Below are 60948 nucleotides of genomic sequence, written 5' to 3'. Positions count from 1 at the left end.
TTCAGCTATCCATCACAATCAAAATAATCAAAATGGGGAAAATCTGAATGTATTTAAGATGCTTCTTGCAGTTCTGCATCTGAGACTCAGAGTGCCGCTGTTGGCCAACATAGTTCCCAGAAAGGAGCTGGAAATCTAATGGGGCTTCCTGCCTTCTGACTATCCAGTCACCGAGTGCAGAGCAGTCAAAGAGAGGATTGAGGGACACTCACCGACCATGGCAGAGAAAAGAAAATCACTGCAGTGTAGATAAAACTCAGGAGAATCCCAGGAACCTCTTGATGCTTTCTAATGGGAATTTAAACTCCTCAGTTTACTGGATTACACAAAGCACTTTTCACCGCAGGTGAGATGGACGGCAGGAGCAAAGCTAAGAGCAGATCTGTAAAAAGGCAAGTACGTCTCCTCTTCTTATTGTCTTTTCTCTGCCAGACTGTCTCAGAGCATCTTCGCTATTCAATTCCAGAGGAAATGGAAAAGGGTTCCGTTGTGGGGAATCTTGCCAAGGATCTGAAACTGAGTATTGCAGAAGTGGGAAATCGCAACCTGCATATCCTTTCTTTAGGCAAAAAGCAATACTTCTCCATTAATGCTGAAAATGGGAATCTGTATGTAAAAGACAGGATTGACAGAGAGGAAATCTGTGGGGAAACTGCACTTTGCCCCATCAGTTTTGAAGTGGTGAGTACAAACCCCATGGACATATTTTACATAACAGTAGAGATCCAGGATATTAATGACAATGCACCACATTTCGTAAATGATGATATCAAGCTAGAGATAAGTGAATCCGCTTTACCAGGAGCTACATTTCTTCTTCGACAAGCAGAAGATTCTGATATTGGAACAAATTCTCTTCAGAATTATCTTTTAAGCATTAATAAATATTTCATTTTAGCAATTAGCAAGCAAGACTCTTTAAACAAGTATGCAGAATTAGTACTGGAAAAACAATTGGATCGTGAAAGTGAAAGTACTGTTAGTTTAACCCTTACTGCTCTTGACGGAGGAAACCCTGCAAAAACTGGAACAGCCAAAATACTGATTACAGTCATAGATGCTAATGACAACCCACCTGTCTTCAATCAAAAAGTGTACAAAATCAGCCTCAAAGAGAATGTGTCAAAGGGATCTACTGTAATAGAAGTCAAAGCTACAGACAAAGATGATGGTTCCAATGGCCAGATCAACTATTGCTTTGGCAACATTGATGATAATGTGCATCAAAAATTTGAGTTAGAGCCACATTATGGAATTATAACAATAAGGGAAGAGCTGGATTTTGAGGAAACAGAGAAATACACAATGGTGGTAGAAGCAAGAGATGGAGGTGGCTTAGTGGCTCATTGTAACATTGAAGTAAATCTGGTAGATGTGAATGACAATGCCCCAGAGGTGATTCTCGCTTCCTCATCCAGAGAAATTCCTGAAAACTCTCCATTAGGAACATTAGTTGCCCTTATCAATATAAAGGATAAAGATTCGGGGGATAATGGGGAGGTCAACTGCCATTTACAGAATGCTTCCCCATTCAGAATAGTAACAGCAGCTAATAGCTACTATAAGCTGCTAACAGATGGTCCCTTAGATAGAGAAAGCACCCCAGCGTACAATCTTACAATCACAGCCACAGACAAAGGTACACCCCCTCTTTCTACACAGAAAACCATCTCACTGGAAATTTCTGATATCAATGATAATGCCCCTACCTTTGAGAAATCCTTATACACTGTTTATGTGGCAGAGAACAATCCTGCTAGCGCCTCCATCTTCAGCATCAAAGCTGTGGACCCCGATCTTGGTGGCAACGCTAGGATCACCTACTCCATCCTCACTAGCAAAATAGAGGCACTACCTCTCCCATCTTACCTCTCCATTAACTCAGAAAGTGGCACCCTCTATTCGCAAAGGTCTTTTGACTATGAGCAACTCAGGGAGTTTGAAGTACAGGTGAAGGCTGAAGATGGAGGCTCCCCGCCTCTCAGCAGCAATGCCACATTGAGATTGTTCATCCAGGACCAAAATGACCAAAGCCCTCAAATTCTGTATCCCTCCCCAGGAGCAGAGGGCTCAGCCTCCTTTGAGATGGTGCCTCGCTCGGCAGAGATGGGGTACCTGGTTACAAAGGTGGTGGCTGTGGACTCTGACTCTGGGCACAATGCCTGGCTGTCTTATCATCTACTGCAAGCTACTGAGCCAGGACTCTTCAACATTGGTGCCCACACGGGTGAAATCAGGACACTGCGGACGTTTCTGGAAAGGGATGATCTGAAACAGAAGCTCGTGGTCTTAGTGAAGGATAATGGGCAACCCCCGCTCTCTGCTACCGTCAATCTCAATCTGATTTTTGCTGAAAACTTCCAAGAGGCACTGCCAGAAATAAATAACCAAACCATGGATTCAGAGCAACAGTCTGAGCTCCAGTTCTATCTAGTGCTGGCCTTAACTTTGATCTCCTTTCTGTTCCTCTTGACTGTAACTCTAGTTATTATGATGAAACTGCGACAGTCGGGGAATCTGACATTTCTTCCATGCTTTGCTCCCATTCCCCATTCAAGCAATGCCATTATATTCCCACCCAATTATGAGGAAGGGACTATTCCTTATTCCTATCAGCTCTGTTTATCATCTGAGTCCAAGATACATGAAATTACTTTTCCAGCACCCAAAGTTCAACCTACAGAATATATTTCAAGCAACCAAAAGTCTGATGAGCTTTTGGCCAGCAATGGATTTAATATCCTAAATTCTGAGATGGATAAATCTAGTTTGGTGAGTTTTCTTTTCTTCCTTTTTCTTTTTTACCAGTACTACCTTTACAGTCATAACCGTCCTTTAAAATATGGCATATTGCTTTATATACACATTTTACTTTATATTACTATCTCTTTCACCTGTTGTTTCTTATAGCTTTATTGCACAGAAAAACCTCTACCGTTTCATTGGTTTCTAATGTATCTTTTATAAAGTGGAATTATTTCAGGATCAGATTTTGGAGTAAGTGTAGTTTCCTTGTAATTGAAAATATATCATTTATTTGTGTGTGAGAGAGAGACAGTTTGCACACATGAATGCATATATGTCGGGTTGTGTATTAAAATAAGAGAGTTGTGGAAAGTGAGAGCTAGACTACCAGTGCTTTGACACATTTTTTCATAGATCTTTTAATTTAATGAAATAAATGGAAAGGGACCCAATATTGTGAGTTCAAATAACATGTTGAATGCCTTGAATGAAAAAGAAAAATAACGAGCAAAAATAACATACAAGTATGAATAACAATTGATGGATTTCTTATGCTTCTCCAGTAGCAGTTTTCAATTCTATTGGAAACTTGGGTTGAGATGTAACAGCTTATCTAAAACCACTTGTGGTATATGAATTAATGTGATGTGAATAAGCCTAATTTATGAAGTAATCCAATTTAATTTATGAAGTAATCCAAATGTAAAAATATTGTTACAATTGTAAAAGCAAATTAGAGTTTACCAGATACCTTTTTTTCAAAGAAAGAAATGATAATACAAAACAACTTAGAACTTTTTAAATAGATTTCTTTCCTTCCTTTCTGATGTCACTTTTTAATATAAAGTTGTCAAGGCAGCTTGCAATTTAGAAGTCTAAATATTAATTGCATTTAAATAATAAAATAACCAATCCCACTTCACCACATTTCCTTATATACCAGTAATACTGAATTTGGGTATGCAAATTATGAGTAAGTACAGGCTAAGGATTACAATTTTTGGGTGGCTTACACTGTTTGCTATGGCATTTGATATACAGACCAACAGGGGGTTTAGGCCATACTAATTAATCATGCTAGTCACTTACAAAAATATTGGGTATATCTTGATTATATATATGTGTGTGGAATGAAAGAAGCCTACAAAAGGCCTAGGATAGACTAAGAGTAACTTGGTTGTTTTTGCAAGATTTTTACTATTTGCTCAAATTTTTATATTTGTTAAAATCTCTAAAGTGCATTCCAAAACATATCAAAGAAACAAAAATGTGATAAAGAAGAAATAAAACCGAGGAAATTCAACTTTTTACAACTTTTGATTGAATGACCGGCAACCAATTGCTATGCAGTTGGACCAGGAACCGTGTAGGTATAGCTCGGAAATTGAAAAGAAATGGGCTACTTCTCAGAAAACATCATTACTGATTAAGTTGTGCATAACTGTTCTGCTCTTACTTTATTTCTTTAATATTCTTCATAAATCTGCTGTTTCAATCCTGCACTGAATTTTAGAATGTAAATTTCTCAGGTGTAGAACTATTATTATTATTTTGGTTCTTGCACTAAAGTAAATGGTTCAATCCAAACATTCTGAACATAAATTCGTGAAATACTCAGACAACATGGCGAGCAACTGTATTTTAAACCATTCTGTATATCAATACGGCTGAATTATTGGTTTGGACATCAGGTTTGGTTTAGTTTTTAAGTGTAACAAAACTGCAAAACTTTCATATTTCATGTTTTTCACACAGTATTTTATTGCTTTGGATTCCATGCATTTCTGAGCCTAGCTGTTGTTCCAATGGGATCTCCTATCTCCAAATGCTCTGAACCAAAAGAATATCTTTTCAAAATTGAGACAACCTGCTTTTATACTAATACTGGATAATATATCAACCAGTTTAAAATTACAATCAAAGGCCAGCATCTGAGTTACTGAATTAGCCTCCTAACTAGGGTTCATATTTTAAGTCTTCAGCATTAAAACAACAACTATATTAAATTTAAGGATCTCAAACAACAGAGATAAGAAAAGAATTATCTTCTCTCCTTAATAAACCATACTGGAGCAAAATTAATTCTGATGATTCAGGAATTCTAATTATTTTTTATAAAAAATTCCAGTTCATAAAAAAAACCCAAAAATATATTCAACACATCATCTTCCTATTATCCCCACAACAACCAGAGAACAAAAAATAAACACCAAAATACCTACTCGTCCAAAATCTGTTGCTAAACATAGCATTTATTTTGAAATAAAACGAATCACATGCAAGTACTTTTGAATATATCTCTTGCACTTTCCTCTTTGGCCTCATGGTGTTGCTGTTAGCCAACGGGGATTCCGAAGAGAATGGAGAAGAGCTGCTTGTTATACAGATGCTTCCCAAAGGAGGATTCCGGCATTTCGTTAAAAGACTGGAGTTAAAAAGACAAAGTAATCTTGCGAAACAGGAAGGTCCCAGACACTAAGAAGAAACGAGAGTGTTTTCTATTCTGCATTCCGCTGAGATTTTGAGGCAGTCACTTTATCGCCGAGGAGATGGATCGAGGGCAAGGAGGGAATGGCAGAGCAATCCGAAGGCAAGTACTATCGCTCTTAGTCTTGTCGCTTTCCTACCGGGCCGTCTCCGAACAGATTCATTATTCGATCCCCGAGGAGATGTCAAAAGGTTCTATAGTGGGGAATCTTGCAAAGGATCTAGGACTGAGTCTCAAAGGACTGGCAAGTCGCAAAATGCATGTCATCTCTGTGGACAAGGTGCAGTATTTCACAATTAGTGCAGGAAATGGAAACCTCTGTGTGAATGACAGGATAGATAGGGAAGAAATATGTGGCCAAATCCCACTGTGTGTTCTTAATATTGAATTAGTTATTGAAAATCCGTTAAATATTTACCATCTAAAAATAGAGATACAAGACATTAATGATAATTCTCCACAGTTTCTCAGTAGCATAATCCATCTGGACATAATTGAAACAACACAAATAGGCACCAGATTCCTTCTTGGGAATGCCAAAGATCCAGACATTGGAACAAACGCTTTACAGAATTATCATCTTAGCACCAATCCTTACTTTACTTTGGATGTGAAAGAGAGTCAAGATGGAAGTAAATTTGCAGATTTAATACTGCAGAAACCACTTGATCGCGAAAGTGAACCAACAGTTCAGCTAACACTTACTGTGCTAGATGGCGGGAAACCCAGAAAAACTGGAACAGCCCAAATATGGATCAATGTCACCGATGCCAATGATAATCCACCTATATTTACCCAAGAAATCTACACTGTCAATCTGAGGGAAAATCTACCAATTGGGTTCCTGGTGCTGCAACTTGTAGCTTCAGATAAAGATGAAGGCTCAAATGCACAAATCAGATATTATTTCAGCAATATACCGCTGAGTGCAAATAAGAAGTTCAGCCTAGATTCAACCAGTGGAATGATTTCTCTTGTGGAACCATTGGACTTTGAGGAAAGCTCAGAATATGTGATGACTGTAGCAGCAAAAGATGGAGGTGGATCAATGACCCATTGTAAAGTAGAAATAAAGGTCCTTGATGAGAATGATAATGTGCCAGAAATTATAACTGCATCTGTTTTTAGTCCCATTCTGGAAGATTCTCAGTCTGGGACAGTTACTGCTCTCATCAATGTACATGACAGAGATGCTGGTGATAATGGAGAGGTTACTTGCTATTTGCAAAATAATGTGCCATTCAAAATTCTTCCATCATCTAAAAATTATTACAAGCTCATGACAGACAGACCACTGGACAGAGAAAAAGCATCTCAGTATAATATTACAATCACAGCCATTGACAAGGGAAGCCCTCCACTGAGCGCAAATAAAACCATCTTGCTGCAGATCTCTGATATCAATGACAATGCTCCTGCTTTTGAAAAAGCTTCTTATAGCATCTATGTGCCAGAGAACAATCCTTCTGGTGCCTCCATCTTCCAGATTCAAGCCTTTGATCCCGATGTGGATCAAAACTCACACATCACATATTCAATCCTCACCAGCAACATTGAAGAACTTCCCATCTCCTCCTATATCTCCATTCACTCTGAGACCGGGATCATCTACGCCCAGCGATCCTTTGACTATGAGCAGTTCAGGGAATTCCAGCTGCAGGTGAAGGCCCAAGATGGCGGGAGTCCCCCTCTCAGCAGCAAGGTCATAGTCAGGGTGTTTATCCTGGATCGGAATGACAACAGCCCCCAGATCCTGTCCCCTTCACCAGACTCCAAGGACTCTGCCCTCTTTGAGATGGTCCCTCGTTCAGCTGAGGCAGATTATCTGGTAACAAAGGTGGTGGCCGTGGATGCTGATTCTGGACACAACGCCTGGCTTTCCTACCAGCTGATTCAAGCCACAGAACCGGCCCTCTTCACTGTTGGCTCCCATACGGGTGAGATCAGGACAGCAAGAACCTTTTTGGAAAGAGATGTTGTGAAACAGAGACTGGTCCTTCTGGTGAAGGATAATGGACAACCGACTCTCTCGGCCTCTGTCACTCTGAACCTGGTGTTTGCTGAGAACTTCCAAGAGGCCCTTCCAGAGATGAAAAACCAGATGAAGAGTTCAGAGGATCAGTCAGACTTGCAGTTCTATTTGGTGGTGGCCTTAGTTGTGATGTCATTCCTATTTCTCTTGACAGTGATTCTGGCAATTGCAATGAAACTCAGGCAGTCAGGAAATTCCAGTTTCTTCCCATGTTTTGCTCCCATTTCCCATTCCACAGCTGGAGTCATATTTCCACCCAATTTTCAGGATGGGACTCTGCCTTATTCCTACCAACTTTGCCTCTCCTCAGAATCCAGAAAAAATGAATTTACCTTCCTGGCACCAAACATTCATATTGCCGAGAATGTGCTTTGTGGTGAAAAAACTGAGGTGCCTCTTTCAAGCAATGGAGAAAGCAGTTTGCATCTTGAGTTGGAAAATAACAGGAAGGTAAATATCAATTAATTGCATAAATCCATTTCCTAAGTAGAAATATACTCCTATATTAGTTTATTCAGAAGCTGATTCTATTCTATTTTACTGTTAAAACACCTAAAATTATATTTCTTGCCAATATTTCACTGAACCATTTAACTTACCCTTCATAGAAAATGGAATAATTAATTTAAATTGTCAATTGAATACAGTAGCAAGGTAAATTTTCTTTTTTTAAAGATTTGTATAATATTTAAAAGAGAAATTATCACGTTCATTTTATTTTCTTGGATATAGATAGTAAGTATTCTTATGAAGAAACAATTTTAAACTAGTATTTATTCTACTTAAGTTAATGATACCTTTTATAGTGTGGATTTAAGTTCTTTTCAAAATATTTTTCTGAGGTACTGTTTGATTTATTGCTGCCTAGATTAATTTCAAAACTATTAAGGAAATATACTAGATAAGAGTCATAATTATGTCATAATGATTTTAGGAATATGACTATCTTCTCCAGTTAGATTAATCATTTGACTATTTTCTGTTCCCTGTCTAAAAACATTCACTCTTCAGTCCCCTGCACTCTTTTCTAATATTATATGTCACTATATGTTTACTTAATTTAGTCAAGTAAATATATCTCATATTTTACTATAACAAAATGTTTTCTAGAACAAAGAGCTTCCCCAGGTAATAGTTAAAAATTTTAAAAAATTAAATGGTATGTCGTGCTCATGCTCCCATCAAAAGTGCTGTAGTCATACAAAGTTAATAAGTGTAAAACTAGGCACTATAATATTAAATGTTTAATTAAACTAACACAGAATTAAATTCCTGGTCAAAGGCAACAGAATCATAGAATTTTGCCATGATAGCTTGTCTTTTACTGAATGTAGATATCTAAACTAAAGCATCCAGAATAGAATCATAGAATGATAGGGCTGGAAGTGACCTTGGAAGCCTTCTAGTCCAATGCCCTGCCCAAAACAGGAGGCCTTCTACTATTCCCGGTAAATTGTTTTCCAATCTTCTTGAAAACCTCCAGCAATGGAGTACCTGTGACTCAAAGAGGCAAGCTGTTCCATTGCTTAATTGTTCTCACTGTCAAAAGAATTCGAGGTTGGGGTCACTCTTTAACGAGCTTCCACCCAATTACTTCCTCTCCTGCCCCTCATTTCTGTGACTCAAGTACTGGAAATCAACTATCAGGTCACTCCTAATCCTTTTCTATGTTAGACTAGATATACCTAGTTCCCTTAACCGTTCATCATTTGGTTTAGTCTCCAGACCTCTTATCATTTTTGTTCCTCTTCTCTGCCCTCTTTCTCAGCATCTTTTTTGTATCATGCAACCAGAACTGGATGCAGTATTCCAAGTGTGGCTACACTAGTGCAGTATAGAAGAGTACTATCACTTCTTGTGACCTTGATGCTATCTCTCTGTTGATGCAGCCTACAACTTTTTTGGCAGCTGCAACATACTGCTGGTTCATACTTAAGCAATGTCCACTAGGTCACCTAGATTCCTCTCATAGTAATGACTACTAGATTAGGTACCACCTATTCTATATCTATGCGTTTTGGTTTTTCCTGCCTATGTGCAGGACCTTTATTTTTCAGACCACTAAATCTAGGTGTGTCTTATAGTCCCAAAAATATGGTATTTTATAATGAACAGTTTTTCATACACAAACATCTTGAATCCCATTGTACCATTTCATAGTTCTTGTCACTTTAGGTAGGAGGGTTTCAACTTAACCCTAACTCCCAAATAGCCCAATTAGGTAAGTATCCAGTTGCAATAACTACTCCTTTGAATTATTTGTGAGCTGGGGAAAAACACAGCAGCAGCTCCAGCATTTTTGTACAGCAGAAGTGGGCTTTTAAAAGCCTGGTGGAAAATTGGATTTCTCAGAAGAAGAAAAATAGTGTTGTTTTTTTTTAAAGTTTTTGCTGTGTTTCAAATGATCCTTTGTAGGTTAGGCAGGAGCTGTAACCACTATGCTATTGAAACATTGTTTAATAGAATCATAGAATAACTGAATTAGAAGGGACATTTTGGGTTATGTAGTTCAATTCTGCTCAAGAAATGATTGTGCAATTTCTTCTTGAAAATCCCCAATGATTTTCAAGCATTCACAACTTCTGGAGGCAAGTTGTTCCACTAATTAATTGTTCTCACTAACGGGAAATTTCTCCTTAATTCTAGGTTGGATCTCTCTTTAATAATTTTCCATGCATTACTTCTTATCCTGCCATCTAGTGCTTTGGAGAATAAGAATATATATTTAATGAATATTTATATGAATATATATTTGTATAGTGGTGACCAGAAGTAGGTGGCACATTGATTATCAGGAGAGAAGGGTCACTGGAGATAGGAATGCTGTAGAAATGAAGTGTGGCTATCTAGATACAGAGATGAAATATTGCTTGTTCTATTGATAAAAGTACACAAAAAAACATATAAACACACATTATTTACTATAAGCGCTACAGATTCAGCTGTCCATCACAATCAGAATAATCAAAATGGGGAAAATCTGGATGTATTTAAGATGCTTCTTGCAGTTCTGCATCTAAGACTCAGAGCGCCGCTGTTGGCCAACATAGTTCCCAGAAAGGAGCTGGAAATCTAATGGGGCTTCCTGCCTTCTGACTATCCAGTCACCGAGTGAAGAGCAGTCAAAGAGAGGATTGAGGGACACTCACCGACCATGGCAGAGAAAAGAAAATCACTGCAGTGTGGATAAAACTCAGGAGAATCCCAGGAACCTCTTGATGCTTTCTTTCTAATGGGAATTTAAACTCCTCAGTTTACTGGATTACACAAAGCACTTTTCACCGCAGGTGAGATGGACGGCAGGAGCAAAGCTAAGAGCAGATCTGTAAAAAGGCAAGTACGTCTCCTCTTCTTATTGTCTTTCGTCTGCCAGACTGTCTCAGAGCATCTTCGCTATTCAATTCCAGAGGAAATGGGAAAGGGTTCCGTTGTGGGGAATCTTGCCAAGGATCTGAAACTGAGTATTGCAGAAGTGGGAAATCGCAACCTGCATATCCTTTCTTTAGGCAAAAAGCAATACTTCTCCATTAATGCTGAAAATGGGAATCTGTATGTAAAAGACAGGATTGACAGAGAGGAAATCTGTGGGGAAACTGCACTCTGCCCCATCAGTTTTGAAGTGGTGAGTGCAAACCCCATGGACATATTTTACATAACAGTAGAGATCCAGGATATTAATGACAATGCACCACATTTCTTAAATGGTGATATCAAGCTAGAGATAAGTGAATCCACATTACCAGGAGCTACATTTCTTCTTCCACAAGCAGAAGATCCTGATATTGGAACAAATTCTCTTCAGAATTATCATTTAAGCATTAATAAATATTTCATTTTAGCAATTAGCAAGCAGGACTCTTTAAACAAGTATGCAGAATTAGTACTGGAAAAACAATTGGATCATGAAAGTGAAAGTACTGTTAGTTTAACCCTTACTGCTCTTGACGGAGGAAACCCTGCAAAAACTGGAACAGCCAAAATACTGATTACAGTCATAGATGCTAATGACAACCCACCTGTCTTCAGTCAAAAAGTGTACAAAATCAGCCTCAAAGAGAATGTGTCAAAGGGATCTACTGTAATACAAGTCAAAGCTACAGACAAAGATGAGGGTTCCAATGGCCAGATCAACTATTTCTTTAGCAACATTGCCGATAATGTGCATCAAAAATTTGAGTTAGATCCACATTATGGAATTATAACAATAAGGGAAGAGCTGGATTTTGAGGAAACAGAGAAATACACAATGGTGGTAGAAGCAAGAGATGGAGGTGGCTTAGTGGCTCATTGTAACATTGAAGTAAATCTGGTAGATGTGAATGACAATGCCCCAGAGGTGATTCTCGCTTCCTCTTCCAGAGAAATTCCTGAAAACTCTCCATTAGGAACTTTAGTTGCCCTTATCAATATAAAGGATAAAGATTCGGGGGATAATGGGGAGGTCAACTGCCATTTACAGAATGCTTCCCCATTCAGAATAGTATCAGCAGCTAATAGCTACTATAAGCTGCTAACAGATGGTCCCTTAGATAGAGAGAGCACTCCAGCATACAATCTTACAATCACAGCCACAGACAAAGGTACGCCCCCTCTTTCTACACAGAAAACCATCTCACTGGAAATTTCTGATATCAATGATAATGCCCCTACCTTTGAGAAATCCTTATACACTGTTTATGTGGCAGAGAACAATCCTGCTAGCGCCTCCATCTTCAGCATCAAAGCTGTGGACCCTGATCTTGGTGGCAACGCTAGGATCACCTACTCCATCCTCACTAGCAAAATAGAGGCACTACCTCTCCCATCTTACCTCTCCATTAACTCAGAAAGTGGCACCCTCTATTCTCAAAGGTCTTTTGACTATGAGCAACTCAGGGACTTTGAAGTACAGGTGAAGGCTGAAGATGGAGGCTCCCCTCCTCTCAGCAGCAATGCCACATTGAGATTGTTCATCCAGGACCAAAATGACCAAAGCCCTCAAATTCTGTATCCCTCTCCAGGAGCAGAGGGCTCAGCCTCCTTTGAGATGGTGCCTCGCTCGGCAGAGATGGGGTACCTGGTTACAAAGGTGGTGGCTGTGGACTCTGACTCTGGGCACAATGCCTGGCTGTCTTATCATCTACTGCAAGCTACTGAGCCAGGACTCTTCACAATTGGTGCCCACACGGGTGAAATCAGGACACTGCGGACCTTTCTGGAAAGGGATGCTCTGAAACAGAAGCTAGTGGTCTTAGTGAAGGATAATGGGCAACCCCCGCTCTCTGCTACAGTCAGTCTCAATCTGATTTTTGCTGAAAACTTCCAAGAGGCACTGCCAGAAATAAATAACCAAACCATGGATTCAGAGCAACAGTCTGAGCTCCAGTTCTATCTAGTGCTGGCCTTAACTTTGATCTCCTTTCTGTTCCTCTTGACTGTAACTCTAGTTATTATGATGAAACTGCGACAGTCGGGGAATCTGACATTTCTTCCATGCTTTGCTCCCATTCCCCATTCAAGCAATGCCATTATATTCCCACCCAATTATGAGGAAGGGACTATTCCTTATTCCTATCAGCTCTGTTTATCATCTGAGTCCAAGATACATGAAATTACTTTTCCAGCACCCAAAGTTCAACCTGCAGAATATATTTCATGCAACCAAAAGTCTGATGAGCTTTTGGCCAGCAATGGATTTAATATCCTAAATTCTGAGATGGATAAATCTAGTTTGGTGAGTTTTCTTTTCTTCCTTTTTCTTTTTTACCAGTACTACCTTTACAGTCATAACCGTCTTTAAAATATATTATGGTATATTGCTTTATATACACATTTTGCTTTATATTACTATCTCTTTCACCTGTTGTTTCTTATAGCTTTATTGCACAGAAAAACCTCTACCGTTTCATTGGTTTCTAATGTATCTTTTATAAATTGGAATTATTTCAGGATCAGATTTTGGAGTAGGTGTAGTTTCCTTCTAATTGAAAATATATTATTTATTGTGCGTGAGAGACAGTTTGCACATATGAATGCATATATGTCGGGTTGTGTATTAAAATAAGAGAGTTGTGGAAAGTGAGAGCTACTCAGGCAACCAGTGCTTTGACACTTTTTTTCATAGATCTTTTAATTTAATGAAATAAATGGAAAGGGACCCAATATTGTGAGTTCAAATAACATGTTGAATGCTTTGAATGAAAAAGAAAAATAACAAGCAAAAATAACATACAAGCGTGAATAACAATTGATGGATTTCTTATGCTTCTCCAGTAGCAGTTTTCAATTCTATTGGAAACTTGGGTTGAGATGTAACAGCTTATCTAAAACCACTTGTGGTATATGAATTAATGTGATGTGAATAAGCCTAATTTATGAACTAATCCAATTTGGCAAATGTAAAAATATTGTTACAATTGTAAAAGCAAATTAGAGTTTACCAGATACCTCTTTTTTTCAAAGAAAGAAATGATAATACAAAACAACTTAGAACTTTTTAAATAGATTTCTTTCCTTCCTTTCTGATGTCACTTTTTAATATAAAGTTGTCAAGGCAGCTTGCAATTTAGAAGCCTAAATATTAATTTCATTTAAATAACAAAATAACCAATCCCACTTCACCACATTTCCTTATATACCAGTAATACTGAATTTGGGTATGCAAATTATGAGTAAGTACAGGCTAAGGATTACAATTTTTGGGTGGCTTACACTGTTCGCTATGGCATTTGATATACAGGCCAACAGAGGGTTTAGGCCATACTAATTAATCATGCTAGTCACTTACAAAAATATTGGGTATATCTTGATTATATATATGTGTGTGGAATGAAAGAAGCCTACAAAAGGCCTAGGATAGACTAAGAGTAACTTGGTTGTTTTTGCAAGATTTTTACTATTTGCTCAAATTTTTATATTTGTTAAAATCTCTAAAGTGCATTCCAAAACATATCAAAGAAACAAAAATGTGATAAAGAAGAAATAAAACCGAGGAAATGCAACTTTTTACAACTTTTGATTGAATGACCGGCAACCAATTGCTATGTAGTTGGACCAGGAACCGTGTAGGTATAGCTCGGAAATCGAAAAGAAATGGGCTACTTCTCTGAAAACATCATTACTGATTAAGTTGTGCATAACTGTTCTGCTCTTACTTTATTTCTTTAATATTCTTCATAAATCTGCTGTTTCAATCCTGCACTGAATTTTAGAATGTAAATTTCTCAGGTGTAGAACTATTATTATTATTTTGGTTCTTGCACTAAAGTAACTGGTTCAATCCAAACATTCTGAACATAAATTCGTGAAATACTCAGACAACATGGCGAGCAACTGTATTTTAAACCATTCTGTATATCAATACGGCTGAATTTGGACATCAGGTTTGGTTTGATTTTTAAGTGTAACAAAACTGCAAAACTTTCATATTTCATGTTTTTCACACAGTATTTTATTGCTTTGGATTCCATGCATTTCTGTGGCTAGCTGTTGTTCCAATGGGATCTCCTATCTCCAAATGCTCTGAACCAAAAGAATATCTGTTCAAAATTGAGGCAACCTGCTATTATACTAATACTGGATAATATATCAACCAGTTTAAAATTACAATCAAAGGCCAGCATCTAAGTTACTGAATTAGCCTCCTAACTAGGGTTCATATTTTAAGTCTTCAGCATTAAAACAACAACGTTACTATATTAAATTTAAGGATCTCAAACAACAGAGATAAGAATATCAGATTTAGATTATCTTCTCTCCTTAATAAACCATACTGGAGCAAAATTAATTCTGATGATTCAGGAATTCTAATTATTTTTTATAAAAAATTCCAGTTCATTAAAAAAACCCGAAAATATATTGAATACATCATTTTCCTATTATCCCCACAACAACCAGAGAACAAAAAATAAACACCAAAATACCTACTCGTCCAAAATCTGTTGCTTAACATAGCATTTATTTTGAAATAAAACGAACCACATGGAAGTACTTTTGAATATATCTCTTGCACTTTCCCCTCTGGCCTCATGGTGTCACTGTTAGCCAACAGGGAGGCCGAAGAGAATGGAGAAGAGCTGTTTGTTATACAGTGCTTCAAAGGAGGATTCCGGCATTTCGTTAAAAGACAGGAGGTAAAAAGACAAAGCAGTCTTGCGAAACGGGAAGGTCCCAGACACTAAGAAGAAACGAGAGTGTTTTCTATTCTGCATTCCGCTGAGATTTTGAGGCAGTCACTTTAACGCCGAAGAGATGGATCGAGGGCAAGGAGGGAATGGCAGAGCAATCCGAAGGCAAGTACTATCGCTCTTAGTCTTGTCGCTTATCTACCGGGTCGTCTCCGAACAGATTCATTATTCGATCCCCGAGGAGATGTCAAAAGGTTCTATAGTGGGGAATCTTGCAAAGGATCTAGGACTGAGTCTCAAAGGACTGGCAAGTCGCAAAATGCATGTCATCTCTGCGGACAAGGTGCAGTATTTCACAATTAGTGCAGGAAATGGAAACCTCTGTGTGAATGACAGGATAGATAGGGAAGAAATATGTGGCCAAATCCCACTGTGTGTTCTTAATATTGAATTAGTTATTGAAAATCCGTTAAATATTTACCATCTAAAAATAGAGATACAAGACATTAATGATAATTCTCCACAGTTTCTCAGTAGCATAATTCAGTTGGAGATAATTGAAACCACACAAATAGGCACCAGATTCCTTCTTGGGAATGCCAAAGATCCAGACATTGGCACAAACGCTTTACAGAATTATCATCTTAGCACCAATCCTTACTTTACTTTGGATGTGAAAGAGAGTCAAGATGGAAGTAAATTTGCAGATTTAGTACTGCAGAAACCACTTGATCGCGAAAGTGAACCAACAGTTCAGCTAACACTTACCGTGCTAGATGGTGGGAAACCCAGAAAAACTGGAACAGCCCAAATATGGATCAATGTCACCGATGCCAATGATAATCCACCTATATTTACCCAAGAAATCTACACTGTCAGTCTGAGGGAAAATTTACCAGTTGGGTTCCTGGTGCTGCAACTTGTAGCTTCAGATAAAGATGAAGGCTCATATGCAGAAATCAGATATTATTTCAGCAATATACCGCTGAGTGCAAATAAGAAGTTCAGCCTAGATTCAACCAGTGGAATGATTTCTCTTGTGGAACCATTGGACTTTGAGGAAAGCTCAGAATATGTGATGACTGTAGCAGCAAAAGATGGAGGTGGATCAATGACCCATTGTAAAGTAGAAATAAAGGTCCTTGATGAGAATGATAATGTGCCAGAAATTATAACTGTATCTGTTTTTAGTCCCATTCTAGAAGATTCTCAGTCTGGGACAGTTACTGCTCTCATCAATGTACATGACAGAGATGCTGGTGATAATGGAGAGGTTACTTGCTATTTGCAAAATAATTTGCCATTCAAGATTCTTCCATCATCTAAAAATTATTACAAGCTCATGACAGACAGACCACTGGACAGAGAAAAAGCATCTCAGTATAATATTACAATCACAGCCATTGACAAGGGAAGCCCTCCACTGAGCGCAAATAAAACTATCTTGCTGCAGATCTCTGATATCAATGACAATGCTCCTGCTTTTGAAAAAGCTTCTTATAGCATCTATGTGCCAGAGAATAATCCTTCTGGTGCCTCCATCTTCCAGATTCAAGCCTTTGATCCGGATGTCGATCAAAACTCACAGATCACATATTCAATCCTCACCAGCAACATTGAAGAACTTCCCATCTCCTCCTATATCTCTATTCACTCTGAGACCGGCATCATCTACGCCCAGCGATCCTTTGACTATGAGCAGTTCAGGGAATTCCAGCTGCAAGTGAAGGCCCAAGATGGTGGGAGTCCTCCTCTCAGCAGCAAGGTCATAGTCAAGGTGTTTATCCTGGATCGGAATGACAACAGCCCCCAGATCCTGTCCCCTTCACCAGACTCCAAGGACTCTGCCCTCTTTGAGATGGTCCCTCGTTCAGCCGAGGCAGATTATCTGGTAACAAAGGTGGTGGCCGTGGATGCTGATTCTGGACACAATGCCTGGCTCTCCTACCAGCTGATTCAAGCCACAGAACCGGCCCTCTTCACTGTTGGCTCCCATACGGGTGAGATCAGGACAGCAAGAACCTTTTTGGAAAGAGATGCTGTGAAACAGAGACTGATCCTTCTGGTGAAGGATAATGGACAACCGACTCTCTCGGCCTCTGTCACTCTGAACCTGGTGTTTGCTGAGAACTTCCAAGAGGCCCTTCCAGAGATGAAAAACCAGATGAAGAGTTCAGAGGATCAGTCAGATTTGCAGTTCTATTTGGTGGTGGCCTTAGCTGTGATGTCATTCCTATTTCTCTTGACAGTGATTCTGGCAATTGCAATAAAACTGCGGCATGCAGGGAGTCCTAGATTCCTACAGTGCTTTGGTCCTACTCCCCAATCCACAGCTGGAGTCCTATTTCCACCCAATTTTCAGGATGGGACTCTGCCTTATTCCTACCAGCTTTGCCTCTCCTCAGAAACCAGAAAGAATGAATGTATGTTCTTGACACCAAACATTCATATTGCAGAGAATGTGCTTTGTGGTGAAAAAACTGAGGTGCCTCTTTCAAGCAATGGAGAAAGCAGTTTGCATCTTGAGTTGGAAAATAACAGGAAGGTAAATATCAATTAATTGCAAACCCCATAAATCCATTCCCTAAGTAGAAGCATACTCCTATATTAGTTTATTCAGAAGCTGATTCTATTCTATTTTACTGTTACAACACCTAAAATTATATTTCTTGCCAATATTTCACTGAGCCATTTAATTTACCCTTCACAGAAAATGGAATAATTAATTTAAATTGTCCAATTGAATACAATAGCAAGGTAAGTTTTCTTTTTTAAGGATTTGTATAATATTTAAAATAGAAATTATCACATTCATTTTATTTTCTTGGATCTAAGTAACTATTCTTATGAAGTAAACAATTTTAAACCAGTATTTATTCTACTTAAGTTAATGATACCTTTTATAGTGTGGATTTAAGTTCTTTTCAAAATATTTTTCTGAGGTACTGTTTGATTTATTGCTGCCTAGATTAATTTCAAAACTATTAAGGAAATATACTAGATAAAAGTCATAATTATGTCATAATGATTTTAGGAATTTGCCGATCTTCTCCAGTTAGATTAATCATTTGATTATTTTCTGTTCCCTGTCTAAAAACATTCACTCTTCAGTCGCCTGCACTCTTTTCTAATATTATATGTCACTATATGTTTACTTAATTTAGTCAAGTAAATATATCTCATATTTTACTATAACAAAATGTTTTCTAGAACAAAGAGCTTCCCCAGGTAATAGTTAAAAAATTTTAAAAATTAAATGGTATGTCGTGTTCATGCTCCCATCAAACGTGCTGTAGTCATACAAAGTTAATAAGTGTGAAACTATGCATTATAATATTCAATGTTTAATTAAACTTACACAGAATTAAATTCCTGGTCAAAGGCAACAGAATCATAGGATTTTGCCATGATAGCCTGTCTTTTACTGAATGTAGATATCTAAACTAAAGCATCCAGGATAGAATCATAGAATGATAGGGCTGGAAGTGACCTTGGAAGCCTTCTAGTCCAATGCCCTGCCCAAGACAGGAGGTCTTCTACTATTCCTGGTAAATTGATTTCCAATCTTCTTGAAAACCTCCAGCAATGGAGTACCTGTGACTCAAAGAGGCAAACTGTTCCATTGCTTAATTGTTCTCACTGTCAAAAAAATTCGAGGTTGGGGTCACTCTTTAACGAGCTTCCACCCAATTACCTCCTCTCCTGCCCCTCATTTCTGTGACTCAAGTACTGGAAATCAACTATCAGGTCACTCCTAATCCTTTTCTATATTAGACTAGATATACCTAGTTCCCTTAAACATTCATCATTTGGTTTAGTCTCCAGACCTCTTATCATTTTTGTTGCTCTTCTCTGTCCTCTTTCTCAGCATCTTTTTTGTATCATGCAACCAGAACTGGATGCGGTATTCCAAGTGTGGCCACACTAGTGCAGTATAGAAGAGTACTATCACTTCTTGTGACCTTGATGCTATCTCTCTGTTGAGGCAGCGTACAACTTTTTTGGCAGTTCCAACATATTGCTGGCTCATACTTAAGCAATGTCCACTAGGTTACCTAGATTCCTCTCATAGTAATGACTACTAGATTAGGTACCACCTATTCTACATCTATGCATTTGGTTTTTCCTGCCTATGTACAGGACCTTTACTTTTCAAACCACTGAATTGGATAAGGCTCAGAGGTCAAGTCTGTCAAGATCCTTCTGAATCTTGAGTCTATCTTCCAGTGTTAGGAATTCTCCCCAGCTTGATGTCATCTGCAAATTTAATGAACTCCCTGTCTATTCCCTCATTTAGATCATTTATGAAGATGATAAGAACACTGGGCCCAAGACAGATAGGCGGCACTCTAGATTGCTTCTGTTTGAACATAGTAAGGGAAAGGCACTAACCTTAACATCTCTGCATAATTGGTTCCACTGTCAAACCATTGATTCTGTTGGAAAGCTCTTTCTAAAACCATTTGCAAACAGCCTTGTTAAAATTGTGTTTTTGCATGTGGTATGTAATGACAGGGGGAAAAGTCCCGACTTCTTTCTGTATTACAACCTATCACGGATTTGGAAAGTATTATCTCTCCTCTCCTCTCATTGCAACATTACTTTCTTATAATTGTTAATTACTCATACTTGTTCTTTGTCACAAAACAGAGCACTAAATATATAATTAGGGAAATTATTTCTTTCTCCGCCTAAACTTTTATCTCTTTTCATACTGATTAAGTTGTAAAATCCCTGATCATTCTTCTAGCCCTGCTCGGAACCTGTTTTTAGTCATCTTGAACCAGTGCTGGGATTTAGCCAGTTCACACCAGTTCAGGCGAACCGATTGTTAAATTACACCCCACACCCACCCCCACCCCCGGCTATCAAAGTGGATCCTGGGTGCTGTGCTGCAATGGAAAAACCATCAATGGAACGGCCGGCATGAAGGAAGCCACTTTCCTCCTCCTTCCCTCATGCCAGCTGCTCCACAGCCCATTTCTCCATTGCAGCACAGCACCCAGGATGCACTTTGATAGCTGGGGTGGGGGGTGTAATTTAACAACTGGTTTGCCCAAACTGGTGTGAACTGGCTGAATCCCACCACTGGTTCAAGATGACTAAAAACAGGGCTAAAAGAATGATCAGGGAATTTACATTAGGATCCACTTTGATAGTGGGGAGATGGGTTGGGTAATAATTTGCCTGGCCAAAATAACCCGCAGTCTCCCCTCCATTGGGGCCAGCTTTGATCATGCTGCCAACTTAATTCCTCACCCCTCTCACTTTTGCTGCAGACTAACTAACACCCCTGCACTCAGCTCCATGGGGAGAAGGGGAATCCCTCCACTTCCCCCCAATTCTTTACTTTCCTATGCAAGCTCTCAGGAGCATTAACTCCTTGTTTCTATGGTAACACCCCCCCTCCTCATTCTTCAAAAACTTCGCCTCTTAAAGGAGCCATGTCCAGAAGGCTGAAACAGTCACAAGACCAATGTGCAGACAAGCACCCTCAAAAACAGCCTTTTGGCAAAGGGTGGAAATTTAATAACCAGTTCACCCACGGTCAGATTGGCCATCACGGGAGGCTCGCCCACATGTATGGTGGAGCTGGAGGATGGGGATGGGCCATGCCTCCCACGACAGCCAACCTGACCCTGGGAGAACCAGTTCTTAAATCATTTGAATCCCATCACTGTCTTGAACCCTTCTATAATATGGTGTCATAATCAGATCCAGATCAGCTTTGTATAATGTAAAATAAAGTTAAAAAACTAGTTCCTGCAATTTTAACATTTTATTTCTATTTATGCAGCTAACATTTCATTTTTCTTTTTTGTCATTACATTACAGTGCTAATTCATGTGATTTACAGTTAAGTATTACAATATCATCTTCACACAATTCCATTCTGTGCCCTTCAATTTGATTTCTGTTTCCTATGTGAAGAACTTTGCATTTGTCTCTCTTAGATTCTTATCAGAATGTTAGAAATTTTATTTTTGTTTTTAAATAATAGTTATGCAACCTAATTTGGGCTCAGTTGCAAATTTGCTTCTACATCTTCATAATTACTTTGCTATAATCGTTGATTGATTGTAGGATACATGATTTCTTTCAATGCAGAACTTGCTGTCCCATACGCCTCATGAACTATGCTAGCACATAGAATGAGCTGCTTCATTCTATTTGCAAAAATAAATGGAGATGCATTTAAATTGCATATGAAATGGAACCATTTCTGCATCATAAGAATGGCCAAATGGTAATATGTTCCATTGGTTATTGATAGCAATGCTTGGTTGTTCCTTTAAATTATGCTTCTGAATTTCTAACTTTTATTTTCATTTGGGTGCTAATTATGTTTATTTTCATCGTGGTATTAGCCAGTACTGCTGTTTGCTCTTGATGCTTCTTTGCTGCTGAACAGATTACCATATTTTTTAGAGTATAAGATGCCATTTTCTGCCCCCTAAAAGTGGGTGAACTTTCAGTGTGTCTTATAGACCAAATACGGGCCTGTTTGTGGCCTCCTGAACCCTCCACACGTTGCATTTTTGCCTTCCTCTGCCCCCAGAAGCACTCTGCAGTGCTCCTCTCCTCTTGTTTTGGGGCCTGTTTCTGGCTGGCAAAATCCTTCTGGGTGCCAGGGTGGGCGAAAACGGGAGGTGCGGAGGCCAAAAACTTTTTTTTCTTGTTTTCCTCCTCTAAATCTAGGTGTGTCTTATAGTCCAAAAAATATGGTATTTTACAATGAACAGTTTTTCATACACAAACATATTGAATACTATTGTACCATTTCATAGTTCTTGTCACTTTAGGTAGGAGGGTTTCAACTTAACCCTAACTCCCAAATAGCCCAATTAGGTAAGTATCCAGTTGCAATAACTACTCCTTTGAATTATTTGTGAGCTGGGGAAAAACACAGCAGCAGCTCCAGCATTTTTGTACAACAGAAGTGGGCTTTTAAAAGCCTGGTGGAAAATTGGATTTCTCAGAAGAAGAAAAATAGGGGTTTTTTAAAAAAAGGTTTTGCTGTGTTTCAAATGATCCTTTGTAGGTTAGGCAGGAGCTGTAACCACTATGCTATTGAAACATTGTTTAATAGAATCATAGAATAACTGAATTGGAAGGGACATTTTGGGTATTCTAGTTCAACTCTGCTCAACAAATGATTGTGCAATTTCTTCTTGAAAATCTCCAATGATTTTCAAGCGTTCACAACTTCTGGAGGCAAGTTGTTCCACTAATTAATTGTTCTCACTAACAGGAAATTTCTCCTTAATTCTAGGTTGGATCTCTCTTTAATAATTTTCCATCCATTACTTCTTGTCCTGCCATCTAGTGCTTTGGAGAATAAGAATATATATTTAATGAATATTTATATGAATATATATTTGTATAGTGGTGACCAGAAGTAGGTGCAGTATTCCAAGTATGGTCTTACCATTGCAGTGTAAAGTGGTACTAATCTTCACTTGATCTTGATACTATTCCCTCCTTGATGCAGCCTAGGACTGGCAGCATACTAATGTAACCGAGTTGACGAAATATTCCTGCCACTGCATGCAGTAGCCATTTGAAATAAAGGTGTCTTCCTAGCAAAAACTAAACCCCAATAGACAAATTGGATTGCAGGACTTCGGCTGCCAAAGCCAGAAAACACTACTTTTAACATAGAGCAGGCAAAAATTTCACTGCAGCAGGTTGAGAGTAAGAAGAGGATGAAATCTTCCATTCTTTCCTTCCAGACATTATTGATGGGCCACAAATAAGAATATGATTAGCTCCAAGAAAGACTCTATCATTTTAAAGCAGTGTTTCCCAACCTCAACAACTTTTAGATGTATGGATTTCAACTCCCAGCATGCTGACCAGGGAATTATGACACCTACACATCTTACAGCTACAGAGGTCGAGAAACACTGCTTTAGATGACCACTCAACAATAACCTTTGGCAAGATCTAAATCACTCCTGTTCCTTATCATATTCTGTTTTAAATAAATAAGGTTTAATTTAAAGACAAGAAGTGAATATTACTTCATTTCTTCTACATCTTTATAAAGTGAGAAAAAAAATATCTAAGGATTAGGTTTAAAAAGTAATTTTTAAATTACCTAACCAACTTTCCTAAGACTTGTTCAAAGCATTGGCAACACAACTAAATATGCTAGAATGCCAAATGATGAAAACAGGGTTCAAAGCTGAAGAAAAACTTTATATTTCATTATCCTATATTTAAAGGATGTAATTGCCATTTTTTCCCATTGAATGTGTGAATAGCAACTTGTTTGGAGCAATTCTGTCCTACATCACAGTGTCAAGCCTTTACAGAGTTCAAATGAACACTTTGACAAAGTTTATTAAAAATCCTTCACCAGGAAATATATATTTATTAATAGAATTGTAGTATCATGCATATATATTTCTAAATTCAAAGTTTTAATTTCACTGAACCAGTCATGAAATATATTAGAACACCATTATGATCTTTCAGCTACAAATTTCTGTGTACTATACAATTACTAATTGAGCCAAATACCCTAACATATAATGTGTGAATTCACCACAGGCAATATAACAAGGACAGCACTTCTAGACACTGGCATTGGTGTTCTTCCTCATGTTATTTTAGATGCAAAATGGTATTCAATAGATTACATTGTAATTTGACAACGATCTTTCTTTTCTTCATGAAAAGTCAGTATAATCAGGCACCACCAATGTTGTGATTCAGTTATATGAATTTAATCCAATGAAATGCTCAGGAGCACTCAGAAACTTGCATACATTTTCCTTTTATGGCACATTGATTATCAGGAGAGAAGGGTCACTGGAGATAGGAATGCTGTAGAAATGAAGTGTGGCTATCTAGGTACAGAGATGAAATATTGCTTGTTCTATTGATAAAAGTACACAAAAGAACATGTAAACACACATTATTTACTATAAGCGCTACAGATTCAGCTGTCCATCACAATCAAAATAATCAAAATGGGGAAAATCTGAATGTATTTAAGATGCTTCTTGCAGTTCTGCATCTAAGACTCAGAGCGCCGCTGTTGGCCAACATAGTTCCCAGAAAGGAGCTGGAAATCTAATTGGGCTTCCTGCCTTCCGACTATCCAGTCACCGAGTGCAGAGCAGTCAAAGAGAGGATTGAGGGACACTCACCAACCATGGCAGAGAAAAGAAAAACACTGCAGTGTAGATAAAACTCAGGAGAATCCCAGGAACCTCTTGATGCTTTCTTTCTAATGGGAATTTAAACTCCTCAATTTACTGGATTACACAAAGCACTTTTCACCGCAGGTGAGATGGACGGCAGGAGCAAAGCTAAGAGCAGATCTGTAAAAAGGCAAGTACATCTCCTCTTCTTATTGTCTTTCGTCTGCCAGACTGTCTCAGAGCACCTTCGCTATTCAATTCCAGAGGAAATGGGAAAGGGTTCCGTTGTGGGGAATCTTGCCAAGGATCTGAAACTGAGTATTGCAGAAGTGGGAAATCGCAACCTGCATATCCTTTCTTTAGGCAAAAAGCAATACTTCTCCATTAATGCTGAAAATGGGAATCTGTATGTAAAAGACAGGATTGACAGAGAGGAAATCTGTGGGGAAACTGCACTCTGCTCCATCAGTTTTGAAGTGGTGAGTACAAACCCCATGGACATGTTTTACATAACAGTAGAGATCCAGGATATTAATGACAATGCACCACATTTCTTAAATGGTGATATCAAGCTAGAGATAAGTGAATCCACTTTACCAGGAGCTACTTTTCCACTTGAACAAGCAGAAGATCCTGATATTGGGATATATTCTGTCCAGGAATATAATCTAAGCATTAATAAGTATTTTACTTTAGTAATTAGTAAGCAGGACTCTTTAAACAAGTATGCAGAATTAGTACTGGAAAAACAATTGGATCGTGAAAGTGAAAGTACTGTTAGTTTAACCCTTACTGCGCTTGACGGAGGAAAACCTGCAAAAACTGGAACAGCCAAAATACTGATTACAGTCATAGATGCTAATGACAACACACCTGTCTTCAGTCAAAAAGTGTACAAAATCAGCCTCAAAGAGAATGTGTCAAAGGGATCAACTGTAATACAAGTCAAAGCTACAGACAAAGACGATGGTTCCTATGGCCAGATCAACTATTTCTTTAGCAATATTGCTGATAATGCTCATCAAAAATTTGATTTACATCCAGAAAATGGTCTTATCACAATTCAAGAAGAGCTTGACTTTGAGGAAATAGAGAAATATATTATAGGGATAAAAGCAAGAGATGGAGGTGGCTTAGTGGCTCATTGTAACATTGAAGTAAATCTGGTAGATGTGAATGACAACGCCCCAGAAGTGATTATCGCTTCCTCATCCAGAGAAATTCCTGAAAACTCTCCATTAGGAACATTAGTTGCCCGTATCAATATAAAGGATAAAGATTCGGGGGATAATGGGGAGGTCAACTGCCATTTACAGAATGCTTCCCCATTCAGAATAGTATCAGCAGCTAATAACTACTATAAGCTACTAACAGATGGTCCCTTAGATAGAGAAAGCACCCCAGCATACAATCTTACAATCACAGCCACAGACAAAGGTACGCCCCCTCTTTCTACACAGAAAACCATCTCACTGGAGATTTCAGATATCAATGATAATGCCCCTACCTTTGAAAAATCCTTATACACTGTTTATGTGGCAGAGAACAATCCTGCTAGCGCCTCCATCTTCAGCATCAAAGCTGTGGACCCCGATCTTGGTGGCAACGCTAGGATCACCTACTCCATCGTCACTAGCAAAATAGAGGCACTGCCTCTCCCATCTTACCTCTCCATTAACTCAGAAAGTGGCACCCTCTATTCTCAAAGGTCTTTTGACTATGAGCAACTCAGGGAGTTTGAGGTACAGGTGAAGGCTGAAGATGGAGGCTCCCCGCCTCTCAGCAGCAATGCCACATTGAGATTGTTCATCCAGGACCAAAATGACCAAAGCCCTCAAATTCTGTATCCCTCTCCAGGAGCAGAGGGCTCAGGCTCCTTTGAGATGGTGCCTCGCTCGGCAGAGATGGGGTACCTGGTTACAAAGGTGGTGGCTGTGGACTCTGACTCTGGGCACAATGCCTGGCTGTCTTATCATCTACTGCAAGCTACTGAGCCAGGGCTCTTCACAATTGGTGCCCACACGGGTGAAATCAGGACACTGCGGACGTTTCTGGAAAGGGATGCTCTGAAACAGAAGCTCGTGGTCTTAGTGAAGGATAATGGGCAACCCCCGCTCTCTGCTACAGTCAGTCTCAATCTGATTTTTGCTGAAAACTTCCAAGAGGCACTGCCAGAAATAAATAACCAAACCATGGATTCAGAGCAACAGTCTGAGCTCCATTTCTATCTAGTGCTGGCCTTAACTTTGATCTCCTTTCTGTTCCTCTTGACTGTAACTCTAATTATTATGATGAAACTCCGACAGTCGGGGAATCTGAAATTTCTTCCATGCTTTGCTCCCATTCCCCATTCAAGCAATGCCATTATATTCCCACCCAATTATGAGGAAGGGACTATTCCTTATTCCTATCAGCTCTGTTTATCATCCGAGTCCAAGATACATGAAATTACTTTTCCAGCACCCAAAGTTCAACCTACAGAATATATTTCATGCAACCAAAATTCTGATGTTCTTCTGCCTACTAATGCCCTAAATTCTGAGATGGAGAAAAATGATTTGGTGAGTTTTCTTTTGAAGAGTAACAACTTAACATATCTTGTTAATGAAATTGAAAATGTTAAAAGATTCTATAAAAGCTACCAGATCCTTTGATTTCTGTGTAAAAATAAGGTTATCTACTTTATTGTATACAAGTACTCCTTCACCACTGAGCCCAGCAATTTCTTTTGCTAAGCGAGAAAGTGTTTTGTGAATTTTTCTGCATTTTGTGACCTTTCTTGGCACACAGTTGGTAAGTGAATCACTGCAGTTGTCACCTTACTAGTGTTGTCAAGTGAATCTGACTTCCCTATTGACTTTGTTTATCAGAAATTTGCAAAAGATTATCACAGTGCCTTGGGGGATTACAGTTGTCTTACGAGTCAGTTGCCAAGAGTCTGTAACAATTACCCAATCCTTTAAGTTCTGTATAGAAAGAAAATTATTTTCTGTTTTGTTCCTGCAGCTATCTGTCACTTTTTTATTAATTCATTTTTAAGGAAAGATAGGTATTTCATAAGCAGTTATTGAAAAACTTTATAATTGATGGCTTTTGTAGTTTTTCTATTGAAAGTAAACAAGTACATTTGATCATATCTAACTTTTGATTGAAATGTCAACAATAAGTAATAATGAAAGATAACTTTTTAATGCTTCTAATATAGCAAATCTTCTGATAATATAGAGAGCATCTGAAGCATTCAGAATGATTTACCGTATTTAGTACATATGAAATTATCTCAGTAATGAATACCAATATTGTGTTGGGTATTTTTATGAACTTAATAGTATGAAAACACATTGTGTTTTCCATTGTGACTATAATTTGTCTAAAATCACTTCTGCTCTCTATATATTTATGTTAACAGATTACCATATTTTTGGGATTATAAGCGGGTGGAAATGACTGTGCATCATATACAGCGAATGTTGTCAAAGCCAGGCCCACACACTGGCCCTCACCCTTTGGCTGTTTTCGGCTTCTATGTGTCGTGTTTTCAGCCTTTGCACACTCCATCTTAGACCCATTCCAGGCCACAGGGATCCCTGTCACCTGGAACTGGCTGAAAACATGACATGTGGAGGCCAAAATGGGGCGTACAGTGGCCGAAAATGGGATACACAGGAGCCAAAAATGCAATGCATGGAGGTGGTGATCATCAGCAATGTGGTATGGCAATCCTAGCAGCCTGGAATGGATCTAAAATAGAGTGTGCAAAGGCAGAAAATGCTACGTGCGGAGGCCAAAAATGTGACACATGGAGGTCAAAAATATAACATGCAGAGGCAGTGATGGGCTGTGGCGATCCCCACAACTTGGAACAGCTGATTGGTGGTATTCCGGGAGCCCGATCCAACCACCAATCAGCTGCTAATGCTGAATCAGGCTGTGATAACATGCTGAAGCTAACCAGGCTATTTGCTGTTTGCTGCAAGGACGCTAGCTAGTTGAATACCGATGGATGCTGGCAGGCAGAGGCAGAATTTTTTTTCTTATTTTCCTACACAAAAACTAATGTGTATCTTATACTCCAGAGCGTCTTATACTCTGAATAGTACGTTAATTATATTTGAGTTACAAAGTAATCTAATCAACCAAGCACAGAAAGTTTGTTACAAATTAGGAGGCATAAAAACAATTCAAAAATGCCATATCAAGTGTACATGCTGTCAGGGTTCCAAGTAATGGCCCATAGGAAATCAAAACTCCAAGGCAGAGTTTCTCAAAGTATAGATTTATTAGGCATATCATATTAGCACAGCTGGTGAAAACCCGAATCTGAAATCCCACCCCCCGGTTTTCCCCACCCATTCAAAGTCCAAAGTTCTCCCCTACATTACACACATCCATCTTATCTCTCCACCCTGGATGCCTCCCTACCACACCTCTCCAGGTGCTGGTGAGAGTGTCCTTGGTTCCCAGAAGAAAGAATGTTATTTTGGCTTCATATTCTGCTCAGCTATCTCTACTCCCCCCCCCACCCTTCCGTTCCTACAGCTCCAGCCAGCCTTGCTGCAGCAACCCTGAAAATGCTCAAAGATGGCTCCAGGGAGGCATGCTGATTTTCAAGTGATATATGATAATGAAAAACAACTTGGGCTTTTTGTTAGCTGTTCTCCTTTTCTCCTAACATATTCCACACTTTCTGATAAATCTGTCAAAGCAGTTTACAATTCGGAACTCTTTTTTATAGTGCTAATAAGAGAGTGATGATGTGACATAGGTTCACAAGTCTAAGTCAGTAAAAGACACTTCCTCATTATTCACTACACTTAAGCAGCAGATTATAAGAAAAGAAGAACCTGTGTCACTTCATCACTCTCTTATTAGCACTTGCATGAAAATGGTAGAATCATCCCAACCTTAGGTACTCACAAAGAGGGACAAAATATGAGTTGCATTTATAACATCTGCAACTATATAGTGATTTTTGCCTATTGCAGTTGTAGACTTCCACATTTAAAATATAGAAGATAGTTTTGAGATACAGGAAAAAAAATATCAGTGAAAGATCTTTGTGACAGAACCTAATTACAGCTGCTTGATACAAAGAGAATTCAGTTAAACAATACAGCGATTGTATGAATTTCAAAGGCTGGAAATGTAAATTTCATATAGAAGAAAGGACAGAAAAGTATAGTTTAGAAGCTTTTACATACCAAATACAGCACTACTGTAAAACAATTTAGATTAATTTGTATGAAATGATTCGGCAATGACTTGGACAAACATGCAGATCTCAAAAAACAGATCTTGGTAACTTTAAAATAAAGTCCTCATTAACATAAGCAGAGTTCTTGGACATTTTGCATGTAATAAAAACTCTGCAGGCATTATTCAGTCTAATTCAATCTTTAATATAGTTATAGACCAGCACAAAAAAATTAAACATTAAAATAAAACAAAACAGAACAAGGCATAATAATTGATGGAGAAATCAATTGATGGAGAAATCAATGTGTGACCAAACTCTGCCTAATTTTATAGACAGTGCAACAAAACTTAAATTCAGAGAAACTGAATCATACTGCTCCAACAATAAATTTTTATATAAAAATAATCAAGAGTTTCCTGGGATATTTAATCCGGTAAGAGTCCGTGAATCGCTGTAGAGGGGACAATACAACAGGATATTGCCTGCACTTTCAATGGCCCCTTTTCCACAGAGACACAGATCATATTAAACTTGTTTTATCGGCCCTCCAGAATTGCTCTGAGCAGAGCATTTACAGCATGCTATAGTTAATGCCCCCCAAAATTTAGAGACAGCTATATACCGTAATATAAATATTTAGCTGGTTTGGAAAGTGGGCCCTGTCTGTGCAAGAAAACATTCTTGGGTAAACATTCTTCCTGTCCTATAGAACTTCCTGATCTTTAATACTTTGTTTAAATGCACTAAGTGCATATTTATAGCCCATCATTAGGAATTCCTTCTTGGAGAGGTGAGATGCTGGAGTTTTAATAAAATGGTTCTAATCCATATTGATAAGGAAAGGGCTCAGTCCTGTCGAGAAGAACAGTAGTTTCAGCCAATGTGTTATAATGCAGATCCATGCACTAGTTTCGATATTGAACAGCCCTGCCTCCTTTAGAACTGCATTAATACAACCCTTAGAAATTAAGACTGGACCTTTTCAAGAGGGGCAAAGGAGAAACAGAGAATCTGGAATCTGCACAGATTAGAATGACTTCAGAGGCATTCCATGATATCAAAATCACATTGGGATATTGGGACAAGGATCAGGTGTCTCGGAGAACCCTGAACATCCTCCAAGAAAGATATCTAAGCTTCTAACTTGATTCTGGTGAAAAGTTGGAGATGTCGTTGCAGTTTCTTCAGGAATCTACTAATTAGAGCTTTCGCCAACTAAGAAATTGAACCTTCACAATCTGCCAGGAATGTGGTTAAAATGGCTACAATTCATTACGTTTATCATTTATGGCTGGGTTTTAAAAAAAAACTAGGGACACCCATTAGCTACCCGCCAAAAATGTGCCAAATGGTCAGACTGAGAAGGTTGGATTGTTGTGCATCTCATCTTTTCCTAAACTGTTTCACCACTTCTCTGCACAGAGTCCATGTTTGGAGAAAAGAAGCAATCATATTATTTCTCATTTAATCTTCTTTTGAGTCTAGTCACTCTCAATGATTGGTTAAATAATTCATCCATGTTTGCTACGATACATGCCACACTTAGAGACCATACACGATGCCTTTGTTTTGGAACTATCCAGGTGTGATGCTCAGTGGGGTTGCAGGAAGTTATTATGTGATCTCTAGGCTGGAATACTGCAATGTGCTCTACATGGGGCTGCCCTTGAGGAGCATCCGGCGACTTCAGCTAGTCCAGAACGCGGCCGCGCGAGTGATCATGGGCGCACCACGGTTCGCCCATATAACACCAATCCTCCGTGAGCTGCGCTGGCTACCTGTTGATCGTCGGGTGCACTTCAAGGTTTTACTTACCACCTATAAAGCGCTCCATGGTAGTGGATCTGACTATTTGAGAGACCGCCTCCTGCCAATCACCTCCCTGCGTCCCATCAGATCGCACAGAGTAGGCCTCCTCCGAATTCCATCCGCCAGTCAGTGCCGACTGGCGACTACGCGGAGGAGAGCCTTCTCAGTTGCTGCTCCGACATTATGGAACAACCTCCCCGTGGAGATCCGTACCCTCACCACAGTCCAGGCCTTCCGCACAGCCGTTAAGAACTGGCTATCCCGTCAGGCCTGGGGATAGGATTACTCTCACCCCCGCCCGAATGTTGAGTGAATGTTGTGTTTTACGATCAATTTTCTTTTAATCACGATTCCTTTTTTTAAGTCTTGTCTTGCACTCCCTTCCCTTCACTGTTGTAAGCCGCCCTGAGTCCCCTCAGGGAAAAGGGCGGCATATAAATTTTCAATAAAATGCTAAAAAAAAAATGCTAAATTATAAGACCTCTCAGAATAATGTCTGCAGTCCACTTTTCCTTAATCTCTCAGAGAGAGAGACACAGATGGCACATTTTCCATGCATTACTTCTTGTCCTGCCCTCTAGTGCAGTATTTCAAGTATGGTCTTACCATTGCAGTGTAAAGTGGTACTAATGCTTCACTTGATCTTGATACTATTCCTTCCTTGATGCAGCCTAGGACTGGCAGCATACTATTGTAACCCAGTTGACAAAATATTCCTGTCACTGCTTGCAGTAGCCATTTGAAATAAAGGGGTCTTCCTAGCAACAACTAAACACCAATAGACAAATTGGATTGGAGGACTTCAGCTGCCAAAGCCAGAAAACACTACTTTTAACATGGAGCAGGCAAAGATTGCACTGCAGCAGGTTTAGAGTAAGAAGAGGATGAAATCTTCCATTCTTTCCTTCCAGACATTATTGATGGGCCACAAATAAGAATATGATTAGCTCCAAGAAAGACTCTACCATTTTAAAGCAGTGTTTCCCAACCTCAGCAACTTTTAGATGTATGGATTTCAACTCCCAGCATGCTGACCAGGGAATTATGACACCTACACATCTTACAGCTACAGAGGTCGAGAAATATTGCTTTAGATGACCACTCAACAATAACCTTTGGCAAGATCTAAATCACTCCTGTTCCTTATCATATTCCGTTTTAAATAAATAAGGTTTAATTTAATGACAAGAAGTGAATATTACTTGATTTCTTCTACATCTTTATAAAGTGGGAACAAAAAATCTAAGGATTAGGTTTAAAAAGTAATTTAAAATTACCTAATCAACTTTCCTAAGACTTGTTCGAAGCATTGGCAACACAACTAAATATGGTAGAATGCCAAATGATGAAAACAGGGTTCAAAGCTGAAGAAAATCTTTATATTTCATTATCCTATATTTAAAGGATATAATTTCCATTTTTCCCCATTGAATGTGTGCATCGCAGCTTATTTGCAGAAATTCTATCCTACATCACAGTGCCAAGCCTTTACAGAGTTCAAATGAACACCTTGAAAAAGTTTATTAAAAATCATATACCAGGAAATATATATTTATTAATAGAATTGTAGTATCATGCATATATATTTCTAAATTCAAAGTTTTAATTTCACTGAACCAGCCATGAAATATATTAGAACACCATCAAGATCTTTCAGCTACAAATTTCGGTGTACTATACAATTACTAATTGAGGCAAATACCCTAACATAATGTGTGAACTCACCACAGGCAATATAACAAGGACAGCACTTCTAGACATTGGCATTGGTGTTCTTCCTCAGTTTACTTTAGATGCAAAATGGTATTCAATAGATTACATTGTAATTTCACAACAATCTTTCTTTTCTTCATGAAAAGTCAGCATAATCAGGCACCACCAATATTGTGATTCAGTTATATGAATTTAATCCAATGAAATGCTCAGGAGCACTCAGAAACTTGCATACATTTTGCTTTTATGGCACATTGATTATCAGGAGAGAAGGGTCACTGGAGATAGGAATGCTGTAGAAATGAAGTGTGGCTATCTAGGTACAGAGATGAAATATTGCTTGTTCTATTGATAAAAGTACACAAAAGAACATGTAAACACACATTATTTACTATAAGCACTACAGATTCAGTTGTCCCTCACAATCAAAATTATCAAAATGCGGAAAATCTGGATGTATTTAAGATGCTTCTTGCAGTTCTGCATCTAAGACTCAGGGCGCCGCTGTTGGCCAACATAGTTTCCAGAAAGGAGCTGGAAATCTAATGGGGCTTCCTGCCTTCTGACTATCCAGTAACTGAGTGCAGAGCAGTCAAAGAGCAAGATTGAGGGACACTCACCGACCATGGCAGAGAAAAGAAAACCACTGCAGTGTGGATAAAACTCAGGAGAATCCCAGGAACCTCTTGATGCTTTCTTTCTAACGGGAATTTAAACTCCCCAGCTTACTGGATTACACAAAGCACTTTTCACCGCAGGTGAGATGGACGGCAGGAGCAAAGCTAAGAGCAGATCTGTAAAAAGGCAAGTACGTCTCCTCTTCTTATTGTCTTTCGTCTGCCAGACTGTCTCAGAGCATCTTCGCTATTCAATTCCAGAGGAAATGGGAAAGGGTTCCATTGTGGGGAATCTTGCCAAGGATCTGAAACTGAGTATTGCAGAAGTGGGAAATCGCAACCTGCATATCCTTTCTTTAGGCAAAAAGCAATACTTCTCCATTAATGCTGAAAATGGGAATCTGTATGTAAAAGACAGGATTGACAGAGAGGAAATCTGTGGGGAAACTGCACTCTGCTCCATCAGTTTTGAAATGGTGAGTGCAAACCCCATGGAAATATTTTACATAACAGTAGAGATCCAGGATATTAATGACAATGCACCACATTTCTTAAATGATGATATCAAGCTAGAGATAATTGAATCCACTTTACCAGGAGCTACATTTCCACTTGAACAAGCAGAAGATCCTGATATTGGGATATATTCTGTCCAGGAATATAATCTAAGCATTAATAAGTATTTTACTTTAGTAATTAGTAAGCAGGACTCTTTAAAAAAGAATGCAGAATTAGTACTGGAAAAACAATTGGATCGTGAAAGTGAAAGTACTGTTAGTTTAACCCTTACTGCTCTTGACGGAGGAAACCCTGCAAAAACTGGAACAGCCAAAATACTGATTACAGTCATAGATGCTAATGACAACCCACCTGTCTTCAGTCAAAAAGTGTACAAAATCAGCCTCAAAGAGAATGTGTCAAAGGGATCTACTGTAATACAAGTCAAAGCTACAGACAAAGACGATGGTTCCAATGGCCAGATCAACTATTTCTTTAGCAATATTGCTGATAATGCTCATCAAAAATTTGATTTACATCCAGAAAATGGTCTTATCACAATTCAAGAAGAGCTTGACTTTGAGGAAATAGAGAAATATATTATAGGGATAAAAGCAAGAGATGGAGGTGGTTTAGTGGCTCATTGTAACATTGAAGTAAATCTGGTGGATGTGAATGACAACACCCCAGAAGTGATTCTCGCTTCCTCATCCAGAGAAATTCCTGAAAACTCTCCATTAGGAACATTAGTTGCCCTTATCAATATAAAGGATAAAGATTTGGGGGATAATGGGGAGGTCAACTGCCATTTACAGAATGCTTCCCCATTCAGAATAGTATCAGCAGCTAATAACTACTATAAGCTACTAACAGATGGTCCCTTAGATAGAGAAAGCACCCCAGCGTACAATCTTACAATCACAGCCACAGACAAAGGTACGCCCCCTCTTTCTACACAGAAAACCATCTCACTGGAGATTTCAGATATCAATGATAATGCCCCTACCTTTGAGAAATCCTTATACACTGTTTATGTGGCAGAGAACAATCCTGCTAGCGCCTCCATCTTCAGCATCAAAGCTATAGACCCCGATCTTGGTGGCAACGCTAGGATCACCTACTCCATCGTCACTAGCAAAATAGAGGCACTGCCTCTCCCATCTTACCTCTCCATTAACTCAGAAAGTGGCACCCTCTATTCTCAAAGGTCTTTTGACTATGAGCAACTCAGGGAGTTTGAGGTACAGGTGAAGGCTGAAGATGGAGGCTCCCCACCTCTCAGCAGCAATGCCACATTGAGATTGTTCATCCAGGACCAAAATGATCAAAGCCCTCAAATTCTGTATCCCTCTCCAGGGGCAGAGGGCTCAGCCTCCTTTGAGATGGTGTCTCGCTCGGCAGAGATGGGGTACCTGGTTACAAAGGTGGTGGCTGTGGACTCTGACTCTGGGCACAATGCCTGGCTGTCTTATCACCTACTGCAAGCTACTGAGCCAGGACTCTTCACAATTGGTGCCCACACGGGTGAAATCAGGACACTTCGGACGTTTCTGGAAAGGGATGCTTTGAAACAGAAGCTAGTGGTCTTAGTGAAGGATAATGGGCAACCCCCGCTCTCTGCTACAGTCAGTCTCAATCTGATCTTTGCTGAAAACTTCCAAGAGGCACTGCCAGAAATAAATAACCAAACCATGGATTCAGAGCAACAGTCTGAGCTCCAGTTCTATCTAGTGCTGGCCTTAACTTTGATCTCCTTTCTGTTCCTCTTGACTGTAACTCTAGTTATTATGATGAAACTCCGACAGTCGGGGAATCTGACATTTCTTCCATGCTTTGCTCCCATTCCCCATTCAAGCAATGCCATTATATTCCCACCCAATTATGAGGAAGGGACTATTCCTTATTCCTATCAGCTCTGTTTATCATCCGAGTCCAAGATACATGAAATTACTTTTCCAGCACCCAAAGTTCAACCTACAGAATATATTTCATGCAACCAAAATTCCGATGTTCTTCTGCCTAGTAATGTCCTAAATTCTGAGATGGAGAAAATTGATTTGGTGAGTTTTCTTTTGAAGAGTAACAACTTAACATATCTTGTTAATGAAATTGAAAATGTTAAAAGATTCTATAAAAGCTACCAGATCCTTTGATTTCTGTGTAAAAATAAGGTTATCTACTTTATTGTATACAAGTACTCCTTCACAACTGAGCCCAGCAATTTCTTTTGCTAAGCGAGAAAGTGTTTTGTGAATTTTTCTGCATTTTGTGACCTTTCTTGGCACACAGTTGGTAAGTGAATCACTGCAGTTGTCACCTTACTAGTGTTGTCAAGTGAATCTGACTTCCCCATTGACTTTGTTTATCACAAATTTGCAAAAGATTATCACAGTGCCTTGGGGGATTACAGTTGTCTTATGAGTCAGTTGTCAAGAGTCTGTAACAATTCCCCTATCCTTTAAGTTCTGTATAGAAAGAAAATTACTTTCTCTTTTGTTCCTGCAGCTATCTGTCACTTTATTATTAATTCATTTTTAAAGAAAGATAGGTATTTCATAAGTAGTTATTGAAAAACCTTAGAATTGATGGGTTTTTTGTAGTTTTTTTCTATTGAAAGTAAACAAGTACATTTGATCATATCTAACATTTGAATGAAATGTCAACAATAAGTAATAATGAAAGGTAACTTTTTAATACTTCTACTATAGCAAATCTTCTGATAATATAGAGAGCGTTTGAAGCATTCAGAATGATTCACCTTATTTAGTACATATGAAATATCTCAGTAATGAATACCAATATTGAGTGTTGGGTATTGTTATGAACTTAATAGTATGAAAACACATCGTGTTTTCCATTGTGACTATAATTTGTTTAAAATCGCTTCTGCTCTATATATATTTATGTTAACAGATTACCCTATTTTTGGGAATATAAGCGGGTGGAAATGACTGTGCATCATATACAGCGAATGTTGTCAAAGCCCTGCCCACCCACTGGCCCTCACCCTTTGGCTGTTTTCGGCCTCTATGTGTCACGTTTTCAGCCTTTGCAACACTCCATTTTAGACCCGTTACACACCACAGGGATCCCTGTCGCCTGGAACTGACTGACATGTGGAGGTGAAAATAGGGCATTCAGAGACCGAAAATGTTACACCCAGAGGCCAAAAATGTGATGTACAGGAGCAGAAGATGCGATGCATGGAGGTGGCGATCATCAGCGATGTGGTATGGCAATCCTAGCAGCCTGGAACGGATCTAAAATAGAGTGTGCAAAGGCAGAAAATGCTACGTGCGGAGACCAAAACGGTGACACATGGAGGTCAAAAACATAACATGCAGAGGCAGTGATGGGCTGTGGCGATCCCCACAACTTGGAACAGCTGATTGGTGGTATTCTGGGAGCCCGATCCAACCACCAATCAGCTGCTCATGCTGAATCGGGCTGTGATAACATGCTGAAGCTAACCAGGCTATTTGCTATTTGCTGCAAGGACGCTACCTAGATGAATACTGATGGATGCTGGCAGGCAGAGGCAGAATTTTTTTTCTTGTTTTCCTACACAAAAACTAATGTGTGTCTTATACTCCAGAGCGTCTTATACTCTGAATAGTACGTTAGTTATATTTGAGTTACAGAGTAATCTAATCAACCAAGCACAGAAATTTTGTTACAAATTAGAAGGCATAAAAACAATTCAAAATTGCCATATCAAGTGTACATGCTTTCAGGATTCCAAGTAATAGCCCATAGGAAATCAAAACTCCAAGGCAGAGTTTCTCAAAGTATAGATTTATTAGGCATATCATTCTTAACACAGCTGGTGAAAACCCGAATCTGAAATCCCCCCCCCCCCCGGTTTTCCCCATCCATTCTAAGTCCAAAGTTCTCCCCTACATTACACACATCCATCTTGAGCGTCCTTGGTTCCCAGAAGAAAGAATGTTATTTTGGCTTCATATCCCCCTCAGCTATCTCTACTTCCCCCCACCCTTCCTTTCCCACAGCTCCAGCCAGCCTTGATGTGGCAACCCTGGAAATGCTCAAAGATGGCTCCAAGGAGGCATGCTGATTTTCAAGTGATATATGATAATGAAAAACAACTTGGGCTTTTTGTTAGCTGTTCTCCTTTTCTCCTAACATATTCCACACTTTCTGATAAATCTGTCTAAGCAGTTTACAATTCGGAACTCTTTTTTATAGTGCTAATAAGAGAGTGATGATGTGACATAGGTTCACAAGTCTGTAAATGACACTTCCTCATTATTCACTACACTTAAGCAGCAGATTATAAGAAAAGAAGAACCTGTGTCACTTCATCACTCTCTTATTAGCACTTGCATGAAAATGGTAGAAGCCATCCCAACCTTAGGAACTCACAAAGAGGGACAAAATATGAGTTGCATTTATAACATCTGCAACTATATAGTGATTTTTGCCTATTGCAGTTGTAGATTTCCACATTTAAAATATAAAAGATAGTTTTGAGATACAGGAAAAAAAATATCAGTGAAAGATCTTTGTGACAGAACCTAATTACAGCTGCTTGATATAAATAGAATTCAGTTAAACAATAAAGCCATTGTATGAATTTCAAAGGCTGGAAATGTAAATTTCATACAGAAGAAAGGACAGAAAAGTATAGTTTAGAAGCTTTTACATACCAAATACAGCACTACTGTAAAAACAATTTAGATTAATTTGTATGAAATGACTTGGGCAAACATGCAGACCTCAAAAAACACATCTTGGTAACTTTAAAATAAAGTCCTCATTAACATAAGCAGAGTTCTTGGACGTTTTCCATGTAATAAAAACTCTGTAGACATTATTCAATCTAATTCAATCTTTATTACAATTATGGACCAGCACAAAAAAATTAAACATTAAAATAAAACAAAACAGAACAGAACAAGGCACAGTAATATATTACAATTGATGGAGAAATCAATGGGTGACCAAAGTCTCCCTAATTTTTATAGACATTGCAACAAAACTTAGCTAAATTCAGAGAAACTGAATCATACTGCTCCAACAATAAACTTTTATATAAAAATAATCAGAGTTTCCTGGAATATTTAATCAGGTAAGAGTCCGTGGATCGCTGTAGAGAGGACAATGCAATAGGATATTGGCTGCACTTTCAATGGCCCCTTTTCCATAGAGACACAGATCATATGGAACTTTTTTCTATTGGCCCTCCAGAATTGCTCTGAGCAGAACATTTACAGCATGCTATAGTTAATGCCCTCCAAAATTTAGAGACAGTTATATACCGTAATATAAATATTTAGCTGCTTTGGGAAGTGGGCCCTGTCTGTTCAAGAAAACATTCTTGTGTAAACATTCTTCCTCTCCTATTGAACTTCCTGATCTTTAATATTTTGTTTAATTCACTAAATGCATATTTATAGCCCATCATTAGGAATTCCTTCTTGGAGAGGTGAGATGCTGGTGTTTTAATAAAATGGTTCTCATCCATATTGATAAGGAAAGGGCTCATTCCTGTCAAGAAGAACAGTAGTTTCAGCCAATGTGTTATAATGGAGATCCATGCACTAGTTTCGATATTGAACAGCCCTGCCTCCTTTAGAACTGCATTAATACAACCCTTAGAAATTTAGACTGGACCTTTTCAAGAAGGGCAAAAGAGAAACAGAGAATCTGGAATCTGCACAGATTAGAATGCCTACAGAGGCCTTCCATGATATCAAAATCACATTGGGATATTGGGACAAGGATCAGGTGTCTCGGAGAACCCTGAACACCCTCCAAGAAAGACATCTAGGCTTCTAACTTGATTCTGGTGAAAAGTTGGAGATGTCGTTGCAGTTTCTTCAGGAATCTACTAATTAGAGCTTTTGTCAACTAAGAAATTGAACCTTCACAATCTGCCAGGAATGTGGTTAAAAATGGATACAATTCATTACGTTTATCATTTATGGCTGGGTTGTTTTTTAAAAAAAACTAGGGACACATTAGCTACCCGCCCAAAATGTGCCAAATGGTCAGACTGAGAAGGTTGGATTGTTGTGCATCTCAACTTTTCCTAAACTGTTTCACCACTTCTCTGCACAGAGTCCATGTTTGGAGAAAAGAAGCAATCATATTATTTCTCATTTAATCTTCTTTTGAATCTAGTCACTCTCAATGATTGGTTGAATAATTCATCCATGTTTGCTACGATACATGCCACACTTAAGAGACCATACACAATGCCTTTGTTTTGGAACTATCCAGGTGTGATGCTCAGTGCGGTTGCAGGAAGTTATTATAAGACCTCTCAGAATAATGTCTGCAGTCCACTTTTCTTTAATCTCTCAGAGAGAGAGACACAGATGTCATATTTTCCATCCATTACTTCTTGTCCTGCCCTCTAGTGCTTTGGAAAATAAGAATATATATATTATATATATGAGAATATATATTTGTATAGTGGTGACCAGAAGTAGGTGCAGTATTCCAAGTATGGTCTTACCATTGCAGTGTAAAGTAATACTAATGGTTCACTTGATCTTGATACTATTCCTTCCTTGATGCAGTCTAGGACTGGCAGCATACTATTGTAACCCAGTTGACGAAATATTCCTGTCACTGCATGCAGTAGCCATTTGAAATAAAGGGGTCTTCAAAGCAAAATTTAAACACCAATAGACAAATTGGATTGCAGGACTTCAGCTGCCAAAGCCAGAAAACACTACTTTTAACATGGAGCAGGCAAAGATTGCACTGCAGCAGGTTGAGAGTAAGAAGAGGATGAAATCTTCCATTCTTTCCTTCCAGACATTATTGATGGGCCACAAATAAGAATATGATTAGTTCCAAGAAAAACTCTATCATTTTAAGGCAGTGTTTCCCAACCTCAGCAACTTTTAGATGTATGGATTTCAACTCCCAGCATGCTGACCCGGGAATTATGACACCTACACATCTTACAGCTACAGAGGTCGAGAAACACTGCTTTAGATGACCACTCAACAATAACCTTTGGCAAGATCTAAATCACTCCTGTTCCTTATCATATTCCGTTTTAAGTAAATAAGGTTTAATTTAATGACAAGAAGTGAATATTACTTCATTTCTTCTACATCTTTATAAAGTGAGAACAAAAAATCTAAGGATTAGGTTTAAAATTTAAAATTACCTAACCAACTTTCCTAAGACTTGTTCGAAGCATTGGCAACACAACTAAATATGCTAGAATGCCAAATGATGAAAACAGGTTTCAAAGCTGAAGAAAATCTTTATCTTTCATTATCCTATATTTAAAGGATATAATTTCCATTTTTCCCCATTGAATGTGTGCATAGCAGCTTGTTTGGAGGAATTCTGTCCTACATCACAGTGCTAAGCCTTTAGAGAGTTCAAATGAAAACCTTGACAAAGTTTATTAAAAATCATTCACCGGGACATATATATTTATTAATAGAATTGTAGTATCATGCATATATATTTCTAAATTCAAAGTTTTAATTTCACTGAACCAGTCATGAAATATATTAGAACACCATCAAGATCTTTCAGCTACAAATTTCTGTGTACTATAAAATTACTAATTGAGCCAAATACCCTAACATATAATGTGTGAATTCACCACAGGCAATATAACAAGGACAGCACTTCTAGACACTGGCATTGGTGTTCTTCCTCAGGTTATTTTAGATGCAAAATGGTATTCAATAGATTACATTGTAATTTCACAACAATCTTTCTTTTCTTCATGAAAAGTCAGTATAATCAGGCACCACCAATATTGTGATTCAGTTATATGAATATAATCCAATGAAATGCTAAGTAGCAGTCAGAAACTTGCATACATTTTCCTTTTATGGCACATTGATTATCAGGAAAGAAGGGTCACTGGAGATAGGAATGCTGTGGAAATGAAGTAAGGCTATCTAGGTACAGAGATGAAATATTGCTTGTTTTACTGATAAAAGTACAGAAAAAACCATGTAAGCACACATTATTTACTATAAGCGCTACAGATTCAACTGTCCATCACAATCAAAATAATCAAAATGGGGAAAATCTGAATGTATTTGAGATACTTCTTGCAGTTCTGCATCTGAGACTCAGAGTGCCGCTGTTGGCCAACATAGTTCCCAGAAAGGAGCTGGAAATCTAATGGGGCTTCCTGCCTTCTGACTATCCAGTCACCGAGTGCAGAGCAGTCAAAGAGAGGATTGAGGGACACTCACCGACCATGGCAGAGAAAAGAAAACCACTGCAGTGTAGATAAAACTCAGGAGAATCCCAGGAACCTCTTGATGCTTTCTTTCTACTGGGAATTTAAACTCCTCAGCTTACTGGATTGCACAAAGCACTTTTCACCGCAGGTGAGATGGACGGAAGGAGCAAAGCTAAGAGCAGATCTGTAAAAAGGCAAGTACGTCTCCTCTTCTTATTGTCTTTCGTCTGCCAGGCCGTCTCAGAGCACCTTCGCTATTCAATTCCAGAGGAAATGGGAAAGGGTTCCGTTGTGGGGAATCTTGCCAAGGATCTTAAACTGAGTATTGCAGAAGTGGGAAATCGCAACCTGCATATCCTTTCAGTAGGCAGAAAACAATACTTCTCCATTAATGCTGAAAATGGGAATCTGTATGTAAAAGACAGGATTGACAGAGAGGAAATCTGTGGGGAAACTGCACTCTGCCCCATCAGTTTTGAAGTGGTGAGTACAAACCCCATGGACATTTTTTACATAACAGTAGAGATCCAGGATGTTAATGACAATGAACCACATTTCTTAAATGGTGATATCAAGCTAGAGATAAGTGAATCCACTTTACCAGGAGCTACATTTCCACTTGAACAAGCAGAAGATCCTGATATTGGGATATATTCTGTCCAGGAATATAATCTAAGCATTAATAAGTATTTTACTTTAGTAATTAGTAAGCAGGACTCTTTAAACAAGTATGCAGAATTAGTACTGGAAAAACAATTGGATCATGAAAGCGAAAGTACTGTTAGTTTAACCCTTACTGCTCTTGATGGAGGAAACCCTGCAAAAACTGGAACAGTCAAAATACTGATTACAGTCATAGATGCTAATGACAACCCACCTGTCTTCAATCAAAAAGTGTACAAAATCAGCCTCAAAGAGAATGTGTCAAAGGGATCTACTGTAATACAAGTTAAAGCTACAGACAAAGACGATGGTTCCTATGGCCAGATCAACTATTTCTTTAGCAATATTGCTGATAATGCTCATCAAAAATTTGATTTACATCCAGAAAATGGTCTTATCACAATTCAAGAAGAGCTTGACTTTGAGGAAATAGAGAAATATATTATAGGGATAAAAGCAAGAGATGGAGGTGGCTTAGTGGCTCATTGTAACATTGAAGTAAATCTGGTAGACGTGAATGACAATGCCCCAGAAGTGATTCTTGCTCCCTCATCCAGAGAAATTCCTGAAAACTCTCCATTAGGAACATTAGTTGCCCTTATCAATATAAAGGATAAAGATTCGGGGGATAATGGGGAGGTCGACTGCCATTTACAGAATGCTTCCCCATTCAGAATAGTATCAGCAGCTAATAACTACTATAAGCTGCTAACAGATGGTCCCTTAGATAGAGAAAACACCCCAGCATACAATCTTACAATCACAGCCACAGACAAAGGTACGCCCCCTCTTTCTACACAGAAAACTATCTCACTGGAAATTTCAGATATCAATGATAATGCCCCTACCTTTGAGAAATCCTTATACACTGTTTATGTGGCAGAGAACAATCCTGCTAGCGCCTCCATCTTCAGCATCAAAGCTGTGGACCCCGATCTTGGTGGCAACGCTAGGATCACCTACTCCATCCTCACTAGCAAAATAGAGGCACTACCTCTCCCATCTTACCTCTCCATTAACTCAGAAAGTGGCACCCTCTATTCTCAAAGGTCTTTTGACTATGAGCAACTCAGGGAGTTTGAGGTACAGGTGAAGGCTGAAGATGGAGGCTCCCCGCCTCTCAGCAGCAATGCCACATTGAGATTGTTCATCCAGGACCAAAATGACCAAAGCCCTCAAATTCTGTATCCTTCTCCAGGAGCAGAGGGCACAGCCTCCTTTCAGATGGTGCCTCGCTCGGCAGAGATGGGGTACCTAGTTACAAAGGTGGTGGCTGTGGACTCTGACTCTGGGCACAATGCCTGGCTGTCTTATCATCTACTGCAAGCTACTGAGCCAGGACTCTTCACAATTGGTGCCCACACGGGTGAAATCAGGACACTGCGGACGTTTCTGGAAAGGGATGCTCTGAAACAGAAGCTAGTGGTCTTGGTGAAGGATAATGGGCAACCCCCGCTCTCTGCTACAGTCAGTCTCAATCTGATCTTTGCTGAAAACTTCCAAGAGGCACTGCCAGAAATAAATAACCAAACCATGGATTCAGAGCAACAGTCTGAGCTCCAGTTCTATCTAGTGCTGGCCTTAACTTTGATCTCCTTTCTGTTCCTCTTGACTGTAACTCTAGTTATTATGATGAAACTCCGACAGTCGGGGAATCTGACATTTCTTCCATGCTTTGCTCCCATTCCCCATTCAAGCAATGCCATTATATTCCCACCCAATTATGAGGAAGGGACTATTCCTTATTCCTATCAGCTCTGTTTATCATCCGAGTCCAAGATACATGAAATTACTTTTCCAGCACCCAAAGTTCAACCTACAGAATATATTTCATGCAACCAAAATTCTGATGTTCTTCTGCCTACTAATGCCCTAAATTCTGACATGGAGAAAATTGATTTGGTGAGTTTTCTTTTGAAGAGTAACAACTTAACATATCTTGTTAATGAAATTGAAAATGTTAAAAGAGTCTATAAATGCTACCAGATCCTTTGATTTCTGTGTAAAAATAAGGTTATCTACTTTATTGTATACAAGTAGTCCTTCACAGCCGAGCCCAGCAATTTCTTTTGCTAAGCGAGAAAGTGTTTTGTGAATTTTTCTGCATTTTGTGACCTTTCTTGGCACACAGTTGGTAAGTGAATCACTGCAGTTGTCACCTTACTAGTGTTGTCAAGTTAATCTGACTTCCCCATTGACTTTATTTATCAGAAATATTCAAAAGATTATCACAGTGCCTTGGGGGATTACAGTTGTCTTATGAGTCAGTTGCCAAGAGTTTGTAACAATTACCCAATCCTTTAAGTTCTGTATAGAAAGAAAATTATTTTCTGTTTTGTTCATGCAGCTATCTGTCACTTTATTATTAATTCATTTTTAAAGAAAGATGGGTATTTCATAAGTAGCTATTGAAAAACCTTAGAATTGATGAGTTTTTTTGTAGTTTTTTTCTATTGAAAGTAAACAAGTACGTTTGATCATATCTAACATTTGAATGAAATGTCAACAATAAGTAATAATGAAAGGTAACTTTTCAATGCTTCTACTATAACAAATCTTCTGATAATATAGAGAGCTTTTGAAGCATTCAGAATGATTCACCTTATTTAGTACATAAGAAATATCTCAGTAATGAATACCAATATTGAGTGTTCGGTATTTTTATGAACTTAATATTATGAAAACACATCGTGTTTTCCATTGTGACTATAATTTGTTTAAAATCGCTTCTGCTTTCTATATATTTATGTAACAGATTACCATATTTTTGGGAGTATAAGCGGGTGGAAATGACTGTGCATCATATACAGCGAATGTTGTCAAAGCCCAGCCCACCCACTGGCCCTCACCCTTTGGCTGTTTTCGGCCTCTATGTGTCGCGTTTTCAGCCTTTGCACACTCCATTTTAGACCCGTTACACGCCACAGGGATCCCTATCACCTGGAACTGGCTGAAAACATGACATGTGGAAGCCAAAATGGGGCGTACAGAGGCCAAAAATGTGATGCACAGGAGCCGAAAATTCAATGCATGGAGGTGGTGATCATCAGCGATGTGGTATGGCAATCCTAGCAGCCTGGAACGGATCTAAAATAGAGTATGCAAAGGGAGAAAATTCTACGTGCTACGTGTTATATAAAAATAATCAGAGTTTCCTGGGATATTTAATCAGGTAAGAGTCCGTGAATCGCTGTAGAGGGGGTAATACAACAGGATATTGGCTGCACTTTCAATGGCCCCTTTTCCACAGACATCCAGATCATACGGAACTTTTTTCTATCGGCCCTCCAGAATCTGCACACATTAGAATGCCTACAGAGGCATTCCATGATATCAAATCACATTGTGATATTGGGACTGGAAGCAGATGTCTCGGAGAACCCTGAACACCCTCCAAGAAATACATCTAGGCTTTTAACTTGATTCTGGTGAAAAGTTGGAGATGTTGCAATTTCTTCAGGAATCTACTAATTAGAGCTTTCGCCAACTAAGAAATTGAACCTTCACAATCTGCCAGGAATGTGGTTAAAAATGGATACAATTCATTACGTTTATCATTTATGGCTGGTTTAAAAAACAAACAAACTAGGGACACATTATCTACCCACCAAAAATGTGCCAAATGGTCAGACTGAGAAGGTTGAATTGTTGTGCATCTCATCTTTTCCTAAACTGTTTCACCACTTCTCTGCACAGAGTCCATGTTTGGAGAAAAGAAGCAATCATATTATTTCTCATTTAATCTTCTTTTGAGTCTCGTCACTCACAATGATTGGTTAAATAATTTATCCATGTTTGCTACGATACATGCCACACTTAGAGACCATACACGATGCCTTTGTTTTGGAACTATCCAGGTGTGATGCTCAGTGGGGTTGCAGGAAGTTATTATAAGACCTCTCAGAATAATGTCTGCAGTCCACTTTTCCTTAATCTCTCAGAGAGAGAGACACAGATGTCACATTGCATGCAATCATCCAACACCTCATACACGGAGGAAGAAATAATATAAAATATGTGTATATTTCTGAGACCTGAATCAACTATTTAATCTATGAGGCATGGCAGCAAAGAAAGGTCTTGTATCTTTTGGCTGCCATTTAATGGTTGTCCAGTTTGTTCAAAAGATTGAATTTGAGAAAGAATTTTAGCTGAAAGGATGGAAGTGGGAACTCTAAACTACTTTAAAAACATGTGAAGTAAGGAGCCAAGACACCTGGGAGCAGTGGAAGGAAGGGAAGGAAAATTCCTGCCCCACAGACTACAGATATATAAGAGATTACTTTTTTCTGGGATACTTCCAATTACTTTGCTTAGGAAAGTGCAAAAATAATCTGGAAGATGGAATACAAGAATTGAATAAACAACTCAGTTGGAGTGAGAAACAAATTCAAGATAATCTCCACTTAATTCTGCTTTGTATGAGTAGGGTAGAGGTATATGTTGCCAAAGGCTCTGGTATGACATCCTATAGCAGTAGCATTTCAGTGTCCCTGCACTGTCTATTTCTTGACCTAACCTACTTGATAGTTGATATTTTAAGCTGGAAAAAGCTACCCCATGTTAGAATTTGACACTCTCTAGGTTGACCAGTTGACCAATATACCAACTCATTTAAAAAAGAAAATAAGTTGTGCTAAAGATGGGTTTCAGTTAAAAGAAGATTTTGGGGGGGGGGATGTAGTAGAACAAACCAGAAAGAGATGAAAAAGTGCAATTCTGCAGAAAACTGGCTCAAACAATTGTAGGCACAGTCTTCTGGCGTGGAAACAGCCTCTCCCATGAATATCAACACACTCAGCATTGCCCCCCCCCAGTATATTTGTGTGTGTGTGCTTTTCTTTGATCTTTGACATAAATACAATAATAAATAATAGAATGGAAATAAAAAATGTATTGGCATGTATCTAACAGTTGTTGATTTGTTGAGATTCTATAGTGTAATGTTTACTTTTTGTCAAAATCCCAATGTGGATGAAAATAGATCTAAAAAAATTCTTTTTGAAATTAATTCAAATGCAAGACAACCTGCCCCTCTCAAATTTTCCCATGGGTACTAGAAGCGTCTGTACAAATAGTGCTGAATGGAGGTTTGATTCTGGGGACTATGAATAACCATAGACTAATGTAAATTGCAAAACAGTTGTACACATGATTGATTTACAAATGTTGGTCTAGTAAGGGATGTTCTCATTGAGCAAATCAACAGGAATCTTTATCCCATACTAATCAATGACATTTGATCGTGTAAGAAAATTTTTTTGTTTTTTACAAATATAAACGGGGTACAAATGTACAATATAATAATGGAGACAATGAAAGAAACCTATTTACAAACAAAGGGTTTATACTGTGACTGTATACTAATTGTATAAGCAAGAAAATGATTTTATAGAAAACCAGTGCAGGTGAAAAGATGTAAAAAGAGTCTCTATTTAATTTCAATTATCTATTCATATTCCAGTTGCCTTTGTTAATGAAAAATACACTCTAATTTTAATGTTAATAGGCCATGGTGCTTAGAAATTTAGCAGTCATTATATGATTTAAATTGAATTTACAGTTGTGTCAGCAACCATCACAGGCAAATCTACTGACTACTCGGAAAGTAATCCTAATTTCAAGAACATGTTCCTAATACATAAAATAAATTAATATTCCTTCATGTGAATTGAAGTCCTCAATCTTCCTCTTGTTATTAGAACTGTTATGTTACAACTAATACGTATGTAAAGGAGAAAGAAACAGAAAACCTATTATTTTCCTTATTGTACCAGGATGTGGTTGAGGATAGCTGAAACTATGAATTCAAATATTGAAGCTATATTCCCAGATAAACAGGAAAAAAGTGGTATGTGTGTGGTAAGGAAAAAAGGAATATGTCTGAGATACAAAAAAAAAAATCAAAGCAGCAGGACAACAACATTAGGATTCTGCCTACTGCTATCAGAAGATTCAGATTCAAGTATCAATAATAATTACTTCTCATGACATTCTTGGAGTCTAGCCTATGTGCCATAGGGTATGTTATAACTTTTAAGATGCAGATTATATTCCTGTTTTCATGAGATCAGGTCTAGTGAAGACATTCTGAATTGATAGGTATCACATTGCACTGAACAATAGGATATAAAGATGTGATAACATAATGCAAGTACATTGAAAGAGGTATGTTACAATTGAAAGAGTAAAAAGAAACACCAGAATGCCAACTCTTCCAAAATCTGTTGGTTAACATAGCATTTATTCTTGAACAACTCAAAACGGGACACATGCAAGTATAAATTCTTTGCAGTTTCTGCTCTGGCCTCGGGGTGTCGCTGTTAGCTAACGGGGATGCCGAAGAGAATGGAGAAGAACTGCTTGTTATACAGATGCTTCCCAAAGGAGGATTCCGGCATTTCGTTAAAAGAAGGGGAAAACAGCAGATCACAAATGCAAAGCAATCTTGCGAAACGGGAAGGTCCCAGACACTAAGAAGAAACGAGAGTGTTTTCTATTCTGCATTCCGCTGAGATTTTGAGGCAGTCACTTTATCGCCGAGGAGATGGATCGAGGGCAAGGAGGGAATGGCAGAGCAATCCGAAGGCAAGTACTATCGCTCTTAGTCTTGTCGCTTTCCTACCGGGCCGTCTCCGAACAGATTCATTATTCGATCCCCGAGGAAATGTCAAAAGGTTCTATAGTGGGGAATCTTGCAAAGGATCTAGGACTGGGTCTCAAAGGACTGGCAAGTCGAAAAATGCATGTCATCTCTGTGGACAAGGTGCAGTATTTCACAATTAGTGCAGGAAATGGAAACCTCTGTGTGAATGACAGGATAGATAGGGAAGAAATATGTGGCCAAATCCCACGATGTGTTCTTAATCTTAAAGTGGTTATTGAAAATCCGTTAAATATTTACCATCTAAAAATAGAGATACAAGACATTAATGATAATTCTCCACAGTTTCTCAGTAGCATAATCCATTTGGAGATAATTGAAACCACACAAATAGGCACCAGATTCCTTCTTGGGAATGCCAAAGATCCAGACATCGGCACAAATGCTTTACAGAATTATCATCTTAGCACCAATCCTTACTTTACTTTGGATGTGAAAGAGAGTCAAGATGGAAATAAATTTGTAGATTTAGTACTGCAGAAACCACTTGATCGCGAAAGTGAACCAACAGTTCAGCTAACACTTACTGTGCTAGATGGCGGGAAACCCAGAAAAACTGGAACAGCCCAAATATGGATCAATGTCACCGATGCCAATGATAATCCACCTATGTTTACCCAAGAAATCTACACTGTCAATCTGATGGAAAACCTACCAATTGGGTTCCTGGTGCTGCAACTTGTAGCTTCAGATAAAGATGAAGGCTCAAATGCACAAATCAGATATTATTTCAGCAATATACCGCTGAGTGCAAATAAGAAGTTCAGCCTAAATTCAACCAGTGGAATGATTTATCTTGTGGAACCATTGGACTTTGAGGAAAGCTCAGAATATGTGATGACTGTAGCAGCAAAAGATGGAGGTGGATTAATGACCCATTGTAAAGTACAAATAAAGGTCCTTGATGAGAATGATAATGTGCCAGAAATTATAACTGCATCTGTTTTTAGTCCCATTCTGGAAGATTCTCAGTCTGGGACAGTTATTGCTCTCATCAATGTACATGACAGAGATGCTGGTGATAATGGAAAAGTCATTTGTTATTTAGAAAATGACTTTCCATTCAAGATTCTTCCATCATCTGATAACTACTACACTCTCTTGACAGATAAACCTTTAGACAGGGAAAAAGGATCTCAGTATAATATTACAATCACAGCCACTGACAAAGGAACTCCTCCATTGACCACCCACAAAACCATCTTGCTGCAGATCTCTGATATCAATGACAATGCTCCTGCTTTTGAAAAAGCTTCCTACAGCATCTATGTGCCAGAGAATAATCCTTCTGGTGCCTCCATCTTCCAGATTCAAGCCTTTGATCCCGATGTGGATCAAAACTCACAGATCACATATTCAATCCTCACCAGCAACATTGAAGAACTTCCCATCTCCTCCTATATCTCCATTCACTCTGAGACCGGCATCATCTACGCCCAGCGATCCTTTGACTATGAGCAGTTCAGGGAATTTCAGCTGCAGTTGAAGGCCCAAGATGGCGGGAGTCCCCCTCTCAGCAGCAACGTCACAGTCAAGGTGTTTATCCTGGATCGGAATGACAACAGCCCCCAGATCCTGTCCCCTTCACCAGACTCCAAGGACTCTGCCCTCTTTGAGATGGTCCCTCGTTCAGCCGAAGCAGATTATCTGGTAACAAAGGTGGTGGCTGTGGATGCTGATTCTGGACACAATGCCTGGCTCTCCTACCAGCTGATTCAAGCCACAGAACCGGCCCTCTTCATTGTTGGCTCCCATACGGGTGAGATCAGGACAACAAGAACCTTTTTGGAAAGAGATGCTGTGAAACAGAGACTGGTCCTTCTGGTGAAGGATAATGGACAACCGACTCTCTCGGCCTCTGTCACTCTGAACCTGGTGTTTGCTGAGAACTTCCAAGAGGCCCTTCCAGAGATGAAAAACCAGATGAAGAGTTCAGAGGATCAGTCGGACTTGCAGTTCTATTTGGTGGTGGCCTTAGCTGTGATGTCATTCCTATTTCTCTTGACAGTGATTCTGGCAATTGCAATGAAACTCAGGCAGTCAGGAAATTCCAGTTTCTTACCATGTTTTGCTCCCGTTTCCCATTCCACAGCTGGAGTCATATTTCCATCTAATTTTCAAGATGGAACCCTGCCTTATTCCTACCAGCTTTGCCTCTCCTCGGAATCCAGAAAGAATGAATTTACCTTCCTGGCACCAAACATTCATATTGCAGAGAATGTGCTTTGTGGTGAAAAAACTGAGGTGCCTCTTTCAAGCAATGGAGGAAGCAGTTTGCATCCTGAGGTGGAAAATAAGGGGAAGGTAAATATTAATTAAAATCAAATTCCATAGATTTATCTCCTAAGAAACAGTACATTGCTGCACCTATTATTCAGAAGGTAGTTTCATTCTTTTTTATCATTGTCTTGGGTAATATTCATTTTTTAAAAATTCATTTGTTATTTATAGTGCAAAATACAAAAAAAATATACTTATTAAAAAGAAAGGAAAAGAGTGAAAGAAGATTTTTTTTTCCTACCCAGGTTGCAGTTTGGTTCTGGATTTACATTGGCTTCTCAATTTACAGGCAGCAAAGCAGAGTTTGGCTACTCCTGGAGATATAAGATTATACTATTCAGCTAGCAGTAGTTGGACAATAAAAAATCTGTGCATCTTGATTATTTCCACTAAAATAAGTATAATAAACTAATATCTGTTCCTAATATCTCTGTACAAGAGGCAATATAATAAAGCATGGCTTACAGATTACACTGTGTTTGATCCACAAATATATAATTGGTCATTATAAGGGATTCTTCTGAATTTCTCTTCCATGTGAGCAGTAGTCATCACAGTGGGTCAAGGTGACAAAGCTGCTAAATTTAGGTAAAGTTATATATTTCAGATAACTTGCTAGTTTCCACATAGGGACAGAGATGTTTAAGAGAAAACGTTTAGGAAAGGAGATAGACTAAGTTTATCATTATACTGTATATTCAGTATCAGTGAGTTTATCATTTTAGCTGTCTGATTAGGCTATAGAGGACTTCCCAAAATAATCCTAATGAATTAGGTATTTGGTACTATTTCCTCTGGCAATCAGTTTAACATGCCCTTTTCTCAGAATGTGGGATGATTAATTTGAATTGTCCAACTGAAACCAATAGCAGAGTAAGTTCCTTTTTTAAGATTGCGGTTCTGATAGTGTTTTAACCTAAAAGAAATTTCTTAAGTCTAGGCAATGACTCTTCTATGAAATCGAATATTTTAAACTGCTCTTATTTTACTTATGGTCCTATTTTACTTATGTTTTACTTACATTGTATCCTGTGTGCATATTGCAAATGATAATTTTTAAAGGGGATGGGAGGTTATGCTCTTTTTAACATTATTCTCAGATAGTATTTGAATTATTCTTGCAAAGATGTCCTGAATTATGCTAAAGGAAATATGCTAATTCCCTTATCACATAATGATTTTAGGATTAGGCCAATATCAAAAGATATGGTACTTTTCACTTGGACATCAATGTTTGCCTGGTCAGTAATCAGTTCTCTATCTGAAAGTATTCAATTTTCAGTCTCATGCATACTTATCTAATATTACATGTCAAGTGCTTAGATAAAGGTATATAATACTTTTGCTTTTTATCACATGAAAATATTACTGAATCAAAGGAGATTCATCCGGTAATAATTTGTTTTTGCATTTATATTAAATGTTTCTCCATTATATAGGCAAACAACCAGTTCTAATTTTAAAAAACCTTTCAATAATCTATATAGTCTGGTTTCTCTTCAGAACATATAAATATTTCACCTTTTATTGATGTCTATGTTAATTAATTTGATTTTCAGAAATCCATATGTGCTCAAGCAATACTTCTGGATATTTTTTGTTGCAAGTATCGTTTCCTTAGATTATATATTCGATATGGATAGTGGGTATACCACAGCATCTAAGAGAAGTAATTTAACTTCATTAAAGAACTACAGGTTAGATTAACTAAATTTTTAAAATTTGTAGGTCCTGTTGATATTCCCTTGAAAAGTATACCACTCATCCAAAGTTAGTAGGTGTGTAGCCATGAGGTATAGTACAAGATTTATATGCCACCCAACTCACTGCCAAGCAATTCTGGATACTTAATACTGTCATAAATATACAAGCCAAGGAAAGGGCACCAACCATATTTCTGTATAATTGGTTCCACAATCAAACCACTGATACTGTTAAAAAGTTCCTTCTAAAATTCACTTGTAAGCGGCTTTCTTAAAACTTGTTGCTGTGTGACAGAGAAAAGATCTTTATCTTCAGTTCTATTATATTCTTTCAAGGATTTGAAAAGTACTATTATTTTCCTTCTCATCTTAATTTGCATTCTTATAATTGTTACTAATTACCTAAAGTCACAAAACCAGGCACTAAATATACAACTAAGGATAAACTTCTTTGTTTCTCTTCATACTTTTTGTTTTTACTTACTTTCTGGAGACAAATACTGTGAGGATAAGACACCCCTAACACCTCTCAGGGTGTATGTTCTGTTAAGATGCACCCTGTTGTGCCTTTAAATGGCTTCTACTTAGTGGTGAAATTCAAATTTTTTACTACTGGTTCTGTGGGCGTGGCTTGGTGGATGCGGCGTGGCTTGTAGGCGTGGCAAGGGAAGGATACTGCAAAATTTCCATTCCCACCCCATTCTGGGGGAATGATACTGCAAAATCTCCATTCTCACCCCACTCTGGGGCCAGCCAGAGGTGGTATTTGCTGGTTCTCCGAACTACTCAAAATTTCCACTACCAGTTCTCCGAACTACACCAAATTTCCTCTACCGGTTCTCCGAACGACTCAAAATTTCCTCTACCGGTTCTTCAAAATCTGTCAGAACCTGCTGGATTTCACCCCTGCTTCTACTGTACTGCCATAAAATAACTTCTACTGTACAGCGCAGCGGAGTTGCCATGGTATTGGCTTCACAGTACTCCACAAGGGGGCTCCCTCTAGTAAGGGGGAAATCCAACATTAGAAATTAGGTTTATGGTCCGGACATTTTCCCCCTATAAGTAAATACTGGTGCAATGCTGGGTTATTGGCTAGTTCTAAATAAATTTCAACAGCCAATACATTCTCTTTTATCAGGTTAAATGACCACAGTCAATAAGAATAGTAAAAAATATTCAGCAGAGCACTAAAAGCATCAGTCAAAAGCCCAGGGGGCAGCATTTATCAAGCTAATCTTTGTTGAGCTTGGCTGATCCTCAAAAGCAAAGCAATGTTAGATTAATATTTGGATGAAAGACTCCCAACATATTATACAGCTGCAGGCTTTAGAGGGAAGATGAAAATATCCAGAAGGAGAAAACAAGAAGAAATTTTTGAAGTATTTCTACGAAAACTACAAAAGAAATATACATTTTTATGACATGAAACTCTAAGCTAAGAAACAGGAAAAACCTATATTAGTTGAAAGCAGGGCATTAAAAGTGTGACCATTCAAGATTTCTAACAGATGGATTTACATTAGCATAATTACTCATTTTGTGAAATGGTGACAAAAAGACTTCATATGAAGCATAACCCATGAAGAATTAAATATTGGCACAGAGTAGTTTTCAAAAAGGAGGCATAGCCAGCGCAAACCAGATTAGATTTAAATTTGATTATCATAAAAATGAATAGTTAATGTTACTACTCTCCACACTATCATATTAAAAATGGCAATTTAGCAATAACTTTTGAAAGGATTAAATCTTTGTTGACCTGTATAGGCCCTAGCTTTGAATATTCTTCGAATGTGCTTTTCAATTTCAGTCTTCAGTAAATAGTTCTTTTCTTCCAGAAGAAGTGAATAAAATTTCTTGTACATCATTGTAACAATGTGTAGAAGAGAGTGAGGCCCTTAAGGGATCTCTTTGGAGAGTCTTTTTAAAAAATCAGAAGCATTTCTTAACAGTTTCAAAGCCTTGACTATCCTCCCAACTGTACCAGAATGCCAGAGGAAAAATTAGAAAAATATAAAACTTCTGCATTTGACTGAGCATCCTTTATTTGAGGGCTGTGCTTTTGTTCTGTTGAAAGTACGCAAAGAGGCCTGAGTAATTTTGTCCTATATCATGATGCCAAACCTTTCTGGGCGCCATACTATATACTTTCAAAAAAAATTTAAAAAATCCTCACCCAGGGAATATACTGTATGTATCCCAAAAACATGTATGTTTATAAATAGATTGATGAAGTCACACATATCCATTTACAGTATATATTTGAAGATTCAATTTTACAGAAATAATGCATTTATTGCCACAACAGTACCATGTTCTTTACTCAGCTTCAATTTTCTGGGTATTGGACGCTAACTACCAAATTGAAATCTGTAATGTGTGAAATCCTTTTAAATCACATAAAAAGAACAGCATTTCCAAACATTGACATTTGTGTTATTAAAATATCTCCCATTTATATATTAAAGTGTCAAATATCAGTGTCATTCAGCAGACAGGATAGCAAGTTCAGAATAATGTTTTCCTTTCTCTTTACAAATGGGTTTAATCTAACATCAACACCAATTAATTTTGAATCCACATTTGATTCACAACTACTTTTCAGAAAATGATTTTAAACTGCAGAATCAAGGTTTAAACAGCTGGCCTATATTTTGGATTATATAACATTTTTTCCAGAACTCTTTTTCTAACTTCTTGTTCAGTGAAGATTTCTGGAGCATTCAGAAACCTGAAAACACTTTGCTTTTGTGTCATGTGGATCATGCTAATAAAGAATCCCCCCAGTTACAGATTGCAGAAAACTTATTAATGATACAGGAAAAAATTGTGGAAGCTTTTTGCTTTCTGAAATTTTCTAGCAGATAAATTATTGCTTCTAATTCTGAAAAGTACAAAAGAAACATACTGTATATTACTTAGCAATCTATACAAGCAATCCTTCCTAACCATACAAAATCATCAGCAAAATAGAAACAAAATGAATTTATTTCTTTAAGATGCTTCTTGCAGTTCTGCATCTGAGACTCAGAGTGCCGCTGTTGGACAACATAGTCCCCAGAAAGGAGCTGGAAATCTAATGGGGCTTCCTGCCTTCTGACTATCCAGTCACCGAGTGCAGAGCAGTCAAAGAGAGGATTGAGGGACACTCACCGACCATGGCAGAGAAAAGAAAACCACTGCAGTGTGGATAAAACTCGGGAGAATCTCAGGAACCTCTTGATGCTTTCTTTCTAATGGGAATTTAAACTCCTCAGCTTACTGGATTGCACAGAGCACTTTTCACCGCAGGTGAGATGGACGGCAGGAGCAAAGCTAAGAGCAGATCTGTAAAAAGGCAAGTACGTCTCCTCTTCTTATTGTCTTTCGTCTGCCAGACCGTCTCAGAGCACCTTCGCTATTCAATTCCAGAGGAAATGGGAAAGGGCTCCGTTGTGGGGAATCTTGCCAAGGATCTGAAACTGAGTATTGCAGAAGTGGGAAATCGCAACCTGCATATCCTTTCTTTAGGCAAAAAGCAATACTTCTCCATTAATGCTGAAAATGGGAATCTGTATGTAAAAGACAGGATTGACAGAGAGGAAATCTGTGGAGAAACTGCACTCTGCCCCATCAGTTTTGAAATAGTGAGTGCAAACCCCATGGAAATATTTTACATAACAGTAGAGATCCAGGATATTAATGACAATGCACCACATTTCTTAAATGGTGATATCAAGCTAGAGATAAGTGAATCCTCTTTACCAGGAGCCACATTTCTTCTTGAACAAGCCGAAGATCCTGATATTGGAACAAATTCCCTCCAGGATTATCATCTAACACTTAACCAAAATTTTATTCTTGATATTAGTAAACGTGACACAGCTAACAAATATGTAGAATTAGTACTGGAAAAACAGTTAGATCGAGAAAGTGAAAATGTCATTAGTTTGACACTTACTGCTCTTGATGGGGGGAACCCTCCCCAGACTGGAACAGCGAAAATATGGATCAAGATCATTGATGCTAATGACAACCCACCTGTCTTCAGTCAAAAAGTGTACAAAATTAAGCTCAAAGAGAATGTGTCAAAAGGATCTACTGTAATACAAGTCAAAGCTACAGACAAAGACGATGGTTCCTATGGCCAGATCAGCTATTGTTTTAGCAATATTGCTGATATTACTCATCAAAAATTTGATTTACATCCAGAAAATGGACTTATCACAATTCAAGAAGAGCTTGACTTTGAGGAAACCTGGAAGTATACCATAGCAGTAGAAGCAAGGGATGGAGGTGGATTAGTAGCACACTGTAATGTTGAAATAAAGCTATTAGACGTAAATGACAATGCCCCAGAATTGATTTTCGCTTCCTCTTCCAGAGAAATTCCTGAAAATTGTCCATTAGGAACACTAGTTGCCCTTATCAATATAAAGGATAAAGATTCGGGGGATAATGGGGAGGTCGACTGCCATTTACAGAATGCTTCCCCATTCAGAATAGTATCAGCAGCTAATAACTACTATAAGCTGCTAACAGATGGTCCCTTAGATAGAGAAAGCACCCCAGCATACAATCTTACAATCATAGCCTCAGACAAAGGTACGCCCCCTCTTTCTACACAGAAAACCATCTCACTGGAGATTTCGGATATCAATGATAATGCCCCTACCTTTGAGAAATCCTTATACACTGTTTATGTGGCAGAAAACAATCCTGCTAGCTCCTCCATCTTCAGCATCAAAGCTGTAGACCCCGATCTTGGTGGTAACGCTAGGATCACCTACTCCATCGTCACTAGCAAAATAGAGGCACTACCTCTCCCATCTTACCTCTCCATTAACTCAGAAAGTGGCACCCTCTATTCTCAACGGTCTTTTGACTATGAGCAACTCAGGGAGTTTGAAGTACAGGTGAAGGCTGAAGATGGAGGCTCCCCACCTCTCAGCAGCAATGCCACATTGAGATTGTTCATCCAGGATCAAAATGACCAAAGCCCTCAAATTCTGTATCCCTCTCCAGGAGCAGAGGGCTCAGCCTCCTTTGAGATGGTGCCTCGCTCGGCAGAGATGGGGTACCTGGTTACAAAGGTGGTGGCTGTGGACTCTGACTCTGGGCACAATGCCTGGCTGTCTTATCATCTACTGCAAGCTACTGAGCCAGGACTCTTCACAATTGGTGCCCACACGGGTGAAATCAGGACACTGCGGACGTTTCTGGAAAGGGATGCTCTGAAACAGAAGCTTGTGGTCTTGGTGAAGGATAATGGGCAACCCCCGCTCTCTGCTACAGTCAGTCTCAATCTGATCTTTGCTGAAAACTTCCAAGAGGCACTGCCAGAAATAAATAACCAAACCATGGATTCAGAGCAACAGTCTGAGCTCCAGTTCTATCTAGTGCTGGCCTTAACTTTGATCTCCTTTCTCTTCCTCTTGACTGTAACTCTAGTTATTATGATGAAACTCCGACAGTCGGGGAATCTGACATTTCTTCCATGCTTTGCTCCCATTCCCCATTCAAGCAATGCCATTATATTCCCACCCAATTATGAGGAAGGGACTATTCCTTATTCCTATCAGCTCTGTTTATCATCCGAGTCCAAGATACATGAAATTACTTTTCCAGCACCCAAAGTTCAACCTGCAGAATATATTTCATGCAACCAAAATTCTGATGTTCTTCTGCCTACTAATGCCCTAAATTCTGAGATGGAGAAAATTGATTTGGTGAGTTTTCTTTTGAAGAACAACAACTTAATATATCTATAATATATCTTCAATGAAATTGAAAATGTTAAAAGATTCTATAAAAGCTACCAGATTCTTTGATTTGTGTGTAAGAATAAGGTTATCTACTTTATTCTATACAAGTACTCCTTCACAACTGAGCCCAGCAATTTCTTTTGCTAAGCGAGAAAGTGTTTTGTGAATTTTTCTGCATTTTGTGACCTTTCTTGGCACACAGTTGGTAAGTGAATCACTGCAGTTGTCACCTTACTAGTGTTGTCCAGTGAATCTGGCTTCCCCATTTACTTTGGTCATCAGATGGTTGCAAAAGATTATTACATGGCCTTGGGGGGATTACAGTTGTCTTATGAGTCAGTTGCTAAATATCTTAATTTTGATCACATGACCATGGGGATGCTCTAATTGTTCTATCTGTGAAAAATGGCCATGTTAATTTTTTCAGTGTCATAAGTTCAAATAGTCACTAAATGTAATGTTGTAACACCAGAACAATCTCTAGTCCAGATCTATTTTACTCAGTGTTTCACTTTAAGAAAGATTTATTTTATTTATTTATTAAATTTATATGCCACCCAACTCACTGACAAGCAATTCTGGGTACTTTACACTGTCATAAATGAGTTGTTTTATAAGTATGATTGAAGATAAGAATTGATGGGGTTTTTTTTCATAGATTTTTATAGTGAAAGGAAAGGAAATGAGAAAATGTGAATTATTTGTAACTGTTTTGAATGAAATTTAGTAGAAATAACCTCAAATATATATAATGAATGACTTTTTAATGATTCTTCAATAGTAAGTCTTGTAATTAATTACCATAATAGAGAGCATTTGAAGCACTCACAATGATTCACTTTTTTTTTTAACACACATGAACTGTCTCAATAATGGATGCCAATATTTCATGTGAGACAATTTTACAAGATAAAGCTAATATGAAATCCCACTTTGTTTCCTATTGTGACTATAATTCATCTAAATTCATTTTCTATGGGTTTATTTTAATAAATTAAACTAATTAAGTTTTCATTATAAAGTAATATTTGCCGAGCACAGGAAAAACCTTCATACAAATAGATATACTAATAACCCACATATGCCATATTAAATGTTTATGCCTTACTCTTGAAAGAGATAATAAAAAGCTTTTTAAAAGATTCATTGCTTTTTTTTTCTTCTCAACATATTCATGCTGTTGATTAATTTGTCAAAGTAACTTAGAAGTATAAAAGTTAAAAAAAATGTCCAGTTAAGGAACACTTCCTCATTTTCTCTTTTGATTTAACAACAATTATTTTTTTTTAAAGGAGAATCATTATCACATTGTTACAGTCTCAATAAACAAGAGAATGGTGG

The 60948-nt window shown here is 38.4% G+C and overlaps 2 protein-coding genes across 2 annotated transcripts; both read left to right on the top strand.

The window, feature by feature from the left end:
• The first annotated feature begins 294 nt into the window (after positions 1-294).
• Positions 295-3243, top strand: LOC148044461 (protocadherin gamma-B5-like). The gene has a single exon (XM_087721844.1). It carries the CDS (start codon positions 352-354, stop codon positions 2908-2910), a length of 2559 nt encoding a protein of 852 aa, XP_087577970.1. The 5' UTR covers positions 295-351; the 3' UTR covers positions 2911-3243.
• A 12251-nt stretch (positions 3244-15494) lies between these two features.
• LOC148044460 (protocadherin Fat 4-like) lies at positions 15495-45208 on the top strand. Its single transcript, XM_087722122.1, has 5 exons — positions 15495-17915; positions 19668-19937; positions 24753-27083; positions 33966-36416; positions 42665-45208. Exons 1-5 carry the CDS (start codon positions 15495-15497, stop codon positions 45206-45208), a joined length of 10017 nt encoding a protein of 3338 aa, XP_087578248.1.
• The last annotated feature ends 15740 nt before the right edge of the window (positions 45209-60948 follow it).

This window comes from Thamnophis sirtalis, unplaced genomic scaffold (genome assembly GCF_051295495.1).
Source record: "Thamnophis sirtalis isolate CommonGarterSnake01/CBP01778 unplaced genomic scaffold, rThaSir2_p1.2 scaffold_8, whole genome shotgun sequence".
NCBI lineage: Eukaryota > Metazoa > Chordata > Lepidosauria > Squamata > Natricidae > Thamnophis > Thamnophis sirtalis.
Note: the sequence above shows the minus strand (reverse complement) of the source record. Positions and strands in the feature narration are given on the sequence as shown.

Bases quoted from the DNA above. Each gene is read 5' to 3' on its own strand.
- LOC148044461 (XM_087721844.1), top strand. From the start codon at position 352: ATGGACGGCAGGAGCAAAGCTAAGAGCAGATCTGTAAAAAGGCAAGTA.
- LOC148044460 (XM_087722122.1), top strand. From the start codon at position 15,495: ATGGATCGAGGGCAAGGAGGGAATGGCAGAGCAATCCGAAGGCAAGTA. The intron at 19,938-24,752 runs GTATTATCTCTC...TTCGTCTGCCAG, and splicing joins ACCTATCACGGATTTGGAAA to ACTGTCTCAGAGCACCTTCG. The intron at 36,417-42,664 runs GTGAGTTTTCTT...TAAACTCCTCAG, and splicing joins AGATGGAGAAAATTGATTTG to CTTACTGGATTGCACAAAGC.